The 71,153-nt window shown below is 36.0% G+C and overlaps 8 protein-coding genes across 9 annotated transcripts in view; 3 read left to right on the top strand and 5 right to left on the bottom strand.

Moving 5' to 3' along the window:
• Nucleotides 1-221: 221 nt before the first annotated feature.
• Nucleotides 222-7,490, bottom strand: LOC119993413 (mitochondrial-processing peptidase subunit alpha-like). The gene is made up of 13 exons (XM_038840563.1): nucleotides 7,335-7,490; nucleotides 6,523-6,765; nucleotides 6,140-6,436; nucleotides 5,884-6,051; nucleotides 5,576-5,743; nucleotides 5,400-5,483; nucleotides 4,738-4,804; nucleotides 4,346-4,443; nucleotides 1,867-1,939; nucleotides 1,714-1,784; nucleotides 1,523-1,572; nucleotides 708-820; nucleotides 222-591 (listed from the first exon to the last, which is right to left on the bottom strand). Exons 1-13 carry the CDS (start codon nucleotides 7,371-7,373, stop codon nucleotides 539-541), a joined length of 1,524 nt encoding a protein of 507 aa, XP_038696491.1. The 5' UTR covers nucleotides 7,374-7,490; the 3' UTR covers nucleotides 222-538.
• A 1,924-nt stretch (nucleotides 7,491-9,414) lies between these two features.
• LOC119993863 (glutathione hydrolase 3) lies at nucleotides 9,415-12,829 on the bottom strand. Its single transcript, XM_038841158.1, has 7 exons — nucleotides 12,614-12,829; nucleotides 11,732-12,072; nucleotides 10,944-11,462; nucleotides 10,492-10,727; nucleotides 10,129-10,393; nucleotides 9,889-10,026; nucleotides 9,415-9,800 (listed from the first exon to the last, which is right to left on the bottom strand). The coding sequence occupies exons 1-7, from the start codon at nucleotides 12,729-12,731 to the stop codon at nucleotides 9,525-9,527; spliced, it is 1,893 nt and encodes a 630-aa protein (XP_038697086.1). The 5' UTR covers nucleotides 12,732-12,829; the 3' UTR covers nucleotides 9,415-9,524.
• Nucleotides 12,830-14,711: 1,882 nt separating this feature from the next.
• On the bottom strand, nucleotides 14,712-32,441 carry LOC119992644. 2 transcript variants are annotated; one of them, XM_038839443.1, is made up of 23 exons: nucleotides 31,397-32,441; nucleotides 29,054-29,169; nucleotides 28,455-28,663; nucleotides 26,511-26,630; nucleotides 25,852-25,980; nucleotides 25,576-25,701; nucleotides 25,065-25,120; nucleotides 24,895-24,994; nucleotides 24,657-24,774; nucleotides 23,884-24,093; nucleotides 23,107-23,437; nucleotides 22,027-22,120; nucleotides 21,548-21,656; nucleotides 21,047-21,318; nucleotides 20,799-20,926; nucleotides 20,379-20,613; nucleotides 17,019-17,207; nucleotides 16,617-16,906; nucleotides 16,350-16,533; nucleotides 16,012-16,254; nucleotides 15,567-15,652; nucleotides 15,301-15,457; nucleotides 14,712-15,214 (listed from the first exon to the last, which is right to left on the bottom strand). In XM_038839443.1, the coding sequence occupies exons 1-22, from the start codon at nucleotides 32,218-32,220 to the stop codon at nucleotides 15,310-15,312; spliced, it is 4,317 nt and encodes a 1,438-aa protein (XP_038695371.1). In that variant the 5' UTR covers nucleotides 32,221-32,441; the 3' UTR covers nucleotides 14,712-15,214; nucleotides 15,301-15,309. The 2 variants fall into 2 exon arrangements, with proteins under 2 accessions (XP_038695371.1, XP_038695370.1); XM_038839442.1 differs by having other exon boundaries at nucleotides 14,712-15,457; nucleotides 31,397-32,440.
• A 3,717-nt stretch (nucleotides 32,442-36,158) lies between these two features.
• Nucleotides 36,159-39,601, bottom strand: LOC119992645 (inositol oxygenase 2-like). Its single transcript, XM_038839444.1, has 11 exons — nucleotides 39,498-39,601; nucleotides 39,235-39,370; nucleotides 39,006-39,087; nucleotides 38,563-38,767; nucleotides 37,747-37,806; nucleotides 37,583-37,635; nucleotides 37,114-37,236; nucleotides 36,959-37,028; nucleotides 36,780-36,858; nucleotides 36,446-36,527; nucleotides 36,159-36,345 (listed from the first exon to the last, which is right to left on the bottom strand). The coding sequence occupies exons 1-11, from the start codon at nucleotides 39,526-39,528 to the stop codon at nucleotides 36,319-36,321; spliced, it is 948 nt and encodes a 315-aa protein (XP_038695372.1). The 5' UTR covers nucleotides 39,529-39,601; the 3' UTR covers nucleotides 36,159-36,318.
• Nucleotides 39,602-42,267: 2,666 nt separating this feature from the next.
• LOC119992795 lies at nucleotides 42,268-44,197 on the top strand. The gene is made up of 2 exons (XM_038839584.1): nucleotides 42,268-42,348; nucleotides 43,496-44,197. The coding sequence occupies exons 1-2, from the start codon at nucleotides 42,268-42,270 to the stop codon at nucleotides 44,195-44,197; spliced, it is 783 nt and encodes a 260-aa protein (XP_038695512.1).
• A 2,784-nt stretch (nucleotides 44,198-46,981) lies between these two features.
• Nucleotides 46,982-48,571, top strand: LOC119992797 (PKS-NRPS hybrid synthetase CHGG_01239-like). Its single transcript, XM_038839587.1, has one exon. It carries the CDS (start codon nucleotides 46,982-46,984, stop codon nucleotides 48,569-48,571), a length of 1,590 nt encoding a protein of 529 aa, XP_038695515.1.
• A 16,143-nt stretch (nucleotides 48,572-64,714) lies between these two features.
• On the top strand, nucleotides 64,715-66,345 carry LOC119993502 (zinc finger CCCH domain-containing protein 20-like). Its single transcript, XM_038840657.1, has one exon. It carries the CDS (start codon nucleotides 64,767-64,769, stop codon nucleotides 65,925-65,927), a length of 1,161 nt encoding a protein of 386 aa, XP_038696585.1. The 5' UTR covers nucleotides 64,715-64,766; the 3' UTR covers nucleotides 65,928-66,345.
• Nucleotides 66,346-68,964: 2,619 nt separating this feature from the next.
• The window catches only part of LOC119993360 (probable LRR receptor-like serine/threonine-protein kinase At4g29180), a 4,088-nt gene continuing 1,899 nt past the window's right edge, over nucleotides 68,965-71,153 (bottom strand). The window contains exons 6-12 of the mRNA XM_038840474.1: nucleotides 71,047-71,127; nucleotides 70,719-70,864; nucleotides 70,366-70,577; nucleotides 70,105-70,231; nucleotides 69,944-69,997; nucleotides 69,665-69,854; nucleotides 68,965-69,571 (exon numbers count right to left, since the gene is read on the bottom strand). Coding sequence (XP_038696402.1) covers nucleotides 69,127-69,571; nucleotides 69,665-69,854; nucleotides 69,944-69,997; nucleotides 70,105-70,231; nucleotides 70,366-70,577; nucleotides 70,719-70,864; nucleotides 71,047-71,127 — 1,255 coding nt within the window. The 3' untranslated portion in view covers nucleotides 68,965-69,126. The remainder of the gene's footprint in view (nucleotides 69,572-69,664; nucleotides 69,855-69,943; nucleotides 69,998-70,104; nucleotides 70,232-70,365; nucleotides 70,578-70,718; nucleotides 70,865-71,046; nucleotides 71,128-71,153) is intronic.

Raw genomic sequence — 71,153 nt, forward strand, 5'->3', positions numbered from 1 at the left:
CTTGATGAGAAGTTGGCAGGTCTCATAATATCCTGTAAACCTTTCGAGTGACCAACATCAATTGAAAAATCTCATGAGCTACAAAATAATCATCATTAGCAAAATAATCTCATTAGCAATAAGGTCAAAAGACTGATAATGTACCAGCCACTTCAAACTGTTCAATCACAAGCTCCAGATGGATTGATATATATACCACAAAAATCTTTGGGGAAGTAATGTACCAAAGTAAGCTGTTCAATGCTCGGTATTCAGTGAACTAATCTACCACAGAGGCTCATCTATTTTTCATAGTCAAATCATCAGATACACCATGAAACAAGGGAAATCAAAATCAACCAGAACAGCCGCAAGCAATTATGAGGCAATTCAAAAAGATGCTCCTAAGGGACCATCAATTTATTGATAATAATGGAACATCCAAGTCTCTTCTTATTTTCAACTGAAATTGGAATACAAGAGCTTGAAGGTTTGCAGATGCACAACAATTTCAGTAACTTGTCATGCGCATGGCCAATTAGAATCGAAAAAATAGATTTCATTTTGACTTGAACTTGCTGCTTACTGAATCATAGGTTGGAATGTTAATAACTGCAGAACACACAAATAGACAATGAATATCATCAGATAAAGGCCAATTCTTTATAGTTAAAACACGATATACCATCAATAACAAAGGAATATTCTTAAGAAGCCAAGAGAAATACCATCTCCATAAGATGCCATAGTGAGAGGGGAGGAGAGTAGCTTTTGGGTTATTGAAGCGATATCCTTCAGTGAAACTGTGTCCACGGCCTTGAGAAAATGTTCAATCGGTTTCCTGAAATAGAAAACATTTGCATAAATAAACACAAAATATACCACCTTACACTGACTACGCAAGTACTAGAACGTTCTGATACAAAGTATAAGTTGCAAATGTCATAACAAAAAAATTTCCTTCCCAGTTCCCACATTAATAAAGAACAAGAAAATCAAGTTTTGAACCCGAATTTTTAAATCTAAATCGGCCAGTTGGAACTGTAAAACCGCAATTAAGGTTAAACCATTTTGGTCCTTCTACACTGCTAGTCTGCGACAACCCGAATGACCCGGCTGGGTTTCAATGAACTGGCCGGGTCTTAGATCTTAGGCAAATCAATTTTTTTCAGTTTTCAATGATTAAAAAAACTTAAAACTTTAAAGTCAAAACCTAAAACTAAAACAATCGGCTCTCTTAGTCTAACTCGCCCCCAAATCCAAATATGGACCAGATTCCATAACATAACTGTCAACGGCTTCAGGAAATCTCACTTTCCATAAACAAAGAAGTAAGAAAAAGGGCAATATTTTAGTGTTTGGTCTCCATATACCCTTTTTATCATGACTAAGAGACTGCCCAACAACGATCAAAAGAAGATACAGAACATGCATGGAGAAAAAAACATATATTTGTCAAGCACTGAGCTAATGGAAATATGGAATCATCATAATCTGCAGCCCTTATGGCACCAGAGAAACAGAGTCATGACTCAGATCATACCTCATGCCATACGTCAAAACCAGCCTACCTATATCTTCTGAAGCAACCATCTGGACAAAAAAAAAAAAAAGTGCCTCGTCTTCAAGCAATTAAGAATTAAGAGAAGACTGAGAAGTAATAGAGAATGGTCATCTTTATGCTTTCAGGTGGATTCACATCAGCAATCGAGAAAGAAAGAAGATGTCACATACTCTGGACTCCAAATTCATTAAAATGGTAGACTTTGTTGACTGTTTGGCACGATCCAGCTCTTGATGGCTAACTGCAGAGAGAAAAGAAAGTTACAGTCCAACAAACTGCATCCGGATAACATAACTACCAGGATAGAAAGAATTGCACAAAACCTTCTCCTGGTGATGCAATGGATATGAGCTCTTGAGCTGCTAAATCAATGGCCTTTGATACGAAATCAGAACCCTGAGTCCAGAAGGGTATATAATTCAACAGGAGCACCATGATGCAAAAATTGCAGGCATAAAAACAACATGCAGAAAACACTGACATTCAAGAACAAGAACATTGGAATTTGGAAGACATATGGACATTAGAGCTCGTATGTCTAAAAGACAAAAATAATTTGCAAACCATCAGAGGCGTAAAAGACTGTGAAACTAAAGCTTTAATAGGCACAAGAATGCTGAGCCAAAGTTTTTCTCTTTCTTTTGGCGAGGGAGGTTGGAGAGGGGCACAGCATTAATACAATTTTGGATGAAATAAAAGCTGCCACTACCCCTTACAGCCCTTGCAGCTTCTTGCACTGCCTCTAGGGAATGCCACTACAGCTGTCATTATTACCCTCTTATGCCTCTCATCTTCTTCTTGGATTATCACAAACACCAAACCATCCATATACGTTTAATCCACAAAATAAGAATGTGCCGCTAAATGACCAGCCACCACAACATAGAAAGACCCCTCCCAAAACCATCAAATCCAACTTTGGAACACCAACACACATTCATCCCATCACTTGCGCCAAACATCAAGCATCGCGAGAGAACTGAATATCTAAGATCGAAATAAATAAAGTTCTAGCAAATTTGTTATTGCAGTGAAAATAACCCTCTTAAGGAAGTTAACACACTAAATTCCAACTCCAAATACAGAAAACACCGGCTTATGAAAAGAAAAGCAAAGATGTTCGAAACATAGAGAGAGAGAGAGAGAAGAAAAGGTGGGCATGCATCCATACTGCCCAACATTGTCGATGCCAAACGAGCAATTAAAGATTTGCCAGTCTGCAATGAAAGCAAGCAGCACAAATGTCCCAAGAATCCTCAATTGGGAAAGGCACAACTGATAGATGCCTCTCCATGACAAAAAGGCCATCCATCCAAGCTAAACAATTTATTTCTCATATTCAATCAAGCAATATAAGACTTTTACAGGTTGAATTCTCCTTTTTTAGCAGTGTCGGATCAATAGAAGTTCCCTTGTTCAGAATTCTAGAAATAACAATTGCATTGCACTGCTTTCATCATGGACTGAGCAAGATTCAGCTTCTCAACATGCTTTCACTTGGAGCAAATTTTTTATGGAAACTTGTTCTTACATAGCCAATTTGCATGCAATCTATCCACAATGGCCTTCTGATTGGATCAAACCATTGATATGTGATGTAGACATCTATCATTGAGGTTTCAAATTCTGTCCATTTAAAAGAAGCATCCATCACCAAGGTCTCTAGAGTTCTTTCCACAAATCACCAGTGGGAATCCCCTTTTCATTGAAACAACATAACTCAAGATTTGGTTGACTTTTAGAAAAATGCGTATCAAGCAATTTATCTAGTTAAAGCAACTGGAGGGAATCCTCAATTATTTAGTTTGGGCTTTCTGTTGAAAAAAGTTTTGCAAAGTGGAGGAGATTAATACGTCTCCTTAAGGCAAAATAAAAGCCTACCTATTTAAAGTCCAGTGATACTTCTTTATTTTACAGACATGCCCAAACTGAACAATGGTTCATTCTTCACCGTCACCTGTAAAATATATTAATGACTACACATCCCATTTATAAACTGAGCCTATAAATAACATGATCTCCAAATAAGAGATCTTACTCGTTTCCAAATTTCAAGTGAAAAATATAACTTCAGCTATCTAAATTTTCTATATTCAACAATGTTTCTCTTTTTCTTTTTTTACGAAAATTATGAAATACCATTTTAATACTATACATAATGAATGAAAGACCTAGCTGAAGGATAGGTACTTATGGTAGAATGGGCGGAAGCATTCATTCACAGATAAGCATGCCAAAACTTTTTTTTCCAATGCTCAAAATATAATAAAAATGCAGTCTTTGCAATAAGCTAGGATCTAACAAATTGGGTTGTAGCTTGGGCTTGAGGGGGTGAACCATGGTAATCATATTACCAAGAATTCCAAATTTTCAAGGTTAAAGAACTTCCTAAATTTCTATCTTCAAAAATAAAGGTGATAAAAACTGGCACATTGTGGAATTCTTGCATGATTATGAGGAAAAGGGATAGTTATTATATTCACATCAGCTCTAGAAAATTTCCTTCAGTGTTCAAGGTATCCTATGGTTCTGCATAATAGGACACAACATTTCTACTTCTCAGAATCCATTTCCAACGCCCCCCACCCCACCAAGTGCTGAATGGATTACACTTTCTGCTTAGACATCAACAAACTTAAGATGATAGCATAGAACAGACATATAGAAAAAGAAATTGACGAGAAGTTGTCACAAACCCCATTTTTCAGGCTACTTTTGCAGTTTAATATCATAAATATCATCTTCTTTCAACAGGCACAGATTGTATAAGGAGATAACTGAACTTTCTCATTGGTGACTTACAGTGGTAGCTTGGATACCGAATATGCCCGAATGATTGTAGATGTTACTGAATGCTGAAAAGGACTCAACCTGAGGAAACTTATTCAAGACATTTTGATCTGCAGATCATATCAGGACAAAACCAAGTTGAAGAATGAGAGGTGATTATATCAATGGAAAAAACTTGCCTTTTCCGCATTGTAAAAGCAAATCAAAAAGTCAAAAGACAAAAAGTGTAGCTAACAGAAAATAGGGAATCACATAGAAACATACAAACAAGTAGCTACATCAAATGGCAGGCAGCATAACGGTATTTCCTAAGCACATAAAAACATTTGTGCACCATTCACATTTTCTAACATTACTCATAAATCATAATCAATCCAAGATGGAGTATACTAAGAGGAACTTACATAGCCTTGAGTACATCCCTTTTCCAGGGCCACCAGTGGAGAATGATCCACCACCTCCCATTAGCATCTGCATTATACATTTATAATCACATTCATTATAGCCTTTTAAGGTGAAATCCAATAAAAAATGACAAAAGGAAAATATTTCAGGTTTAGATATCCCAAACTGACAGGTGAACATATGGTCCAGTGATACTAGAGTTGCAATGATGGAACCTAGAGGTCATAGGTTCAATTCCTGAAAATAGCCTCTTCATATATTATGTGGGGGTAAGGTGTAAGTACATCTTGCCTATCTCCAACGCCGCCCACTGTAGGAGCCTTACGTACGGGAGTTGTTTACTTTTTAGATATCCCAAATATTAAATACTTTTCTGTTATCTTATTTCAGTCTATATGCATATAAGTTTTATAGTTTTTAAACTATTTAATATGTAGGACATGATTGAGCTTATCAATCAACAAAAAACAAACAACTATTGATCATATTAATAAAAGAAATTATTTTAATTTGAAACAGAATATTAGTATAAAATGTCATTGAAATAATATAGTACAAATAGAAGGAAACAGCAAAGTAACAAACCCACACAACAGTGTCATTCTAGATAGACCAACAAAGAGTCATTCAGGACTTGATATGGAAGTTCAAAAATCAAAACCTGAAGCACAGACAGAGTCATAGCATCCTTCTCCCCATGCCAACCACCAGGCAATTCAAATGCAAGAGTGAAATGTGTTTTTCCCTGCAAGGCAATATGACAGTTAAAACTTAAAAGTTCTGGATGGATGATAAGAAAGATAAGGTCTTCGGTCTTCCAAATTCTTATGACAATACCCCTGCGTCAGCTTGACAACGATAATCGCCTCCAACATACACAGACTTCGGCTCTTCAGGACGAGTTATACTTGGTAGGTAAGACAAAAGCGGTTCAGCAACTGATAACAGTTTCTCATGTTCAACACCCGAAGCAGCAAGAACCATCCGAGAAGCAGTATAATTTTCCTAAAATTCTCATATCATACCACAGTCTATGAGATAGGGAAAGATTGGCACAAATCGGTAAAAACCAAAAAAAGGCAAAATGATGAGATAAGAACATGAAATAGCTACCAAACTTTTAAATGAAATTTTATCAGACTCACAGCAACAAATTTCTCCAAAATATTACTATTCAATCTGTTTATTGCGGATTCTGGGGCTAAAAGAGGATTTGCCAATGCGCCACAATACCCAGCAGAGTGAATTGCCTCCAAAAGCAGGCCAGGTGGATTGTTGGAAGCTTCGCTGATTTCATTTTTCATCTTTTGAAGCTGCACAAATAGAGTGTCATTTTTGTGTAAGCAAAGTTCTATTGCAGAAGAAAATCAGCAGATGCATGGCAAAATCATGGAAAGATACCTGTTCATTGACCTCCCAATCCAAGAAAGCAGGGTTTATGACAGAGTCAACTAGCATCTCTACCATTTCAGGTACGTAAGTCTTCAGAGCATTATAGGTATATCCCATCTGCTCCCTTGATGCTGAGGCTGATACGTGTCCACCAATTGCCTCTACTTCCCGCACAACACGGAGGTGGCTTCGATTTATTGTGCTATTGAAGGCCATGCGCTCCAGGAGATGTGTAGCCCCAAAAATGTCTGGTGATTCATAGATTGAACCACAGTCGACATATAACCCAATTGATGCTATGGGATTCTGATTGGCAACACAATCCAACAGTAACTTCTCAATAATTTAAAAAGTTTAATCCTCCCATGATTCCATAAACAATACACACGTACCACAGACATTTCTGAGGCAATTTTGACACCATTTGGAAGAGTCGTGACTTTGGTTGTGCTTGGTTCCACATAATCAGGCAACACAGAAGGATGGTCAACACCTGCAAGAGGGAAATTTAGAGGCGGCGAGGACTTGGACTGCTCCCCAATCAGCCCGCTAAAGAAACCACCAAAAGAGGATGACTTTGGGGCAATGACGCTTGAACTTGCAAATCTTGCAGGTGCTCTGTTCCATGTGCGACCCTAAACCAGTTTGATTTCAGAAATATTGTATTTCCATATATACCAAAATTCCAGATACATTTATTACAAAAGCAAAACTCAACTAACACAAAATGTGAAGTTAACATCGTGAAGACACCTCGTATAAGCAGTTAAGCACTACTGCTACCTCCTTCCAAATGTTATCCATTTTCAAATTCATTCACTATCCAGTTGTACGGAAACAAGTGAACACTTGAAATCCATATTTCTCGTTTCTAGCAAGACGCAAACAAATATAATTAACTCAATCAGTTCCATTAATTCTTCTATTACGACCATTCAAGTGCATCACTATCTTTGCGATTCCATCACAATTATCATAAAATTTTCTCATATATTGCTGGCAACAAACCAAACCCAAGTATATCGAATCAACACATTTTTTCTGCAACAGAACTATGATCAGATCCGACCACTAATAGAAGGCGTTACCAAGGATTTAACAGACAAAATAACTTCTATTCAAACAAGTATTTATGATACTTGGCAACGAGATCCAATGAGTAGGGGAGGAAGTTAAGATCACCAGAGACAGAGACGATACTAACCTTGAGAGCCCGAAGGCGAGAAGCAGAGGTTCTGTACATGGTGGCCGATGGATGGACGCTCACGGTCTCGAGCTTTCTTTGAATCTTTTTAGTGGTGGTTGGGTGGGAGATTCGCTGAAGAGTGAAGAGAATTACTCTTACTCCGTTAATTAACGGTGTATTGGATTGGTGTTTTCGGGACTTTGATTGGTGTTCTAATTTGGAAAAAGCGTGGCTGTAATAAGCCAGTAATTACATCACCAAATTCCTCCAAATAAATTTTTTTTTTAATTTTGATATTCCCAAAATACCCCTAATAATGACAAAAGGCCATGTGACAGAATAAGTGCCAGCGAAGACGATATGGGTAACATACCGAAGGGTACACTTCGGTTCTTAACCAAAGTATACACCTTTGTATAGACAGCCTAAAGATCATACCTCAGTGAACAGACCGAAGACCACACTTCGATAACCGTACTGCAGAAGCGTGTACGTACGAAGTTCAGCTCATGAAGAATCTCCTAAGATTCCAATTCTAGACAGAGTCCTACTCCCCTTTGAAGGAGGGTACAGAGGTAATTTATCCTCCCCAAAAGCCCTCCAACAAAACCAATGAGAGAGAGAGTCTGACTTTTACTACAACTCAAACACTTCAAACTCATATAAAAGGGGAACCTCTGCCCTCAGGTAAGCCATCTAACTCCTGCACTCCTGCACTCTAAAATACTTACTGAGCAAGAGGCAACGCTCGAAGCAACGAGTCATCCTCCCAAGTTTAGTACTGTACTGACTTGAGCGTCGGGGGACCAAGCGTCGGAGAGGTCCCCCGAGTACACCCTCGGGGCCCTACAGAAGCTTACGTTCGCTTTTTGTGCAGGAAGGAAGGAAGAGACCACGTACCGAAGAAGGAGAGATCAGTTATTCCTGCTCAGTCTGACTTGGTTGATCCTTCTAATAGGGTAGACCTGTTTCAGACATCATCAAATTTTATTTTGTGTTACTAAGATTTAGAGATTACGATTTAGTGTTTAGGGATTACGATTTAATTTTTCGGTTTAAGAATTTGAGATTTAGAGTTTAGTGTTTAGAATTTAGAGTTTAAAATAATTTCAATTTAGTCAAAGCCAAACTGAACAATTACGGTTCGATTCGATTTTGTCAACAAATTCGGTTTGGTGAGGATCTAAATGTGGATTCAATATGTGTTAAAACATATTTAATGCGAGAGCAAAATTTTGAAAAACCCTTCCGTCTCCCAATTTTTTATCTTTATTTTAAATTTCATCCAACATGCATGCTAATGTTTAAATAACCTCTACATTTGTGTTCATAATCAATCAACATCCCCAGTGGCCGATCTAGGAAATAAATTAAGGATGGGTTTGGTTAGTAAATATAGTTAGGAATTTATAAGAGGGAAGGCACCCTTAAAATTTTTGTTAGGGCTATTTACTTAAAAGTGTCCTGGAGTCAGCAAATGTAGAGGAACTCTTTTCTCATATGGGGATATTGTCTTCCCAATAATAGCTCTGACGATAACCGCGAGAATGATGGGCACTCTTCTAATGAGAACTATATAATTTATTTTTATTTCATATTCTTTCTTACACATTTTAATATAAAAAGACATAAACTAAACAAATCATTATTTAAAAATGAAATTCAAAAAAAATTTAAAAATCAACGACACAAAAATTCCATCAGTAATTGTTTTCAAAAATATTAATTTAAGAAAATTAAATTTAAAAAATTCAAAACAATATTAGCAAAGAAATTTAACAACATTTTCGTATCAATATTTTTTAAAAATTATTAAATACAAGTATATTAAAAAACCAATTTAAAATATTAGCGAGGGAATTTCAATATAATTCCGTCGCTAAACTAGAACTATAATTTTATAATTAAAAAATAAATAATTGACAATAACTAATTAGAGATAGAATTTTCGTTGCTAGCTTCGTGGCAAATTAACAACAAAAAATTCCATTGCTAATTTGAAATTTTTTAATTTTTTGATTTGTTGTTTGCGACGTAAACTCCGTCACATTATTTATTACTGATGAATAAGAATAGTGAAGATACAAAATTATTACAGAGACATGAAGGCTTAATTTAGGTCTGCAGTATTTACAAGATTTTAGTTCATTGAATAACCTTGTATATCGAACTTCTTATCTGAACCTAGGATGTTACTACTCCAAGATATCAAAGGCCTGCTGGCCTCCCATCCTTTCTCGGGTCACAAACTGCAGTAAGAGTTCCATGGAATACTGAGGCGTTATTGAACTCCTTCCCAATTTTTCTTCCTACCATAACCGGCTTTTGAAGGCTCTGAACAACAAACTGGACGATGGCTCCCCCCGCTCTGGCCTCGAGTTCATGACCCCTTGATTTCAAAAACTGTTTTTCTTCACCCGCAAGTTCAATGCGTTCACCATCGATACAAGTCCAGTTTTCGTACAAAACCACATTTGGTATTAGCTGCATAGAGTTGGAACACTATGTCAGCTTACAGTACATATAATTCAAGATGACACAAAGATGTTATGTGTAAAAAGATGTAAGGAACCTTGTGGTAAACCCTAGGGTTCTTTACTGCTGCTAATGATTCCATCCCCAAGATAAAATGGTTGATGAAGACTTGAAGCACTGCTGGAATTATGTAGATTCCACCGCTACCGCCAATAACTCCTGCCAGTTGATTATCCTGCCAACGTCGCAGACTGTTGAGTCCCGAGCAATGCATCTCTAGAATTGCAACACTATAAAAACAACCAGGGCAGGGAAGGAACTAGGATATTATTTATACCTTGGTAATAATGAGAGGGCACATGGAAGATAAAGGTCTCTTGTTGGGTTCAATAAAATTTGTTGGAGACGGAGGAAGCATGTCCGGGGACAACTCAGAGGGTGCTGAGAAGTCACCCATCTCATTGTTGAGGATAATACCAGTAGAACGAGAGAGCACCCCGGCACCAAAAGGATAATTTACAGTAGTCGTCATTGATACAGAGTTTCGATCTGCATCAACAATGCAGAAATGACTGGTTCCATGGTCTCTAAGCTGACTCCACCTGCAAGTTTAGAAGTGAAACTTTAAGAACCATGACCTCCGAGAATGATATCAGCATAAAAACGATAAGAAGGTGACAATCTCGTAGTAGTTAAATACCTGTTCATGTAGTATTCAGGAGGAAAAGTAGTGTTGTCTAATATCTTCTGCTGAATTTGCTTGGCGTATTGCGGGGAAAGCATTTCAGACATGATATTCGTTATGTTAACAAAATTAGGGTCTCCCAAGTTCATTCTAATAGCAAACATGTGTTTCAGTGCTTCAATTAGGCGATGTAGACCAATATTCCCTTTGGCAGCATCAGCTTTTCCATAGCTCTTCAAGATGTTCAATACCTGCTTTACATCAACAGCGGCTGAATGCACGCTACATTCTCAAATCTCACGTTTACATCATGAAGAAATTTGTACAGTCCAAAATCATCTTGTTGATCAAAAGAGTCAAAATCGAGAAAACTGAAATGTATACTACAAAATCAATAGTAGACTCTATTGCATAACCATACGATTTAAAAGGAAGAGTAAAGGGAGAGTAGGAAAGATATCACCCACCATTGAGAGCCCAACTGTTCCACTTGATGGTGGTGGCATTCCGTATATGGTATAACCCATCACATTCACGGCCAATGCATCCATCACATCCACCTTATAATTCCTTAAATCTTCCATTGTCAGTATTCCACCGGCTTCTTTCACATCCTTAATCAACTTCTCACCAATAGCTCCATTATAAAAAGCTTGTGGTCCTTGTTCTGCAATTGCCTCTAAGGTTTGGGCCAGCTCTACATTGTAGCATATATCACCTGCTTTTAGCAACTTCCCTTCTGGTGCATAAACTTCCCGCAACCCTGGGTCATTGAAGATTGTTTTTGCGCATTTTGCAATGTTTAATCCAAGATAAGGAGCCACCACAAAACCATATTTAGAAAGTTCGATTGCAGGTTGGAATAAAGTACTCCAAGCCAAACGCCCATGCTGCAACCAAGCTTCATGAAGACCAGCTATCTCGCCAGGAACTCCCATTGACCTTGCACCATGATACTTTTCTGAAAGATCGTTTGCATACATATTCTGCTTTTAATGGATCAAAATATTACCATCAAAAGGATGAACAAAATTGGATCAAGTGCTTCATTAAGGTTGATCTAATCTAAAATCACCATAGTACTAATGGGTCCAGCATAAGAAATCTCATATGTACCTCTGCAAACTAGGTTGAGCAATCGCTTTGCTTGATCTTCACTAGGTATTGTAAAGTGAGATTTCTTATAAGCAAGAACCATTGAACTATGGCTCCAACCAGATCATTTTGATTTTGGCTCGAAGGAAGAAGTTCAAACCTTTGAAGCTGCCAATGGAGCTGTTTCCCTCATGTCAAAAGCTTGAGTTTTTGAAGTTGATGAAGACCGGACAATCATGAAAGCTCCACCTCCTATCCCGCTTGCCATTGCATTAACAACACCCTCGCACAATGAAGTTGCCACTGCAGCATCAACAGCATGCCCTCCCTGCCTAAGCATCGATGCTCCAATTTTAGAACATCGGCCATCATCAGCAGCGACAACACCCTGATCTGACTCAACAACGTCAGGATCATCGACTTCAATAGTTCCATCATTGTCCTCATTTCCTCCTCTCAGCACCCAAAAATTCGGATCACCTCTGAATATAAGGGCTACAACTAAAAGGCAAGCACTACAATACTCAGCATTATATTGCATAGGGTACCCAATTTCCCATCCATGGGAATTGTGAGACAACAAAATAAATCAAAATGAAACGACTACTTATAGACTGAGATGACCAGATTTTGTTGCATAACTCTGCTAATTATGATTCTTTAACCTCTGGAATTACTTTTATGAGTATTTTGATCAGCAAGAAAACTCAAATTATGTTCCAAAATTGCTAGAGGCTGGATGAAACTGAAATTTTAGATATTTATTGAACTTAACAAAATTTGATGTATATTGAGAATTATGAATCTCACTAGATAAAGCTGCAATCTTGGTCCATGGAAAAAAAAAAAAAAAAAAAACACTTATTTTTCCCAATCGATTCCAGAAACCCAGTTCAAAGAATAAACTTATGAATTTCTTTCAAGCCCTATTGGATTAAAGAACACGCGAAAGTTGCAGTTTCAGTTTCAGATAAAGATATTAGATACAAAAAAAATGGAGTCAGAGATTAAAGCAGTATGACAGAAGAGAAGAAGCACTGACTTGTGATTGAGATTATAAAAAAAGCAAAAAGGGACCAACACAGAGCTCCTCTCCGATTCTTCTTCTTCTTGGAATTGGCTCCCACACTTTGGTGACTACCCAGAAGAGGAGCTTCCATGGTGTGCCTGTCCCTGTGCTGTGCAGCCCCACCCAAAGCTCCTTTGACTCTCGATACCTCCGACTCAGAGGTAAATCGTAGGATTAGTTAGGTGGTTGTGTCCAATTGCGTGTACGTATCTTATATATATATATATATATATATATTTGTATACCCATCAATATCATGAGGAATCTGGCCAGTATGTGGGATCTGAATGGGCAACTGGAATCTCTGGTTGACATGTATAGACAAACAAATATCTGATGATGCAGAATTATCAAGGGCTATTTTCGGAAATTGGGATAGGCCGCCATTTCTAAAAAAATTAGCAGTCCGTATTTTTCTAAAACTGTGTTTTTTTTAATAAATAAATAAATAAATGTTTGATCTTGATATTATTCTTCATGCTTTTGTTCTACTCCGATCAAATTTCAAATATGCGAAAACTACTTTATCTTCTCTCCCTCTTACTCGTTCTAATATTATTCGTTGTGAGTGGGAGAATTGCTATCTAATATATTTGAATGGACAGAAGAATTGTGAGATTAACTTCAGCACTGGCAAAAACCTGTGATTCGAATCAGACATGTACAAATAAGAGATGTCGTTTATAGGCTATCTCTTTCCATTTTTATATATGGAAAGTTTAAAAATCATCATATAAGAATCTAGAAATTGAAAAATGGAAATAGAAAAAATAAATAAATAAAGAGGAGGTTTGTGATGATTTTCAAATCTTTTATACTAGGTAATCTAGTATCCTTATCCCTGAAAAATAATTAATTCGGTCGTTGTGGTCGGACTCTACTATGGATTTCTGACCACATTTTCCATAGGACCCTCTCATCTCTTCCTTCTTCGAGCTCGGGTTATAGACAGAAGAATTAAGAGCCCTACATATAAGTTCCTAAATGACTAAATACATCAAAAGGTCATAAAATGTGTCCATGACTCGTCTTGCCCTAAAGTGAAAGTATATTTTATATATATCTTGATTAATGTGATACATTAAGCTAAGTAATACATTAATATTTATGATACATGAATTTTGTTAATAAATTTAGTTTTTTATTTATTTACGATACATGTATGAAAATTATTTATAAACAAATAAAACTCACTAATTTTATATTCATCTTGATTAATGTGATACATTAACCTTAGTGACACATAATCTTCATGATACATAAATTTGTTTCATATTTATGATAAATATATGAAGAATAATTCTCCTATGTGAACCAAAAGTGTGAACCAACTTTGTGAACTTCAAATCTAATGGTTGTAATAATACAAAACAAAAGTGGGGACCATAAATTTTCTGTGGGACCCATCACATTTATGGTTGAATATATAAGAATTTGACATAAAATTTTGTCAATGAATTTGACTTTATATTTATATTTATAGTACATGAATATATAAGAATTAAATATTAAAAAAAAAATCAAATGATACGTATCAAATATTTAGAGAGTTTTCATGCTTATGTGGCCTTATAAAAAATTCACATTACACTCTCTCAGTTTTAAGCTTCCAAGATACGTAAGTGATGATCGATTTCAATATAGAATTAGTGCAACTTTTGTCAGCCTTCCCGCTTTGACACGATAACTCACCAAAAATGGGAAAAAAAAGTTTCATTAAAAATCTCAAAAAATACTTGGAAAGTTGTAATAATGAGTTTTCTTTTTTTGCTTTTCTTGTTTTTCTATATTTGTTTCTTTCTAATCAGAACATAACATGTTATAAAAAGGATTGATAAAGACCAATTAGAAGTGATTCAATTGACTGGATTAAGTATATGTATCCAAAATTCAATCCCTACCGCAAACATATTTCTCTACGATATTAAGAAGCTAATAAGGCGGTCCAAACACCGAACCAATTTTTTATTTTATTTTATTTTTGGAAACTTTGGAGAACTGAAAAACAAGAATGATATTATTCAAAGTGGTGCAACCAGCTTTTCTATTTTATACAACAGCAGAGAGCATATTTCAAAATTAGCAACCACAAACCTCCTATTTAGCCATTCAGGCGAGTTCTCTGGACAAGGTGTCAAAGTCCACCTTTCCCTCCTGACTGGTTTTCTTCTTAATCAGTGCATCCAGACAAAGCACATACAAATCCTTAGAAGAGAAATATCGTTTCAAATACAAATTCAGCATCTACGACACAATCATAAACAAAATTAATTTACAGGCTCACCATTTGTGACAGAAAATATATGCAATCTCTCATCCTAAAGGTAATTAAATAGTGAACCAAAGGATGATCGAAGACAACAACAATCTTTCTTTTTCGCAACTCGATGACGATAGATATTATCATGTACAAAACAAAAATACTATTTTTGGCTTGAGAAGTCGACCGGCCTACACCAGAATGCATGCAGGATTATTTGGCAATGATATGACTAGGATGAGTACATGTTCCACCAAATTGCAGTAAAAGTTGCAGGAGAAGCCAACCCAACTCAACCCAACTAGCTTTCCCCACTGTACAACATTAACCTATCTCAGAACATCCGAAAGGACTGAAGAAAGTCTATGGAATAGAAGTGTGTATCTTGAGCTGCACTTACGGAATGTTTTCACGACTGCCAAAAAACATCCGGGTCATTGCTATACAAGGAGCGATCTTGAATTTCTTGGTTAGCTACATGGAAATCTACAAGTCGTGCTTGAATAATTTTACACAATATTAATCCTGAAGGAAGCATCCACCATTCACTTTCATCCCTGCAAAACCAATGACAACAGAAACACATTCAACATAATTTGAAAATGTGATGATAATAACCACAAAGCTTCTACTTGCCTCACATGGCAGGTACAACAGATTACTTACATGCTAAAATTCCAGGACTGAAAGTTCAAGTGTTGTTTACTTGAGTGGATCTTATACTGGATGAAACCGCACACAAAGGCAATTATCTGTGTCAAAAAAAAGATCAACGTAGATTACAATACATCTACATCACAGTGAAGACTACTGAAAAGTAAAAATAAATGGGAGCTCAGAGCCTCTAAGTTATCAAATACTAAAAAAAAAATTTCCATTTTGCAGGTAAGTAGTCAACCTCACTGGTTCATCCACAACTTGTCTCACCAAAAAAAAAAACTATTGTTACATATCATGTCACTGATATCATTTCATAATTGAAATTATAAGTACTTCCGATGCATATAATTTTTGCAGCTAAATGCAAAAGAATTTTACTCTGTAAATAACTTAAACTATTAGTAGGAAGTAATGCACAAAATAATGTAGATCAAGAAATGCACCAACTTACCACATTAATTAATGACGTAATATTCCATAGAGCATATAATCGTGCAACTCCTGCTGACCTCTTAGGTCCTTGAGTAAATAAAGCACTGATTCCAGCAGGGAATGGAAACAACAGACCAAGAGGAAGGATAAACAAGACCAACAAGAAGTCCAGCAAAGAAATAGAATACATCTGTAACAAAGTTAACATGACTAAGCTAATATCTCCCAGAAGTATAATAGAAATGAGCAAACCAACAAGGTCCTGCAATTATAGAGAGAAAAAAGATTCAGAGAAGTGCAACCAAATAATCAAAAAGCGAAGCGTCAATATGAGCATCCTACAAGCATTCCAAATACCTGATGACCAACCGGTTTGGCATTGTATAATATAAAAGAAAAAGGATAACTTATAGCCCTCTTTGTCTTGAGAGTTCGCAAACTCTTCGAATGCAAAATCCCTCCACAAATCCTTTTACATGTCATTAGATGTTCACAAACTCGAGAGTAATTCGGCCAATCCCCCCTGTAAGCCTTAAGCACACTGCAAATCACAACAGAAGAAATTGAGCCAAGATAGATAGTTAGATACTACTGGCACTAAAACAGTGACAATCAGTATGTTACCGTGATCCACACTCAGAAAGAACAGGTTCATCTTGTCCTTCCACTGCTTGTAGAGAACTCTGATTTTCAATTGCACAGACCACAAGCCCAAATTGACAATATCCAGAAGATGTAGGCTGAAACCAAGCAAGCTCAACATGAACTCCATATGTACCTAATGTAGGGTTTGCATGTGTTTCAAGCCAGCTGATAACGTGACCAAACGTAATTTTCAAGCGTCCAAGACGAACTAATCGCAGTTGTGCATTTAGACCAGCTACCAGTCGATACCATGTTGTCGGTGGGACAGACTGGAACATAGCAGTAAAGAAAAAAATCAGTAAAAACAGACCACAGCATGAAAAGAAGCTATATAGGTTCAAGAATTTGCATCAAGAACAAGCTAAAATACAAATATCAAACCTGACTCATGAGACTTGTAAGAATATTATCACTATGCAGAGAAAATGGAGCCATGTAACTTCCATTTCCTCCGAAGACTATAGACAACGGAAGTCTGTGACAAAGTGGAGGAGGAAGATCCGATCTCTTTTCATCTCCACCAAGAAAGAAGTCCACGTATGCAAGCATCAGATCAGAAGTTGCAGCCACCTGCACGATAACAAAGCTAACTGTTGATACATCAAATCAAAACAAGGAATAGTATCCTGCAGCGCAAATAAGGATATTAATAAAAGAAAATTGGCACCAATCAAAAGGAAATTGTGGCTGGCTTGTGATCTAATTGATAGCTGTATGATAATCTTCCTATTAATGGAAAGTATACCAACACAAGCGAGATTGATATTGAACTCACCCAGATGGAAGATACGCTTTAAACTAGAGTCAATTAACCATTTCTTTCAATTTGATTCACAAGTAATGCCACAAACATACGAACATCCAAAATCCTCAGTCAAGCTGTATTCAATGAGTTTTCCTTTCAAAACGATTAATACTATGGTCATCCGAGTAATATAGCCAACAATACTAATGAGCACTGATGTAGATATGATTGAAGAGTTTGCTTTACAGTGTATGGAGGCCTTTGATCGTCAACGTGGGAGGAAGCTTTGTGGCTAAGAAACAACATACGGACGTGCAGGCTTTAATTATTTAACTATTAGTTTTACTTAGTTTTGTTTCCTTTTTTTTAATTAAGTGTCTATGGGCAGATATGTCTTTAAGTATTTTCTTTTAGGGTTCCTACGTGACCTATTTATTTGGCTTGTTTTTGAGTTGAACATTATAATTGAGTTTATGATATAACTACGGCCGCCTACGCGTGAGCTGATTTACCTATAGTTCTTGCTTGTGCTGAAGCGAGGATTATAGAAGAGTGTGTTCTTGCTGGTGTGTTTGATTTTCTGCGTCTTATAATCTCGCGCTGCATCAGTTGGTATCGGAGCTTTGCACGTTCCTAGTCATGCCGCCAAGGAGAAAAGTTGCCGCAAATCAAGCAACTTTGGAGAAGGTGTATGCAAGGGATGATGCATATTTAGTTCATCAATTCGAACAGTTGGAAGGTCGATTTATGAGAAAGTTGGAGTTATTTGTACAACGATTAGAGGCCGCGTTGCATCTACACCAACAAACTCATCACCGAATTTGCAGAAGGCAGACGAGGCAGCATCTGACGAAGTCTTCGCTAACCCTTTTTGGGGATGATGGTACAAGAGAAAGGAAACAAATCAAAAATCCTGATCCAAGACGGTGGGATATAGGATTACCAGTCTGACAATTATTTGGAGATCAAGGAAGGATTGGATGCACCATCAACGCCAATCTTTAATGAAGAGGAACAAGAAGTGATAGGTTTATCCAAGCCATTTTTGGAGTTCGCGGATGAACAAGGTGAGCCAATTTTTGATGTTTATCCAGATGAATCAGATTTTTTGGTACATGAAGATATTAAAGAAGAATTAATGGAGGATAAATTGGACATCATTCAAGTACTAAATCCCGATAATCTTTTGGTGCCTGTTGAATTCATTGATTTTGTTATTCCAGAAATACTTGGAAAACCACATGGAGAGAACTTTTTGTTGATGTTGTTTCCAAACTTATTCAAGAGTTCAAAGTGGTTGCGTATATTGGGTACAAGGATGGTGATCAAGAAATCAGACGGTTTTCTATTACAAGTCTTCAAAACTCGAGGTCGAGTTTTCTCCAACAAAGGGAGAATGATGAAGATGGAAATATTTCTGATAAATATTTTATTTTGGTATTTTAGGAAATCAATTGTTTGTAAATCAATTAGTATTATTTTCTAGGAGTCTAGTATCTTTTTAAGTATTTGTTTCCTATTAGAAGTGTCTAGGGTTTCGTTTAGTTTACTATTTAAGGTTGTAACCCTCATTGAGTAATTTTAGTTTTGAGAGTTTTTGATTGAATAAAATTAAGAGACGACTAATCTTTTCCAATTCTTTGGTATTCGTTAGAATAAACAAAGTTTTGAAGCCTTAAATCTGGCATTCGTGTGTCGAATCAACAGATTTAAGTAGACTTGTTCCTGGTATTCGTGTGTCGAATCAACAGGTCCAAGTACGTGTTCCTTCCACCACGCTGCGCTGCATCAAGCACCCTCATTTTGATTCAAAATTTACAGACTACACATTATGTCATCAACTTCAATCTGAAGGAAACAAGAGGCCAGGATTAGATCTTCCCGATCATTATTCTTATGTGTGCATTTCCATCACCAACATGCAACACTTTCATATAAGCATAGCGCACATGTAAAATGAACAATTTCCTACGGGCCCAAGTTCCAACAGATCTCAATTATCTAATTTATTGGGTGAATCAACACAATCAGTTCTATGACCTTTTCAAAAAAAAAAAAAAATTTCCTCTTGATGGAAAAAATATAACTTCTTGCTAACTGCCCTATGAACAGTCGATGTTGTCATGTGAAGCTGGGAATTTGCTAGAAACAAAATTCTTTGATATGGATTTTCCAGGAAAAAAAATTGGACTGCAAACAGGCCACGATGTCCAAGCTTTGTCATCATATCCAAAGCTGCACAATAAAGATTCTCCCTGTTTATCCTATAGCGGGATTTTGGGAGGACCCCACAATAAATTGGGGAATTCAACTATAGAAGTATAGAACAGTGTTCGTGAATTCTTTCAAGTTTCAATGTATTAGGCAAAATAGCACAAGAAGAAAAGACAAAGGCCATTATCTGCAACTTATCTAGAAAATTTGCCTTATAGAAGTCAAGCATGGGAAGAAAGCGTTGAAAAAGAGACTTTTTTAGTTTTGTGACTTCTGCCAATGAATCAAGAATGCCTTCAAAACATTTGCATATCACAAGGAAGATATTATCATGACAAACACCCCAATAAAGTTTTATCATCATCCACAACCTAACTGGTCAAAAGAAAATTCATATTGATAAAAGGAATTTAAAATATCTAAAGATATTATAATGAGATAAATTGGAACAAGATAGACCTATCACTAAGGTGTATTAATGGGGAATATTTGTTAGGTTAAGTGGAGTCTTTTTTGTAATTTTAGTGGCCCTTGGGGAGTTTAAGTAGCAGTAAATCGTGAGAAGGGGATTTTTGGGTAAGTAAACTTTGGAGGTCTTGGCTCCTTCAAAGCCATTGGGAGGCCATTGGTTCCTCGAAAACCAGATTATCCTTGTCTTGTTCAATCTTCTATAATGTCAGTTCTATTCCATATACATCTCTCTCTATGTCATACCTGTGGTGTTGGTATTTGGACGTGTTCTCATCAGAACATAATAGACTCGCCAAGGGAAAAAGATGTACCTTAAGTCCTTCATAAAGAGCACGTGACCGACAAGAACGCAAACAGGAGTGATCATATTCAGATCGAACATATTCCCGAAGTTGTTGTAACTTCTTTTTCCTACGTTGTTGCATCCAGGACCATGCAAGTGGATATGCAATAATAGAAAGAATGCTGTATACTGATCCTTCCCACCATTGATAGGCAGCCAAGCCATTCATCTCATCCACAAATCTATTGAATGCATCTTCATATCTGCCAAGTAAATGAAGTTCAAAAACGAGGATGTGTATAAAAAAACGAAAAATAGTATGCTCCATAGGTTCCCGTACACCCAACAATACAAATTTCTACTTTAGACGTAATCTCAAACTCAAATAAGGGACAAAAACCACCAAAACATTATGGACCATGGACCAGATTAGAGAAAGAGTGCTCACACAATTCCCGTCACTTGTTCAGGAGGAGAATGAGGTAGATGCCAAGGTTCACTAAAAGTGTTTGGGCCCATGAAATACATCCTGTGCACATGACCTTGGGATTCCTCAGTTCTATTTGTTTCCATTACCTGAGAGAGAACAAAGGCATAATCCTGAGAATAATATGGGGATAATATATAGGTCTTCATAATTTTGCTATGTTTTTATGCAAAAGTATGAATACTGCATGGAAGTAATTGGAAACTGACCTCATTCAGTGACTCCAGAAAAGGGAAGGAGTGATCTATACGAGAGCTACGTTGAGGAGGCTGAAGAGCTGGTAATTCATCCCCACCAACATACTTCATTCGTGCAGCACTAAGAGCCAGAGATAAGAGGATGAGGAGACCTAAAAGAATAAGACTAAACAACCATGGTCCGCCAAATGTGTATACCAACTCTTCAAGAGCAGTATAACAATGTGGCATGTGATATCTGTCAGACATGCACTTGTATGGACAAGGACTCTCAGTGACACCTCCTGTTAAAAATTGAAGAGTGGAATCACCCAAATAATATGAAGAATCTCGAAATCATAAATCTTAGCACAGATGAGGAATAGCAATAATAACCATTGACAACAATTATCCGTAGCGAAAGGCAAATCCAAACTTACAGAAACTTAATGTTTTCAAGAAAGCAATAAATAGATAATAATTACATGCGACAAATAAATTGCATATGGCAGCAACAAAAACTTCTGGGAATACCTCGAATAGAAACGTATATGGCACGATGTGGAAGTTCATTAGATGAGCATTGACGACAAAGAGCTTTGTCAGACCCACTGGCATTCTTAAAAGTCCCAACCGGGCATTCCTGTATTATAATTTTCCCATATGGAAAACATAAGCATGTCAAGTGTTGAAGCTCATTAAAAGAATCATCAACTGATCCATTTCTTCCAAAAGAAACATAGATAAAACAATTTGATCTCTATGATATCAAGCACCATCTTTATAAGTTTTCAAATTTAACAATTGATTTATGTAAGAAATATGTTCCCTTGCCAAAAGAGATTTTTTTCAATAAAGCATTTTGCCATAGGAAGCTTTGAATCCTCTAAAGCTTTCAAGCGAAGTCAAGCATATTAATTATGCTTATTTTAACGTAACATGCTTATAAAATTCACAAAGAAATATTCATGCCCATTAAGGAGTCCCCAAGAATAACAAGAATACAATACTACCTCACAAAGTATACTGTAGAGCCCTTTGGGGCAGGGCTTTCCTGTAACACTCCCATCTTCACCAGCATGACCCTGGCCCTTACTAAATCCTCCCCTGCCATTAGGAAACAAAAGTTTCAAAATACATATTGTTAAATTTGGCTTACAGTGTCCCATACACTCTCTCAAAAAGGACCTATTAGAGGGGAGAGGGTACCAGATATATGCACATACAATTCACCTAAACTAGTCGATATGAGACATTTATCTCAAAACACTCCACCTCACTTGTGAGCTGGACAATCCAAAGGCCCAACAAGTGTAACAAACGAGTAAACCATGACCCAAGAAACGGATGGAGGTAAGGCGGTCCAAGAACACATCGCTAGGGGACATGCACTACTACCATGTTAAATTTGGCTCCTAGTGGCTCATACACTCTCAAAAAGGATCTTTTAGAGAGAGGAGATGGAACCACATATATCCATATATACTTCACCCAAACTAGACGATGTGGGACATTTATCTCTTAACACATATGATTATACAACGAGTTCATCAGTAACATTCTAGTGTTCGTAAAGATGGCAAAAATTGAAAAAGAAACACAAACACAATGCCTAAGGCGTGAATACATTAACAGGAAAAACCATGAAGGACTTGGTGTTTTCATCCATGATAACACTTCACCAAATTGTGCAAATAGGATCTTGGTGTCAATGTTGCGATAATTTTTTGAGTTAATTATACATTTATACTTGATTTTCATTCTATTTCTCAAGTTTTATTTCTTCACTTTCATTTCAAGGTAGCAGATTTTTGAGACATCCATTTGGGCATCCTGTTCGGGGAAGTGCATCCCAGTTCGGAGGATGAGGGGGGTAGAACATTCCTCTTAACAATGGTTTGACCCTAAATATATGGGATTAAAGATTGGATGATTGAACATACGAAGATCAGTGGCATCTATATGTAAAAGACTGTACATACAACTTAAAATATGACAATACTGAAATAAAAAATATATATAATTGATAGCATTTGATAGAATAACCAAATGAGATATCGAAAGTAAATCAGTCAATGCTTGTTTATACATACCTGGCTAGAATGCTCCCCTTCACACTCGCTATGGGTAGATACTCATCCCCTGTCGGTATATCTGCCCAATGAAAATGAATCCTTCCGCCCCCTCCACCACCACTACCACTAGGATTGCCATGTCCTCCAGCACATGTGATAGTAGAATGAACACCAAGCTCCAATGTATGAACAAACAAAAGAACGGTTCCACCAGAACCACCCCCAGGACCTGAATTTGGCACAACGCTGCCATCTTGCTTTCTGACATCTTCTCCAAAGCTTTCTCCATCTGCTCTAAGTGAACCGTAAATAGACAAACTCGACAGTGAATGCTCCAATGAACCCATCACTGTTCAATAAGAAAAACCAAGCCTAAGTGACCAACATTTACCAATAGGCATTTTTTACTATGAGCCAAGAAACTACTGACACAGCACTAGGGACTTCCAGAAGGAAAAGACAAGCATAACACTTACTTCTGAAGAGAATGTGCATACTAATAATGATAAAAGGAGTTCACAATGCAAATAAATGAAGAGGAAATATTAAAGGCCAACAAAAGTAAGAAAATATGGACAAGTCCCACAACAAGCCGCTTAATAATAGGTGCCTAAGGTGGCACTATGGAAAAGTTACAAATGATGAGCAATAAAACATATTCGCATACCCTTTAAAATTTGAAAAACCCAGGAGGCAAAGATGTACCTCGTGTTCAGTAGTAGCAAGCCTATAAACTTCATAAAAACCGGGAAAAAAACATATATATATAGTATCTCATTACATCCAAGAAGTTACCTATTATACCACCACCTGCAGTGGCACTAGCTACGCTATCATTTCCACTACCACTACCAAGTTCACAAGGCAATTCAGCATGGCCATAAACAGTGCCACCATCAATAAAGCTGCCGTTGTAATATGCATCCCCACCTTTGCCACCATGTCCACCACCACCACTGAGACCATTGTTTAAAACTTTGCCTCTACCTATCCCTCCAGTGCAGCCTGCAACAAGTTCAGACCGACATACCATAAAATAATTAAATCCTTACAAGCATGACAATTACGATTAGACAAAGTTCTAGTGCCGGAAATTCTCGAGCGAAGAACAAAAAAAATAGACGAAAAAAACTTTCTGTTCAATTTACACCCTTAAAAAAGGAAGCAAAAAAAGTCATGATTGCATTTGATACTCTATTGCTGCCTCATGAGCTCGCCGAAAACAGGTAACTGACAATGTACATCAAGAACCCAATCCTAAACCAACCCCCTTCATGCAAATCTCTAAAAAGATGTTGACCTTGCATGTGGACATAAAACAGAAAGCAGATAGGGAAATCCAGAAACTAGAACAAGAACCACTGTTTGCTGAAAGGAATGGTCTCAAAAATGAATCTTGGAACATCAGAGGAAGATCTTAGTTCATGTTAACCACCACATACTGATAAAAACTTACAGGCACAGGAGCAGACAACAAATGCATTTAATTCGCTTGTGTATTATGACTACCTCCATTTAAAAAAAATCGTTAACCACCAAAATTGTATAATACAAGCAAAGTGCAGTACCTAGTCCAGAAGCACTGATCAGACCAGAAGAGTGAACAGCTACAGTTCTAACCCAGTGAAAATGAACAACAGATCCCATTATGATTCCCTCAACAATCACATCTTCAACTCGACATATCTGAAGCAGCATGGAAAACCATATATAAGAAACCTAATGGAAAAGGTCATCATAGCATGGCAAACCATGCACCCATCTGACCAAGAGAAGAACTAAGTGCTCAATCTCAAAATGGAAGACCTGAAGCGTGAAGGACAATGAAGAGTTCACATTACAATCTTCAGGTGGATGAAGCAATTCCATCGGACACTCTTGAAAGTCACAGTACAGCCGTGGAGTCCTATCATTTCTTCAAAAAATGAATACACAACCATATACAGCGACAAAATGATCCAATTTTCAAAACTTACATATTATTATAACTGCCCTTGTCCAAGGGACCTTGCAAAACTGATCCACGTCCAACCTAACATACACAAAGGAAATTAACTGCATTCAGTAAAAAGGTAAACAACTCCCGTGCACAAGGCTCCCACAATGGGCGGGGTCGGGGACAGAGACAGGCAAGATGTAAGCAGACCTTACCCCCACATAATATGTGGAGAGGCTGTTTCCAAGAATTGAACCTGCAACTCTACCATTAGATACATCCAAACATATCTACTGATCAGATTTTTAAACAAAAAGCTTAAGTTACTCAAAAAGAGTAAATCACATGCATGTATTCTGTTAAAACAAATAAATCAACAAAAGAGTGAAGTGTATTATACCCTAACTCAGTCCATTATCAAACTCCTTATGATGTACATAGTGTTATGGGTAGCATCATCTAGTTTAAGCTAACCAGAGAAAGAACAAAAAACTGTTAACTACCAAATACGAAATGTACATTCAGAAGCACAAGAGTTGTCATTGGCTTACGTTGACACTGAAAAACAATGATAGAACCAAGCGTTGTGCTTCAATAATATTTCCTGGTCCAGACAAATTCAGAAATCCTTGCCCGTGAACTCCCAGATTAGCACTAGAATGTATCACTGACGATTCCTAACAACAAAATACGGTAGTATCATCCAACACTGAAGTGTTGTACTAGGACGTATCACTGAAATAGAGGAACATCATCCAAAAACCCGTGACCAAAATCTAGATTTTGATGTTAACAAGGAACTGTCAAAGTGTGTAACACACTAATACCTTGAGTACTAATAAATTACTGGCATCAAGCACGGACGTTGCCACAATTGAATCGCCATCACCATCTATAAGCATTTTTGAATTCCACATCAAGTGCATTTTGACCGTCATGCGAAGAGCTCCATATATCTAATTTATTCAAGCGTGACAATGAGAAATTTTGTCATTATAAAAATTAACAGCAAATAAATGATAATCTTGTATGCATCATTACATAAGGCAACAGAAAAATATACAAAGTCATAGAATACTCCAGTCCATAATGTGTCAAGAAGGTCAAACCATTCATGAGGGTAAATTCTGCAATACCTACACAGTTTGCATAAGCATCACTATAACAGACACCGCATATAACATAAAGAGTATAAAAGCCAACAGAATCTTGTATGTAGTTCAAACTATATGACCCAAATTAGTATTAAACCTCTAAATGGAAAAATGATCAAGATTCCTCAAAATAGGCTTTCAAAAACACCCTTAAGCCCAAAAAGAGACAGTATTATCAAGACATAACTAGTCAAAAAGCTAATCCCCTCATAAAATGAAATTGAGCAAAAGACACATTGTGCCAAACTGCCAATTTATCAGAAAAGAACCTTTTACCATAAAGCATTCCAACAAAACCGAGATTCTGAAATGAAAAATAGTTAGCCGCTTGCCTTGACAACTGAGTCACTCATTAGAAGCTCTTCCGCCATTAACTCAAACTCCGAGGAAGCATAATGTGCAAGCCCAAAGCTCAGCACAGCACCGCAGGATAGACGGATCTGTCCCTGAACCTAGATAATGTGAATGAACAATCGAACATTCAATATTTATGAATGAGCAATCAACGAAAAGGGGAGGGCATGGTTAATCTCATAGAATAGAGATGTAGGACATTTGTTATGCTAGAAAGGAATTGAAAAGAAGTCAGGTCGCTAAAATTATTTAACAGAATAACAAGAGCATCACACAAAATGCAGTTTTAATCACACAGGAATAAGTCCACCATGGTGGGAAATTTGACCAACACGGAACACTACTGCGGGGAAATCAAACATCGATAGCAATTAAAAAACAATATATTAGCCGTATTGGTAAATTATGCACCTAGAGCATATTAATATCACAGAAATTTAGGCTTAAAAAAAAGAAAGGTCAAGAAAGCAAGTGAAAATTAATTGTTAATATTAATTACTTTGTCATTGAGCCCTAACTTATTGGGTTGAGACATTTCACATCAGTTATACATATTCTAACACTATCTCTCACGTGTGGGTTGGACAATCCGACGGCCCAACACGTACACAAAAAATGAGGCCCAACACTAGAGCTACCCTCACACAAGGCCCACACTTGGGGCAACAACAAACACACGCAAAAGCCCACACATGGGGCAACGATAAATTGGGGTTTAAATTGCGGAAATTAAGGTTTGAACCCAAGACCTCCCGTTCCCATGCCATGTCAAGATCAATTACTTTTTCATTCAACATTTCAACCCAATAAGTTAACTTCTTGGTTGGGACATTTCACATCATTTATACATATTCTAACATTAATAAAAGTAACACAATGAAGAGGGAGGACACAAATTGGGAACTGTCTCGAAACAAAGAGTCAAAATACGACATTAGCCCAACTACTAGAAGCTACCTCCCATAAGGGTGTCCCATGACATTTCAGGGGGTCGCTACTCTAAACATACCCAACCACTTTTCTAATAAGATTTCTACATGAACTACCTTGCTATGAGCACTTTGCAATCAGGGAACCTTTTGTAACTCCTCCACCAACTCAAAGGTCATCTAAATTTCTCTACTGTGCACAAGGCTCCAACATGGAAGCGGGATTGGGGAAGGGCAAGATGTATGATGTATGCAGCCTTACTTCTGCATGTTGGAGATGTCAAAGTACACAGTTGTTTAAATAGTACAAAATGAAGATCTCTTCTAAGCTTGCATATGGACACCTGTGGGCCGCACTACCTTTGTGCCACCTAAACTAATCAATCAGACCAGTGATAAAAAAGTAGAAATATCCTATGTAGTTTTAACATCCAACTCCAGAAACCAACTCAATTTCATCCTCTGACGCTCCAAATTGTTCAGAGAATTAACCAACAAGCAATCATCTTCATTTTCTTAAAAATATTTACCTGTATTTGGTCCCCCACAAAAAATAGACAAGAACGCAAGTAGCGTATAAAGTCTGGAAGCCAGATTCTATCAAAGAGTGGAACAAGTTGCTCAGATGCACTTAATTGAGACACTTGATGACATGGCATGAGATGATAATGTTGGATAAGCAAACTGAAAAATGACTCTCACTTATCAAAGGGAAGTCATTTTCAACCCAAAAAGAGGGATATATTCCATTTAGCAGGCGGACATTTTCTTCACCAAAAGACTTGCTGGCCCCGAACAGTGGAAATATGAAAAATATTCTCCAAACTACTTCTCAGTAAAACAAAAGATGCCTGGCATTGATCTACAATGATTCCTAAATCGATGCATGAATATCTAAAATTCTAAGTATCTCATCACATAAAAGCAAAAACCCAATGACTATAAACTCGAATATACTGAAGCATTGACACAAGTACTTGATTCTTCAATTACCTGAACGCGACTCCAAAACAAAGGAACACAGGCTTTAGCGTGATCTTGAATGCGAACATTTGTCCAAAGTGGCTGCTTAGGAAAATCTAACAATAGTGTATCAGTATTTGTAGACAAGTTATGATTGCTCACAATAAGAATCCGAGGCACAGCATCATAATATGTCCCAGCAGCCCCTGAGTTTTCAGCACAGCCAAAACTCCTTCCCCCTGCAGAAAATCTGATCAATATAACATGTGGTCACCAAGATAACATCATAACATATGGGAATATGCAATCACGCAGAAAACATGAAGGTGAACAAATTAATATAACATAAATTGCTCACCATTTTCAAACGTGCTTTCTAGATTGTTACTTAGATTTTTTTCTTGTCGTTGTTCACAAATTGGTCAGTCGTTGTGGAAAACAATTCATTGGGGAATACACCAAAATCTTTTTATCCGTGCATAATGCAAATGTTTGTAGGGAGGAGGGAGGAAGACAGAAAGTGTGTGTGTATGTGAGAGGGAGAGGACGGGAGTATCTCATAGCCTGAACAACTCATGAGAAGAAACTTATTTAAAAGGCAAATATACTATTCTAACTCTCAGTCATACCATGAATAAAGAATATTGTGTCATCGTGCCTGCTAAAAACATTAACAGAAATTCTTCCACCACCTCCTCCAGCAAATCCATCACCTCCAGAGGCACTTATCCTGCCACTTCCAGTCCTGCTCCTCACAAAAGAATCTTCTCAGTAAAAAAAAATGTGAAGCCAGTCGAGATATAAATACAAACACAAAGGGCATTCTTGACTATAAATAAAAGAATGAAATTCAGTAAGGTGAACTATTTGATGCAGAAATGAGAAATTGTTTTTTTTTTTAAAAGTTCAATTAGGTGTTATTTTTGGTCCATTAATTCCTGATTTGAGTGTTCTTCTAGTGTTCAGCCTGTATGTGTCACCGTTACTTGATTATATTAAGTCGGAAAGTCTTTACTAATTAGTTTCCCACTATTAGGAAGTACCTGTCAAAGTTGAACTATTAAAACCAGGAGTTCTAAGTCACATTCTAGTTATGAATCCCAACTCTGCACATAACAACCCACACACTCTTCACATACTATCAATGTTTTGAGAGGAATAATTGAGCTTGGTTAACTAGAAGCATATTATCCATGTTTAAGAACTGAGTGTTTGGTTTAACGAGAGGCATGTAAGCACAGGTATTCTCCTTCCCCTCTCCTCCAATCTTGCTTACTTACAAAGTGTAGTGTTTCTGTTCACAGCTTCAAACTGCCCTGTTATCTACTTCTCATGCTTTATTTTAACTTTCAAACTTTCTGCTACTATTACTCCCTCATAACACTCTTCACAACAAATTTTAAGCTTCAACCCTGCTTAACTGCTAGCTTTTCTTTTCGTCTTTTTTTTTTGAAAAAAAAAATTAGCATCCCCACTCCAAAATAAATTCTCTTATCTAAAAGAATGAAACCTAAAATCCCTAATTTCTCAAACCTAGATGACCAAAAGCGCCTGCAGGATACATTTGATGACATTCAAAGGTATCCTGCATCAGCATTCAAATAACATAAGAAGCATACATCACTTGAAGGATGCACAGGACAACTAAGTACTATTTCATTTTTTAAAACCTGTCAACTTACATTCAAAACAAACTCAATAACAATAAAATCACGTTTAACCACTATTAAGTATGAATTAAGACTTAATTCAGCAAATATTTCTGTCCAAGAGAGACAATAGAACAAAAACCAGAGTTACAAACCCACCTCACCCAATCCTTAAAGTCAAGATTTTTAACTAGCAGGATTTATTTTCAACGAATAAGAGAATTGTATCAAAAATTGTTGAAAAGGAGCTCCAATCAAGAAGCAACAGCACACATACTAACATATTCCAACAAAAATGTTCAATTTCGTATCTCCATTTACCATTAGTGGAATCTATAATAAACTATCAAAGCATCTAATAGTAAATTAAAAGTTTTCAAAATTCATGAAAGAACAACTCATATTTTAGGCTCAAAATCATCAGCTTGATGTGCCACAAGCCAAAAACCCAATTACTTCATTACCTCATCAACAATTGTCTTAATTTTTTGCAATAATATCAAAACTTAAACACCTCTTAATAACCTTCTTCTCGTTTCAAAGTATATTCACAGTTCTTAGTTGCCATATACTCTGGCTGATTATGGAAAGATATTCTTACAGCTAGCAACAGTCATGATGAATACATCGAAGTGCAGGAAATTAATGTAAATTCCAACAAAAAGGAGCTTGATATAGCATCTGCCAGCTCAAGAACAGCCTTCATATTCTATTTGGTTCTCCATTATTCCTTTCAGAATAACTCAGCTCCAAGTAAGGCGAAAAAAACCAGCATGAATTTTGCATAATCCCTTTCCCCACACAACCACGATCTGCATGTCCATTGTCTCATTTCATAGCTTGTTATCTCCTAATGACACACTTAAATTTTCAGGAGTTTTCTTTCACAAATCATAGAAACACAAACTGCACACAGAGGATTCTTATGTTTATAACTTTATAGTCCACATGCTAAAGAAAATCTGGAGTATTTGGGGAAAAACAGAATGAAAAAAATTATTCATTAAACCCTTAGAAATTATATTAATAACGATTTGCTTTGACAACCCGATAAGGCAATCAAACACATAAGGAAACGTCCATTATTTCCCCTTTACTTACGACATATGCCCCCAACACCTCATTATGGTAATCCAACTAGGAGGATTGAGAATGTGTGCATTAAGTAGTATTTCTCCGTCATGGTTATTCAAAACATACAAATCAAACATGTAACCAACAGACCATGGAAACAGTGTCAATTTCAATCCTAAAAATAATGATTGCATAAGAGACATAATTAAATCAATCTAGTAACTTCAATTTATGAGTCATAGCACTTACATTCTCTGTGCCTTGATAAAGATGCTTCCGCCAGATCCACCTCCACCCTTTGTACCACCATCACCGCCATCTGCAAGAAGACTCCCACCAACCTCTACTGTGCTGTTCACCTCCACCCTTATCATCCCACCTCCTTCTCCACCATAATTCTCTTCTTTGTTAGTTGTCCCTCCCTTACTCCCATAACTGGACGGCTCAGCTAAGGATGACCATGAATAAGCATCCCCACCCCATACATCATCGGGTAGCTTCTTATTATCGGTCACACAACTCGCCCCTCTCCCACCATGACCCCCACCGGAGCCCTGATCCCCAGTGGGACTCCCACTGGTCTGAGCTGGAGGTGCACCCGCCAACGCAGTCGTGTTGATCATCGACCCCTCAATCAAACTAACATTCCAAGCTCTCACATAAACCGAGCCCGCAATAATAAAAGCATTTCGACCTAATCTGAATTCGCTACTCATATTGAAAGCTATTGAACAACCTGTTACAGGGCAGCTTAAATTAACACCCTGTAGTATGTGCAGACTACCTTTACCTTCAATATACACGTCCTCTTCAAAACTCAAGGAGGAACTGAGCTCGCATATGGAGTCAAGAGAGCCAACGCCATAGAGATCTCCTTCGCACGATAGCGACGGAGGTTGAGGCGGCAGAGCAGGCGGCGGCGGTGACGGAGGCGAGTAATCACCGTGAAACGTAAATTCATCATACCCGATGATCGAGAATTCATCATCATCGCATAAAGAAGGTATTGCGCGGAAGAGCACGAAAACACCAAAAACGGCTATAAGATTGAAACAAAGGTGAGCAGAGGCCATTGGAGGAGGAGATTCATCACACTGACAAAGCCACCTTCCAAGGCTTCAATTGGGAATATTGGATAGAGAAGAGGGCTACGTGGATTGACGGTTTCGATGCGTTGAATTGGGGACTACTGAATGAGAGAGTTTGGATTGCAGTGTGTGTGAATAAGCTTTCGTGAGAGACAGCGTAAGGAAGAAAGTGACAATTTTGGTAGGTAAAGAGGTGTCGGGAGTGCGGAGAACGAGCAGGGGCAGGCAACAGACGGCTCGATAGGTGTCGCGTGTGCGTGTTCTTGTGCGGGCCGAGTGTAAAACATTATGGGCTTGTTTGACAATGGGCTATGACACTACCGGCCTGTCGAGAATAGACATGCTTGATGGTCCGGCCCAATTTTCTAATGTTAATTGCTGGCCTGCTGATGGCCATTTGTGTTTTTTTTATACAGGAGAAGGAAATGAGGAAAGCTCGAACTCGATACCTTTATAAGATATCACACACATGAGTGTCATTTGTTAATGGCCACTCGTTGAATGGGATTTATCAGCATTCATTAATTTTCATTTTCATGTGTTTGACTTGGCGTAATTCACAAGTTGCCGCGTGGGTCCAAGTTGACACTATATTATGAATATCTATAAAATGGGTAACAAATGATAACTCACATTTTATACATTATCATAACTAACTTCGATCTCTACTAAAACTCAAAAGTCAAAACTTTTTGAATTCATATTGTTTGACTCTAAAGAGATTCACCACTACGCTATCACCCAAGTGGTTTAACAAATGTGATGACTACATAATGTCTTCTTTTAATCGGTTTGAAATTGAAGGGAAATACATGATAGTATAATGAATTGATGAATAAAAAACAATAAGCTTATTTATTATTCATCGAATCATCGTTAGTAATACCATAGTTCATGGTTTACAAAAATGTGTAGTAAGTAAGCTCAGGAGTCCATTGATAAGACAAAACGTTCAATTGTTGGGCTTGGTTAGAGTACGTTTTGGGCTTTTGGAGTGTTGTACGTGTACCCTTGTTCCCTAACTTCTGCCAGGCCCAAATAAACTAAAGACTAACTCCATATAGCAAGCTATGTTACTATTTGTACTAAAAGTGACCTCCAGTCGCCTGATGACAAGTGACAGCATGGGAGTCCACCAATGGCCATTCTTAATCAATCACCAAAAGACAAGTGGAGAAGTAAGGAGATTTTATAGCTAACGGTTTGTTCATTTTGCAGGAAGTTTGATTTTATTTGAGCTGAAATTCAGGGATTTGTTGCTGGAAATTAGGGTTGTCAAAAGAAAGCATGTCTAAAATGGCTAAAATTCAGGGATTTCATGTTATAGTCGTTTCTCCTGTTGTTTAGTGGTTTGTTAATAAGTGAGAAATTTTAGTTGGATAAGCTCAACAGAGTTCAAGAAAATAAAGAGTTTGCAACCTACACATTCCTAATTTGTCTCAAACACATCTCCAACAATTGCATGATAACCAGAGACTAGAACTAATTTCATCATACACTTTTAAGACCAAGCCACCTTCCCATGTCCAATTCACCAGAAGAAATAAAGAATGCCAATTCTCAGCCTCTTTCTCTTATTAGATATCATGAGGCCTACATTCCAGAAGAGTGGAACGAGCTACGTGTGTTTTAGTGTTCAAGCAACCTCCAAGAAGCGAGAACTACACCTGGGACTTCCATCATGATTCCCACCACTTGAAGATGTTGCGGTTAGAAAGAGATTTGACCTACCAATTCAAGCAGCAAGCAAGCAAAAAAATTTTCATGATCTACCACGACAGAACATGTCAAGATCATGCCAAGGAAACAGGAAAGGATGACCACCATGAAGCCAATAACAAGAAGAAGGAGCCAGATCCACAAGCACCCTGCGTAAAACACAGGTTCCACGTCTACAAACTTTACTGCTTTCTGAGCATGACTCCGATCAATTGTCTTTAGCCCATTTATATACTTTTCAAGCCTCTGTAACTGTAACCTCCGCAACTATTATGTTAATTTAGCTTGTACGTAAAGCACGCTCTCCATACATTCCAGGATGTATTCCCAATGAAAGTCCAATGCATTCCAGCGATGTGTTATTTTCATTTTATTCAATAGAAATACTCTAATTCTATTGTTTGTCCTTTATATCCTCTTTTAAGTCCTTTTCAGGAAAGCAACTCTCGAAGCAGTTTTGTGTTCTCAAACCACGCACAACTTATTTGGTGAAAAGTCAGATTGATGCGCAAATTCCCATATCAAACACATCAACAAGTCCTGGAATGCTCGCAACACATATCATCACACCCTATGATCACAAACTCCTGCTCTCGCGAGCTAGAAACGAGGCATCTCCTATCCATTGTAGAAGAGAGCCAACGGTTACAAAATCTAAAAACCTGTCTCCTTAGTGATTATATTGATTTCATATTATTAATGTATCTTATTTTAATTTTGTACTAGAATTCTAGAATAAAATTAGTTTCTTATATTAATTTAAATACATTTTTTAAGTAAAAAACATGGATGTTCACAGTGTTGAGTTTTGATCAAAAACAAAAGGTGTAAAAGACGAAGAAAGCATGGCAGGTGTGCATCCGTCTGGACGAACGGGGAACATGAACAAGAACAGCGGGCAAGACTAGAGTGTATCTGTCTGGACAGCTCGAGGAATCGTCTGGACAGTTGATTGGTTGAAGCAGTTTTGGACAAGTTTTTTGCTTACAAAAGAGTCTCGATGGTGATGAAACTCGTTTTTCAAGTTCGTCTCTAGTTACGAACATGATTGATATCATATTTGTAATTGGAAATATCTTGGGGAGGGACTCTTAGGTAGAATTAAACTAGGTGATTTTGTACTACTATAAATCCTAGTGGTTTATTAGTGCTTTTGGTAGAGAGAAATCAAAGGGATGTATGCGTGAGCTTTGAGAGAGAGCAAAGGGGGATAACTATATGGTAACTCTGTTGGATTTTGCTTGGGTTTCTTAATAAGAGAAAATTGAGTGTGTGTGGTTGTAAAAATTTTCTACATATTGAATTTTCTCTTGGTTGTCTTTTGACAACACCCATGATTTTTTTCTCCGATTTTAGAGTTTCCGTGTATATTATTGTGTTGAGATTTTTACATTTTTCTATTTCAATTTTCTCTATTGTCGTGTGATATTTCTATCAAAGATGATCGTAAGTATAATTTCCCAACACACAGGGTGAATCTAACTTAATTCTAAATAACTCTCAAAACTGTCTTTGTTAAAACTCTCTCTCAAATTTCTCACAACTTTTCAAAATCCATCTTTCATGGCAAGGGGAGGAGGATGGCGATGAGCCTCGTGCCTTTTCCTCCTCCTCCCAAGGCATAGATATGTCCTTCCCTTGTATAAATATGCTATTTTATTTCTGTCTTTGTGCTGAATAAGGAATATGCAGGGTTTCTTCATCACATCGTGTCCCATTGAAATGAAATCTGGATCTTCTCATCCATCTGATGTGGATTCTTCACAATATCGATTCTTTTGGTCTGTTCCAGTGACACATACTTGGTTCACAGTGATAGGTTTCCTAGATTTGGTGGAGATAAGTCTTTCTTAATGAAATGGAAGCTAAGAATCTTGCTCCAGTCCATATGTGTTGTTGTTTTTTTCCTATTTTTCATTTAGTTCGGTGTTTGTTCTTCGATTTTGCAATTCCTCTACGTGGTTTGTAAATTTTGAGGTCCACGACGTTAGGTGTAACGTTTGCTTTTTGTGGAATGAAATGATAGGATTTGAATCCTTTGACAAAAATCCAACTTAATTATAGCAATTCTCAATCAACAACCACGGACAAATTTATTTATTAAATAAATTCTTTTCTGACTTTTGGATAAATACGAAGTTTTTTCCCCAAAAAATGTTGAACATTAATTGCTCTAAACATCCATCATCTTCAGAAACAACAACTAAACTAGGAATTGATAATTAATTATGCCAATACTCAAAATCACATATCCACTAAAGACAATTTTATTTCCTCATAACCCCCTCCTAATCATACACTCAATTATCACATTAATTCCCAATCCAATAATGTTGTCGCAATTAAACCTCCCTCCTCAATGTTTCACCATTTGAGCTTTGTTGGAAAATACTGCAAAACCAGAAATTCACAAATTAATACATATAAAAAAAAAGGGCTAAAATACTAAATTCAATCAGTCAAAAAAATAACATGTAAAATGGTCACTTACTTTGTTGATGAGGGACATATAGTAAGGTTTCACTTCTTCAACATCAATAAGAACTTTGCTCTTGCTGTAAAGGTCATATTTGCTGCACATCATAATCCACAACATTGTGTTTAATTAACCAAGCACTAATATTCAGCAATTACACATCGAATTGGCATAACCCAACCGAGTGAGATATAAGTAATATTCTAACACTTTTTTTTGGTAAGTAAGCATAACGTCCGTGTTCTTGAGCGGACGATATCGTTGATGTGTTTGGGCTTGAATTTCTAACAATTATGGCACTATTAGCAGGAAAACAAAAAGAGAGAAAGAGTTTGAGGAGCTTAGTTACTTGAAAATATGTAGCCACTTGAGATTCTCCTCATCCTCCTTATTCATTAGATGTTTGTATGCTCCTGCTGTGTGCAATGCTGCAAAGTAAACCAACCAAAACATGAACATCCATATTTTCTGCATATCGATCGATAGAAACATCGATCGTTGGAAGAAAGTTCCGCGGATAATACTTACGATAGAAGGAGTGAAATCGGATGATGAACAATGCAGCTGGTGGTAAGGTTGTTCCATTTTCTTTGGTCACCTACAATGATTTGAAAACACCTATTCATATTTGATATGTTCCAATGGAATATGTAAAGAGATATAAGAGTTGTTATAGTTTATACCAAGTACATGTAATCGTCATGGCCCCAAGAAATCATCACATTTTCCAATCCACACCCTTCTTTGTAAATACCATTCTTGGTGTTGTAAGCAGGATTGTTGTGATCTGGGTTTCCTTTGAAATACTGCAAAACACACCCCCAAAAGAAAAGTAATCTCATTTTAGAAATATTTTTTTGGTAACCGAAAACGACCTGGCCCAGCAATCTTCGAAACGCTGAGTGGGCTTGAATTCGGGCAGCTATGGTAACAATTAAGACTGGACCGAAACTCATGTGCGTAAGTCTCATACCATTGGGAAAATATAGAGGGTTTCGAACACCGAACGCGTGCATATACGAAATACTTAACAACAAGATAACCAACTGAACCATCGCTCCGTGGTTGTTTACAAATATATATGATGTTTACAAATATATATGAGTGTAGTGTGTGTGTAAACAGAGTAATTGAATTGTATAGGATAAACACCTTGTGGTGAATGATTGATTCATCAAAAGCACATCCAAGAGGGAATGTGTCCCCTGCATTGTTAAAATGACCATTAATTGGCAATTTTATAAGAAAATTAAAGGAAAAAAATAATCAAATACCTATAATTAATTTATACTTAATTAAATAATGAGAATACTCACCTACAACGGCCCATTGAGGAAGCCCACCGAATTGAGGGAGGAGAAGAACTTTTCCTAGATCTGAAACGCATGCATCATTATCAACAATGTTGACTTTACTAGTGAAAACAATTAACATTATAAAATTATCAAGACAAGAAAGGTACATATCCTAATTGCACAAAAGACTCAACATATATTTATATATATATATATATATATATATATATAGAAATTCTCACATAAGACTCTAATAATATAAGGATGTAAAATAATTATCTATGTTTATACCATTGATTTGAAACATGTGAAACCCAAAACAGGGGACCCCACTTGTCATCTCATTCATCCACACCATTAAAAAGTCACCCTTATTTTACACCATTACATTAGACCCTTATGTGAGAAATCATATATATATATATATATATATTCTCCTTGAAATCCTAAAATAAAGTCCTAAAATGAGCTTTTAGGGGTCAAAATATTTTTTAAAAATTTTAGAAAAAATATATTTGTATTTTAATCAGTCTTACGAACCCAATGATATTTCTTTTTCAAAACACAAATCAAATTCAACGTGAAAAGTGTATGTTAATTCTGGATCGTTAGATATAAAATAAATGACAACTCATACCCTTTTCAGGTTACATTTGATTTTTGTTTTGAACAATAAAATATATTGCTGGGTTCATAAAACCGATCAAAATACAATATATTTTTCAAAAATTTTTAAAAAAATATATTTTGAACCCTAAAAGTGAATCCTAAAGATTAGTACCCTACTTTAAGAACACACACATATAAGTGGGTAAGGAATAATAGAAGGGTATATACCATGAATAAGAGCAGTCAAGTGAAGCCAGTCTTGGTCAGGATAATCCTTTCTTATTGCCTCTGCTGACTGTAACAAGTGCTGGATTTGAGGCTCATCCAAGTCAGGATCACTCTCATCAACAACTTCATTCAACAATTCACAACATTCCCAAATACTCATTTCTGCTCTATCAAATTTCGAATACTCTTCTCTCATCCTCTTCACCTGGAAACAAACGTACATATATTTAAATATTATTACTTCAATTTTCCATTCCAAATTTGGAAATTAAATTCCTTTTTTCTTTTCATTTTCTATTTATTTTTTCTAGAATAAATAAATAAATTTTCAAGTGATTTGTATTTTCCGTATTTTCTAAAATAGTAACAAAATGTGTTTCTTAATTATTTTATAAATAGAAAACACATGAAAAAAATAAATACCAAATGGACTATGTACTCACGAAATCATATGTTTGGTTAATGTGCTGCAATCTGTAGAATTCCTCAACTGTCTCTTTCCTCTCACTTTCTGCTTCATAGTCCCTATATTACACAACACAAATTCTATATCATATGTTATGGCATCCCCGACGGGTGATTTAATCTCAGCCCTTGGTGAGATTCAACGGCTGAGAAAGAAATGCGTAATACATATATAATATATTCAAGAAAAGATAAAGGGATTGAGACCTGAATGACTGGCCAAAAGAATTGATTTCTGGGGCATCAAACCCAGTGTTTGTGACAGATTTCTGCACCTTAAATCCTGCATCCAAGACCAACTCTCTGGGCTCCTCCTGCACTTTCTGCTCCATAATTTGCAAATCTGGTGAAGAAAAATATAAAAACACATAATGTCAGACACATAAAGCTACAGACCCTAATTTCTCAACAATCCAAAAAAAATAAATGTATATCAAATTGAAAGAAAGAAAAAAAAAGAAAGAAAGTACCAAGATCAGGCTTTTCAATGATGATTGTCATTGTTTTTTTCCAAGGAAAAAAAAAAGAAGCAGAAGGAATATTGATGAAAGAAACGTATATAGAGCGGTGAGAGATCTTTGGCTGAGGAAGCCTATTTATAGTTAAATCCAAAAAGTCCTTCCTTGATATTTGGAAGGATTGAAGCCCTCAACTGAAAATTTAACTATCAACATTTCTTGACTAGAAAAAAATATATATCAAAAAAAAACATGAAATAGTCTAAATATATCCTGATAAAATCTACTAAAATCACTACACATTCACCGACTGTAAATCTAAATTCAAGTAATATCAACACTGAAACCACCTATCGATAAGAACCACGAGTAATTCAGATGATATTCATGTGTGTAGTAATATTTCATAGAGATCTCGAGTTTGAAACTACCTCTCAATTTTATCTTAATTTACTAAAATTGCTAAAACCAAACCTTCCGGTTCAAATAAGGTAAAGTTTTCCTTTTTTTCCCCCTATACTTTCCCATATATCCAAATTTAGAGAAAAATAGGGTACAAATAGTCATCCACTGTACATTTTTTTTATAGTAAATTGAAATTGTAGGAGATGTAATTTAAGAAAGTAGTGCCATATAATCCGGTGATTAGTCATATAATCCCAAGATCATAGTAACTTCCATGGATATTCCTTATTTATGTTTTCTCATAAGGACACAAGTTTGTTGAAATTGTCTTACTGTGCATGCAAGAAAAACATGATGAAAAGCAGGAGTCAGCGTTGCGTGGATACACGTAATAGCATATATGTATATATGTATATATATCAGCGGTGGTCCAACCGGACCAAGCCACTGACAAGTGACAAGGCATCTACTCATTACCGAGAAAGTAGGTATTGTTTTTCCCATTGTCGTGTTTGGTGCAATCGACGGCTGAGCTGTGACAACGGGGATCATGGAAAAATCTCAACCGTTGAGATGGGAGTGGGAAAAGACGGTGGCTGTGCTGCCACGTCATCAAATTGACAAATGAACCATCTTTTGGTTTAATTAATTGGGTCTCCCAGTACTTAATTGCCAGTTGCCAGTGTGAGAGAGTGCCATTGAGATATTTATATTATAGTAATAAATATATCACTAATCACAGCCTGCAACTTAATAAATATTAAATTCCTTTCCAAAAAAACTTAATAAATATTAAATTAATATTGATGTCGCTCAAAACTAGCTCTAGTTCCGAGGAGGTCACAAGAGTTAAGATCGAATGTAGGATAATCCTGTACTAACCGAATGTTGGCCTGCACAGGGAGCTCGCAAAGCTATGGGGGCCTCGAGTGTATGCTCCGAGGACCTCTCCGACACTCAAATAAGTATATAGTCAAAAAGGAGAGTGCTTGGAGGATTTTCTCTCAAATTGCTATTAAGTGTTCATGAATGCTATGGTTGGAATTTGCTTACGAGTGGTGGAGGGTTACTTTTTATAAAAGCTTGGAGGTATTGGTTATGGGAGATTGTGAATCTTTCCACATTAATGGGTGAGAATGTGGGTTTGTGGATCCAGTATATAAGCTCCTTGTAATTGATCTCTTCATGAACCGTTGGTCAAGGAGCGTGCTCTTCATACTGAGCATGCCTGCTCGGTAGGGGTACCAAGGGTGGCTCCCCGATCATGCCGAGGAGCTCTTATACTTTTGCTGTGTATATTCACTTGATGGTCTTCTTCACATCATGTTTTGAGACACGTGTCAACTTCTCAATGGAGTTATTTTGGTAATTATCAAATATAATATTTCTATTAAATTCCACTTGTGTGTATTTTAAAAATTCACCCACCTTTGGCTTGTCACAATAAATATGATAGGCAACCACTTTTGTTGTCACAGATCACAATGGACCATAGGTGAGAGAGATTTTTAAGAAAATAATTGCAGGTAGGGCAATCAATATGTATTAGTACAAGAAAATATCCATTTACTCCAACTATAACACATAATGAGATGAAATAGTGCTTATCAAAAAGACAAAAGTAGATGAGATAGTACCTAAAATCGTACTGTACCCCCTTTTTCCTTGCATTTTCCTCTCTTTTCTTTTTTGATATGTACGATATGTTTTTGCGTCTGATTAGTAACATATATTTGATGCTGTGAGTATCTGAAATTTAGAGTTGGCTAACAAATAGAGAATTTGAAAACTCACACAAATTGATAACGGGGCTTGATTATTTTATACTTTGAGATTTTTTTGACGGCTCCGTCAACTCTTAAAATTTTTGACATAGAGATAACCGATAGAAAAAATGATTTCAACCTTTGCCGGGTTGAAGGTGCATGCCCTATCGACAAATCATGAGCTCGCTAATGCATTAGAGAGTAAATATACTTTACTTTTATATATATATGAAAGATGGTGAGAAGAAGGGGATATTGTTGAAAAAGTGGCCTGAGAATTAATGATGTGGAGTACCCAAATTCAATTTGGCTTTCAAATTTGTGAGAACTAGTACGAAATGGGTTTTGCATTGCTCTTATATTTTTAATGTTTGTGCTATAGCCTATAGAGTATAGGCTATAAGGATAGGAGAGGTGCCTTTTAAGTAATGCCCTAAAATATTTGGTAATGAATAAATCACTTATCGAATTTTGGAAACAAAAAAGAAAATGTGAAACAAATAAAAAAAAACGTTTTCTTTTTGCTCATAAAGAAATGGGTCCCACCTGTTTGTGGCATGTCTTATTGGTTGGACGCCTTCAAAGGTGACGTGTCAGACTAGCTGGACGATATGGACGCGAGAGCAAAGATTTTTCCTTTTCCCCCTGGCAGGAGTAGGTGGAGTGTCTGGTTGGAAATGATTTTGGGGGAGGTAATTGCTAATACACATGAGGGTTTGCTAAATACACACAAACATGTATTTCTGTGTACGATATGAATTGACAACTGAGTTTACATATGTGTGTGTATGATATGAATTGACTACTGAGTTTGAACAAAGAGAGAGGGGGTGGGGAGCTTTGCATTAGAAAACTAAACGATAATATAGAGAGAGATAGAGAGAGGTTTAGATGTTGAAATCCCCAATAATGGCAAGGGGTAGTCAGGCCGGGTGAGAGGGGCTGCTGTAAATAAAATTACAGCAACTCCCGTTGTAGAAATTTTGAGCATTTATATTATTTTTAAAAATAATAGAAAAATTATATGTGTGTAGTATTTTGTTTAACGAATCCAACGATATATTTTTTGTTTGAAACAAAAATCAAATTCAACATGAAAAAGACATAGAAAGTATTAAGTTTATATCCAACGGTTCATAATTGTTATGTCTTTTTTATATTCAATTTGATTTTTGTTTCGGACAAAAGATATATCGTTGGATTCGTATAAACGATGAAAATACAAATATAATTTTTTTTTGAAATTTTAAAAACATTTACTCAAGACTAATGAAATTACAGCATGAGTTGCCGTAGAAAACTACAGCAGCCGCCTCTCACCCAGTCGGGCCTGGCTTGGCTTTAGAGATCTTTTGAATTTTTTTTGTACGACAACAAACAATAACTTTTTTTATTTTTTGACGTGAATCATGAAATTAATATAGCACACTAGATAGCCAACTTCTATTTATTTATTCTAAGCAAAATATAATTAAGTCTCCATTGTTCAACAGTTATTGATTCTCAAGCACCGCCTTGTTCGGTAGGACGGACAAAGTGCTCAATCCCTAGCTTGCTTGGTTTAAAGGATTTAAGAAAAAAAATATTTTGTTAGTCGTTGATTAACTACACTCAACCGACCTCCAGATTCAATTTTTATTCTTGCGGATATGGACCATTTGGAAGAAATGAGAGTTTGCGCTGAAGATCTACGATTGTCAAGTAGTAGTTCTAGTGATAAGATAAATATAGATACTGAAGACATTTCTTATTTGAACATCTATGGAAATAATATGTCTTCCATTTTGAACATCTTTAGCAAACCTACTTAAATTTATAATATTTATAAATTATTTTCAGGTGTTCGATTCACGTCAATCATTGATTGATTGGGTTCAAGAAATAGGGCGTAATTTGGAATTCATCATTGTTACAAGAAACTCATTGAACTCATCATTATTGTTGCAATGCACGTATAGAATGAAGAAAACCTCAATGAAGGCAATAGACACGAAAAAGCTTGATTGTCCTTTCAGACTTAAAGGGTTGAAACTACATGGAGCTCATGATTGGATGGTAAGAGTGCTATGTGAAATGCACAACCATGCCACTGCATCATATATGGAGGGGCATCCATACACCGATCGCCTTTCTGACTTTGAATTTGAGATAATGGTAGATATGTCTAGCAATCGTGTCAAGCCACGAGACATCTTGGTATCGTTGAAGAAACGAGATGCGAACAATGCGCCCACTATTAAAACAATATACAATACACGGCAAAAGTTTCGAACTTCTGACAAAGCCGGTAAATCTCACATTCAGTCTCTAATGTCATTCCTACACAAGCATAGGTACATATTATATTATCGAACCGATGATATAACCAACGAGCTCCACGATTTATTCTTTGCTCATCCAGGCTCGTTAGAACTACTAATTGCATTCTCCCATGTTTTATTAATGGACGCAACATTCAAGACGAACAGGTTCAGGATGCCTCTTCTTGAGATTGTTGGGGTGACTCCAACAAATATGACATATTGCATTTATAATTTTTAAATTTTTAAATTTTTAAAAATTCTTTTTTATGCACCAAAATGGTACACTGATTAGATTCCCATGCCTCCCTCTCAATAAATTGACTATTTTTCGAGTCAATGCATTTTATTTGTTATTATAGTATTAATTCCGTATAATTCATTAAGAAATGAAGCACAACAAATTGAAAAAAAAAAAAAGGCTCAAGGAAAAATACAAAATGTGGAATATTTTGAAGTGGATTTAGTAAGGATGGGGGGCTGGAATTGCTTTACTGAAATTGTGTGGAATTAATTAAATATCAGTCATTAGATGAAATTGATGGCTGAGATTTAATATCATTAAATAAATCTCTTAAACTGGGCTAGGGTTCTCTCTTACTTCATCCCTCCCAAAATTAGTTCTCCACCAGCAAAGTGACACAACCGGCGACCACGGCCACTCTCACCAGAGACGACTGTCACTCTCACCGGCGATGACAACCATTAGAGTGCCATTGATTTTGTTCTGAAGTTCTGTCCAGTTGTATTAGATCTCCTTTTGTTCGATGAAGGGTTTGTTTGTGAATCATATCTGGGCAGCTAGACTTTGCGTGCTTTACCGCGACAAGTACTTTAACTTCTTTACCAGATTACCTTTTGTGGGAATCGAATCGGATGACGGCGGTAGCTCTAGCCTCTAGGCAATATGGAGCCAGATTCCTTCCCTTTTATTCTAATTCAATTAGTAACAGTGGTAGCTCTAGGCAATATTAATGGACATTATCCCACAATATTATACTTGGTAGTTCTCTCTCTCACTAGGTTCTTTGTGTTTCTCTTTCCGGGGACCATTGTTCACGGATTTGAAGTTTTTATTAAATTGACTTCACTAACTGACATGAGTTGGCATCTCCTACTACCATTAGATGACATGAGCGGATGAGATATAAAACATTTCATTTAATTTCAGAAAAACCAATTCCAACCCCCCTATCCCGATTTAGTAAAAAAAAAATGTCTCTTGCTCTTATCATGTTGTGAAGTATCATAAGATGATAAGACACCATGCGCGTGACATGAGCATCCCGAGAATCGATACAAGAAAAATTAAAAAAATTTAAAAAAAAAGATTCAAATCAATGAATTGTGAAGCAATGAGTGAGTACACATGTCATTGCTAAGTAATCAATACAGTGAGGTCAAATCATGTGTGTATTTAATAAAAAATAATGTGTATTTAGTGAGGTCAAATCATGTGTCATGTCAAATCATGTGTGTACAAATGGTACATCACCATTTAAGTTAGTGTGATATCTCAGTGAAAAGTAGACAAGTGTTTAGGGTTAGTTTGCCACATAGACTTGGAGTGATAGATTGAGAAATATTAACTTAGAATGTTTTAGCTGTAGCTATGGCTAGAGAGAGAATGAGAGAGTAAGGATGAGTAGGTAGCTACTCCACAAGTAGGAAAACTCAAAAAAAGCGGATCAAAGTCCAATCAAATGGGTCTTACTCTATCGCGTTGCATTGAGAGTGAAATGAGCCCCCTGTAACTTCATTTTCAAACTCATTGCAGTTAAAAAGCTATTGAGTAAAAGTAAAATAATAACGTCGAATAAAAATAATTTATTTTGATTGTATTAATTATTGTTGATGAATAAAAATAATTTATTTCATATATATACGTTATTACAACAATAAATGAATAAATATTAAATTATTATTTATAATAGTTGTTAATTTACTTTAATATTTATTCAAAATGGATAATTAATTCATTATAATAATTACTAATTTATTATAGTAATTATTAATTTATAATTGTTATTAATTTAATTTAATAGTATGTTTTGTAGTTTATTAACAATTTAATTTATTTCATATAAGTAAAGTTCGTGGGTCCCACGATTTTAAAATAAATGATTAAAAAAATTGACTAAAACATATGGGACCCATGCCTAAGAGAATAAAAATTTAAAAAGCTACCCTCTTATGATGTCTTTTCATTTGGGCTGTAAAAAGTAAAAAGAGGGGGTCTTAATAGCAGGACCCCTACTTTAAACCCTCTATCTTATACCCTTTTTGTCATGTCATGCTAACATATATATATATATAACTTTTCAATTATATCTATTTATCAATTGTATATGAGTATCCATTGTATATTCTCTGTCTGTACATGTGTACACATATATGTCTGCATGTACACGCCAACACAGAATATATTCTCTATCATGGTTAAAATCTTTGTTTAACAAAGCCAATGCAAGCAATACGTAAGAAATCTATAAATTGAGAAGAGTTCGCAGAGTATTTTAAGAAGCTGCAAGAGATAGCAGTAGTGTGTGAGAGAAAAACGAGAGAGAGCCTCAAAGTAGTCTGTCTTTGAGATAAAAAGAGAGTGAACCTATTGTGGATATGGATGACTTGAGTGATATTTTCGACTACCACTTGTCATGTTGTTCAAGTGAACATGTAAACACATATACTGATGTAAATTATATTGTTGTTTTTTTGCAAATACTCAGTGGAAATTATATTGTTCGTAGGGTGATTTTATCTCAGTCGAAATAAAGCAAGAAGACGAACATGCGGCCGAGATGGTCGATAATATCAAAGTTAACGATAGATGTGAATTTGAAACTGATATGGTATAATGTTTTAATCAATCAAAATATGAGCTCTTTTGTTATGTTGAATGAATATTCATAAATTTCTAATAAGAACTAATACATTATCAAGTGTTCAAATCACAACAATCGATGATCGAGTGGGTTCAACAAACCGGACACAAATTGGGATATATCATGATCCTAGATTATATATGGAGGGACATCCATACCCCGGTCGGCTTTCTGAATCCGAAATTCAAATTATGGTTGACATGTCTGCACAAAATGCCAAGTCACGGGACATACTGGCGGAGTTGGAAAAGCGAGATCCGAACAATGTGAGCACCATCAGAACCATATATAATGCACGCAAGAAGCACAAGACCTCTGAGAGATCGGGTCAATCACAAATGCAAGTTGTGTTCTCATTCCTCAACGACCAAGAATACTTTTTCGATTATCAAGCAAACCATGCAACCAATGAGCTTGAAGATTTGTTCTTCGCACATCCTGGCTCGCTAGATCAATTGCGTGCATTCCCACACCTATTGTTGATGGATGTGACATATCAGACCAACAGGTATGGGTTGCCTCTCCTTGAAATTGTTGGTGTTACCTCAACTAGTCAGACTTTTTGCATAACGTTCGCATATTTACACTCAGAAAAAGAGCCCAGTTATACTTGGGCTTTGGAATGTTTGCGATCTGCAATGCATGGATGCACTAACCCACGAGTTATCGTTACGGATAGAGAGTTGGGGTTGATGAAAGCCTGTGCTCAGGTATTTCCCGAGGCTTCGAAACTACTTTGTAGATGGCACATCTATCAAAGTATTTTAACCAAATGCAAGCCATCAATGCAAGACAATAGCGTTTGGAATGCATTTTACCGCATGTGGACTACTGCGATCGAGTCTAAAAATGAAAGCGCGTACATGAGTAATATGGCACGCCTTCAAGTAGTCTTACACAAGTTCCCAACAGTGATGAAATATCTGAAAGATGTGTGGCTGACACCATATAAAGAGATGTTTGTATCTGCCTGGACCGACAGATATCCGCATTTCGGGAACCACACAACTAATAGGGTCGAGAGTCAGCATGCTAAGCTGAAAAGATATTTGTGCTCGTCACAGTCAGACTTGGAGAGATCCATGTCGTGGATTCATCAGGTTATCTTTTCTCAGGACATAGTTATTAAAGCTAGCATTGAGAGAAGTCGAACCATCATCCAACACCGATTCAATATGCCGCACCTTCGGGATTTATGTGGTTTTGTTTCAATCGAGGTGTTGAATTTGATGTTGATTGAGTTTGAGCGATCAAAAGATGTTGGACAGATTACTTACAAATGCGGATGTCACCTTCGTAGGAGCTATGGACTACCATGTGCTCACGAACAAGCCATGTACGTGAGCGAAGGTCATACTATACCGCTTGATGCCATTGATAAATTTTGGAGAAAACTTGATCTAATGCAATGTCAGTCGATTGAAGAGGATGACATCGACTGTAACGCTGATGTACAAATGTTCACAGAACATTTCAAGCAGCAGCCAAGACATGTAAAAGTCAGTTGGCTAAGGATATTGAGGGAAATATTCAGATCTTCAACAACTTCTCTTCGTGAACCGACTGTGAAGACCAACACTAGAGGGCGTCTGTCCACAAAGAAAAAGGTAGCCACCAACACTCGTAACAATCCAACAGCATATATCATTGATGGGAGTGATTTTGTTCAGCCTCGGGAGCCTCACAGACACAGTTCCTCATCCGGACGCCCTGAATCGAAGAGTTTTTAGTACGATTTTTTCCAATCTTATGAACCAGAGAGACATAGTTGCTCCTCAATTTACAATACTCAGTCTCTCTCTACATAGGGAAGTTCGATGTTAAGAAAGGAAAACTACATCCTTACATTAGGGACGTACAAGATGTAAAAGCTGATGGAAATTACAGCTTTCGATCGATAGCTGTGTGTCTTGGTCATGAGGAAGATGAATGACTCAATGTTCGGTATAACCTGATGGCAGAGTTGGACACATTTTGGAAACAATATGTTGAAATACTTGACGGTGAAGAGAGGGCATACAGTGTTAAACACTCACTGAACTTTTTTCGAGATGATGTTGCAGCACCATTTGAGCACCGGATGACAATGCCAGACATGGGTATATTGATTGCTTCTGCATACAATGTGATATTGCATGTTCTTCATCATGCAGAGAGTTGGACATATCTACCATTACGTACAGCTCCTCCATCACCCTATCAACGCGTTGTCATCGCTATAGAGCACGTAAATGGTAATCACTACGTCAAAGTTGGTTTGACAAGGAATTATCCAATGCCTCCCATCACATCTGAATGGGTTCACTGTAGGCATACTTGTGCAGCTGCATGGGCGACTCCGTATGCGGAACGATTAGATGCGTACATGCACTCATATGGATTCATCAAATCTTCATCTGAAACTTTTATTCATGTGCTTGAATAAATTATTGTCTATATCTTACAAAATTATGAAATTAATATAAAAAAAATATAATTTCTCTTTTCTTTACACAAAAATTAAAAAGAAAAATAATAATTAAAAAAAACCAAACATATTAATCAAAATCAAAGCATTTAAATTAATAAATGTATATGTATATATCTATATATATATATATGTTTAGTATATGTATGTATATGTATATATCTATATATATATGTACGTAATATATATATATATATGTTTAGTATATGTATATTTATGTATCTATATATATATGTACGTAATATATATATATGTTTAGTATATGTATATGTATATATCTATATATATATACGTAATATATATATATATATATGTGTGTGTGTGATGGGACATGACATATACTCAAAAAAGAAAAAGAAAAAGAGGGGACATGACATGACAGTCTTAGGGAGGGGGTTTATTTATCCAAATCCTTAGTAAAAAGGTATGTCCATTTAGATGCACCATTTCGGGGATTCGGGTATGGCCAGACTCAATGATTGGCCGGATATCAAATTAAGGTAAATTTCATACCAGTATTTTTAAAGAGATTTATGGATATCTAAGTCCAATTAAAAAAAATATGGACACATAAGTAGTTATGAAAATGAAAATTGCATTGCATCACAACCCCTGCACATATATGTCCATCATCCCTTAAAAACCACGGGCTTTATCCCACAATCACAGAACATTCAAGATCGTGAAAAACTTTCTTCATCCACAATCAGTGAACCGTCGCAACCACCAATAACATCTACAAAATTGAAAAGGCATAAACAATCCGACACAGTTGGAAGTGATTTATTTTATTCTCTATAGATCTGTTAAAGCTTAAAATGCTTTAGATTTGTTCTTTATAATCTCCCTTTAAGGTGTAGATGTTGGGTACAAATTTTTTGTTCAGTGATCTCTTGAATTCATATAAGTATTGGATCTAGAATCAATCTACCCAAATCATTCATACCAATTCATGTTATTGTTTGAAACAGTAACATAATATACAATACCCTTGTCATATTTCTTGCTAGAGCAAATGACCTTAAAAAAACACAATGTCAATACATTAATATTATAATATAGATAAATATTAGTCCAATATTCCTTTTTCAAAATAGTAACATGATGTCAATAACATTAACATTAAAAAGCCAATCTGAGACCTTATATAGTGGAATTTGGCAAAAAAGGGTGAGGCTAGGGGCATAGAGACTAGTCTTGATCACTACGTAAATACCATGCCATTAGTCTTACATCATGTAATGCTAATATTTTGATTGTATAATGTTACCAATTTCAAAACATAGAGGGATTAAGAAAAAAAAGTCGAAATATTTAATTGTATAATGTTGTGATTCATAACAATAACATTATAATTGTGTAAATGTTGCGATTCAGAACAATAACATTATAATTGTGACAGTTAAAAGACACTTTTTGGTGCCTTGATGTTGTGGCATAGAAAGATGACCGAGATCTCGCATAGCTCAACTCGTAGATGCTTAGAGCTAATAAGATTACACTCTCAAATTTAAGATATATTAAATCTTAGATTTAAGAAGATGAAGAAGAATAAAACGAAGAAGATCCTATATAGATAATGGTGGAGTTGTGACGGTGATAGACGTGCGACGGTGGTGGTGGTGGAGATAGAGGCGGACAATGGCAGTGATGGAGATGGAGGCATCGCAGATCTACTTATGTTTGAGATCTATGCCTATCGAAGAGGAAGGACAAATATGAGATTAAAAAATTATTAATTTTTTAAAAGAGACACTTATGTGAAAAACAAGGGCAAAAAGGTACTTTTGTCCCCCAACTATGGGGCGAGTTTCATTTTTTGTCCCTAAGTTTTTTTTTTCTCATTTTCGTCCCTTAACTATTGGAAAGTATCATTTTCTTCATTCAAGTGAGATTGTAGTCGGGAAATGCTTGCGTGGCACCTATTGGCACATCGGAGAAATATGATCTGACGAACAATAGGATGCCACGTAGGATTTTTTCATCACCAAATTTATTCGAGGGACAAATGGAGTATTTTCCCTTAGTTGGGGGACGGAAAATGGAGAGAAAAAAAAAGCTAAGGGACGAAAATGAAACTCGGCCAATAGTTGAGGGATGAAAAATATCATTTTATCGAAAAACAAGTACTTATGTGAAAAAAAAGATTTTTAAGTGGATCTATCGTCCAAGATTTGTGGGTATTTATATGACATTTGGTGTGGAGTGAGCCCTACTTGTATGTTTTTAATCAATGGGTATTTTATTGCCACATAGATTGGGGGACTTTTGGGATCACATTTTGGGGCCTCTAGCATTGTCCATTTACAGAAGGACAATGCTAGAGACCCCCAAAAGTCCCCTAAATCTATGTGACTTTAAAATAGTCATTGATTAAAAACACACATGTATGACCCACTTTACATCCAATACTCCACATTAAATGGGGGTCACTTTTTGGGGGTTTCAAGTATTATCCTTTGCAGAATATCTAACCACACCCTAAGTAATCAAAACTCACATATTTATGAAATACACCCAAAGACGAAAAAACATAGTAAATAAGGAACAGTTAGAATGGACGAACATGAAGAAGTAGGCTCTCTTTGCAGTTTGCATTCTATTACGTTGTGACTTTAATGACAAATGACCACTTCTAAAGAAATTAAATACAAAAATGAGCCACAGAAGTGTAGGGATTAATTCTTAATACGCCCTTTAGCTGCTGATTTATTGACCGTAGTTGATAGCAGGGATGCTACCAATCTGAAGAATATTGTGTTCCAAGCTTTGACAGGCTTCAAAGACACTTCCAATGAGGGTGAATGTTTGAACTAATTGTGGTTTGTCTGGAAAGCTACAAGTTCAGACTGCAAAGCCTAACATTGGATTCCATCCAAGATTTTTAAAATAATTACTTAATGGTCTACCAGAACAAGCCAAGGGTTTCTGAAGCATAATGCCATAATGGGTCTAATGCAAACCCACCGTTGGTAATTCTTCCATGTCCTTCCAATTTCTATTTCACGGCCTGCAATGCAAATCATAGCTTTGCTTTGAATTTGTAATATAGATGAACAATACGAGCTCAAATCTAACTACAATAAAAATAAAATTGAAACCTAATTGAGCTCTTATTTGGGGTTGTGTTGATTTGGAGCTCGTATGTCAGGCTGGAGCTCTGATTTGTGGTTGTGTTAAAGGAATCGAATGAATTGAAGGCGAGGATCCATCCAACATAGAGAGATGAACTCAATTGTGTTCACGAACGGAGAGAGTGAAGTGAGAGATCGTCTCTATTACAAGTGAAAGACTTGGTACAAATTTGAAAGACTTCTCTCAATTTTTTTCAGATGCCGTCTCTCCTAATGAGAGAGGCTCCTTATAAAGAAAATAAACCAATAAACAGACACACTATAATAATGCAGCACTCAAAATAATGATTAAATTTTTGAAAGCCACTTTAGAAGAGGCGCATTTCAGATGGGTCGGCATTGCCACTTTTCTAAAAGTAGATTTCAAAATTACAAACTGACAAAAACAAAAATACTTTAATAATTTTGTCTACCGATAAGACATGATGATTGTTTCATGATGTCAATCCCCTATGTGACTATAGAAGTCTTGCATGTAGATATCACCATCCAGAGTCGTAGTAGGATCTTGCGAGTCTTGAAAAACATTTGATGGAGACGCTATTGGAGTAGAATCCTCATTCAAGACTTCTAGTAGGGTTTTGCTTGATGTTTTCTTTAGACGTAGTAGTCAGCAAGTTCTTAAAATAGATCTTTTAGAGATGCCTTTGGAAGTATTTTACATTCTTGAGTTAAGACCTACTTTTCCCTGAACTTGAAGTTGTCCCACTATTTGATTAAAATCCTCCGACTAAACCAATACTTTTTGATTTGTGTGATCCATTTAAGGAAATATACTTCTCTAATGATAAAGTCTCATTTCATGATCCGAGGCACCTGATAAGAGCAAAAAAAAGCTATTATTACCATAAGCTCATCCTAATGGGGATTATCATTTTTTAAAATTTATTTAACTTCTCATTTACCTTTATAGGCATTAGTATAGGAAAAATTCTCCATGATATATATTTGGTTGAATGATGGCATGTATGAAGATTTACACCCCATTATTCAGGTGATATAACCCTTTTGATAATGAGCTTTGAATTTTAAGTCCATTCTTCTTTATTTCTTTCTGTGGGGGAGAATATTATCAACTCTATTTCCTTAAGGATATTTGGTAGTAAATATACTCCCTTTTTCCATAATATGAGGGAAAATCATTTTGAAGCAGCAGATTGACTTCTTGAATTGGTGGTAATTCATGAAGTTCTTTTTCCACCAATGCTAAAAGTCCATACTGAAACTTGGGAAAAAAAGAAAATTTTTCTTTATTATTAGAATCTGGCAGAGCTAAAGAATAAATTTCTAGTTCTATTATTGCATTTTCAACATAGAATGTTGGATTAGACAAATTCCAAGACACTTTTGACACCATTTTTCAAAGTATTTAGAAGGAATTAACCCTATTCTGTGTAATAGGGTTAATTCAAAGCTGACTGTTGACAACTCCATTCTGTGTAAAACTAATCGTCATGATCAGATGAGCAGATGGGAGTCCTTCAACTTCAATAATGGGCCCTCTTTCGGCCCATTAGAAATCCAATCCATGCACTGTGTGCCCCCACAGAACTACAAGTCAATCCAATCCATGAACTGTGTGCCCCCACAGAACTTCAAGTCTCAGCCCATTTTATTTGGTACCAGCCAACATTGACCTGAAGCCAGTCATTTCGATGGATTTCCGGAATTTCTTATTTTATTAATTAGAATGGTTTTTTTATCACACGTTCCTCTCCCATGGATAATGGGTTTCTTGAGATCTATACTAAAATCAAAACGAAAATAACATGTAATCCATCAGTTTGGTAGTCTATGAGAGTCTAACAGGTTTATTCCATTGATTTAATCAATAGAATAGTTTTATTTTCACTCTTTTATCCTATAATTCATTGTCCAAAATTTGTTGTTTTAATATAGATTCTATATTCATTTATTTTTGAAATTCCATTGAAAAAAACAATGGAATTAAGATTTACCCGATAAAACTCATCGATAATGAATCTTGTTAGAAAGAGTTTTATGTACTGATTCTAAATATGTAATTTTTTTAAAAATCTAACATGTATTTTGAGAGTTCAAACGTTTTAAAATTTAGTTTAAAATATTTAGGCTCCCATGGACTATCACTATATGGGCTACCTAGCACTATTGAAATCAAAATACTATACACAAATAAGAAACACAAGGTTAATATAATAAAGAGGTATCTTTACAAGTATTTTACACTTTAACATCCAAGCCACTAATTGAAGTGGTAAGGATAATGTATATCACTCTGATAATTAGGATTCGAATCTCTCTCTCCCATTTCAAAAAAAAAATATTGTACTCTTTTTTGTTTTACGAAATAACTAGTGCAAAAGGTCTTTTGTTGCCTCGAAATTCCGACAATACCCATACTATAAAAAAAACTAAAAAGAAGGTTTGTTAGGATCCACCCATGCGACCACCTCCGGATATTATGTTATGTTAAACAATGTTATGGCATTGAATGTCATTTTATGCTTTGTCTGATTATTGCGTACTCATTTTAGAAGATGTAGCTTTGTGTATAACTGTTATATTATTTTAAATTTATTTTTGAAATTTATAATTTTATGATTTGATTTTACAATTCGATATTATCGGCCTTATTATAAGTATAGTGATAGTTTTTTTTTTTTTTAATTATAGAAGAAAGGGATGGGAAGACTCGAACTCGAAAACTTTATGAGATACCACACACATAAGTGTCATCTGAGCTACTCGTGGTTTTCAGTAATGTGATAGTTGATGCTAGGTCATTTATATGTATTTCCAATCAAATTCATGGTCGCAAAATCTGTTGACAATTAAGAATTAAATTTGGGTTTTGGGTATTATAAGTTTTTAGACCATTAATTAATAAACGCCTTTCCTACTAACTGAGTTGAAAAATTGGGTATCTGTTGCGTCACTTCCCTCTAAAGGTCTCTATGCAATATGAAACCATCGTTGTCCTCCAAGATTTTGGGCTAGTGCCCCCCTATTTAGGGACTATATGTCCCTACACTTCAAGCTAACCTAAAACAACAAATAAATACACATTTGACCTTTCTTTATTATTATTATTATTTTTATTATGAAAGTCTTACTTCATTTTCACCTAAACATGCCACCAGATCCTCCAAATCCCAGTAATGTTGACAGCCCCACTTTGTGAAATGTTGCTTTCGTGATGGTGATTTTTGGATCACACATGTGTTCAAAGTAAATATTTTGGGTTTATATTTAAAAGTCTAGAATTGTAGATATTTTTTTACATTGAATTTAATTTTCTGTTTTATACCCAAAAAAATATAGTGTTTGGATTCGTAAAAACGATGAAAACATAAATATGATTTTTTTAAATTAAAAAAATAAAAAATGATAAAGATTTTAAAAACATCTCAGCAGTGTGTGACACTCATTGATTGAGAGAGATTTTTAATGAAGCCCTTGCCATGATGTCATCACGACCAATGAACTAGTGTAACACACTGTTGAGATACTTTTGAAATGCTAAATGTTGGAATGTGTAGCACTTCTGTTAAAAAATGTTGTTGATGTGGTTTAACTACAACAGCTCCGGATATGGGGTTACACAATTTGTTTAAAATTGTAAAGTCTACAATTTGAATCCAAAAATTTGGGAGATGGGTCACGTCATACCACAATTTTGTTTTCCCATTTTTAAAATTTGTTTGATTTTTTCTTCACCATTAAATGAGAATTGTAAACTCTAGGGACATGGCCGGCCCAAGCCCAAAGCAGCCAAAGCTAGGGCTTTGGGCACCAGTCCGGCCCAAGGGGCACCATATTATATACATATTTTAGTTTACACAGACGACAAAAACATGCAGTTGGTCTGGTGGTTGCATGTTTGTTTCCTCTTCACTCAATCCGAGTTTGAATTTGTCAGGCAACATTGTGCTTATATTTTTTGTTTTTTAGCCTAGCTTAGATGTGAGCTTGTAGATCTTACTCAATAAATAAGTCTAAATAAGTAATCAGTCCAACTCTTAGTACTTGATTCGTTCTCGATTGTTTCGTTTTCCATTCTTGAAAATCGGGGTCGTTACTTGTTTCGTCTTATCGTTTCGTGATCTGTATTCGTTGATTAGCCCAGCTCTTATCTTAAATCAAATAGTTTATTTATTATTTTTATTTTTGTAATCATTGTACCGTTAATTCAACAATACTCTTACATGTTTAAATGGCTTCTAAGCATTGTAATATCTTCTAAACAATGAATAATATATTTTTTTCTTGCTCCTTCTTCAACCTCTCTTCTTCCTCTTGTATCTCTCTGATCTTCTTATTACCCATTCAATTGAGATCTTCATATAATCATCAAATACCAATACTCTTTCCTCTCTATTGACTCTAAATTTCTAGAACTTTATCTCTCTCTCCTTCTCTTGTTTAATGTTCTGTATTTATGTGTTTTTTTTATTAATAAATACAAGATTATCTTTAAAAGCTCAATTTAATTTAATGGAGGTGTTTAATATTTTGTGTTTTGTATTAACAAATATAATAATTATCTTTAAAAATTTTGTGAGAACTGTCTCACTTTTGATGTAAAAATTGTATGATTATCATCTCACTTTGCGAACTATATCATGTCGCTTTAGACACCGATATGATCTTGATCCTGATCCTGTCAAAGAAATTACGGAGCCGAAATCCAAACAGCACCCTTGTTGACCATTGCTACAAAAGCTCCCTCAGCCTTATGTGAAAAGGAAGAAGAAAAAAAAAAAAACCTTACCCAAACATTTTAACTGGTGGAGGTGGCCGCCAGTAAAAACTGCATTAATTTGTTTTTCCATGACTTTTCTCACAAGTTGGGTTATCATGTTCTCTCATGCTTTCTTTCTTTCACTTTCAGTCATTTTAACTTCTGGCGTCAAGTCTGTTTGAATGATAACTTATGACAAAACCTTCCACTCGCAACAAAAAATTCCAAAAATATGATTTGGATTTTACTAAAATCTCAATCAAGGATCATTAAAACAAAACAAAAGCAACAATCAATCAATCAATGGAAACAAAAACGTTTTTGTTTTTTTTTTTTTAATCTATGTGGAGAATTTTTATTGTCGGGAAATATACAATGATTATTGGCTTCAATAAGATAAATAGAAAAACAAAAAATAATAATTATATAATAAAAAAAATCAATATCATTCATCTAAGTATATTTGATTAATTTTGTCTAGAATTTGTTTAAGCTTAATTTTGTCTTACATTTGAGGGTGGTCATATTCTTGTTACAAAGTAGAAATCCAATGGAACTTATGAGGATGTCATGAAATTGATTGCTTCGACCAAGACTTCATTAAGGTAGGTTCTATCGAAATGGTCAAAAGTTAGGCTAAGGGGACTGTGCTACGTAATTTTACAAAATGTAGTACACCCATATTTTTTTCTAGATTCGAGAATTCCGCAATTCCGTTGAAATTTTAGAATTTACGATTTGAATCTAATAATTTGAAAGGTGTGTCATATCACATAACATTTTTGTAATTTCATTTTCAAAACTTGTCCGAATTTTTCTTCCCATTAAATACGAATGGTAGACTTTTACGGAACCACCAATCTATTTTTTTTTTCCTAAGAGTTTGACTGTAATGTTTACTCGCAAATATTATATGACTACGAGATTTACCACATAAATGGGTTTTAATGAAAGTAACAGGGGAAAAGGACTTCCATTAGCAGCCGAGTCATAAGCCATAATTGGTCTTTATGAATGAATCACACTAGGCAGCCTATAAACAATAAATTGCTTTGTTATTAAAGTCACTGCTTTAGCTTAATTAAAAAGTGTCAACAAATTCTTGGTCTTTTCGGTTGGTCAAGGACACATGCACTCTCCTTTGGTCCTTAATTTCAATGTCTAAGACCAAATTAATGTTAGAAATAGCGATCGTGTGAACGGCTCTCAAAGACAAGTGTGTGTATAAAAATATCATATTGAAAATGTAATACTTGGAATCCTAGTTTATAAGCGGGAGTATTGGACTTATCACTTGGGCCCAAGGGCATCCCCGGTTTTGTAAATTTTGCTCCTACAGACATTAATTATAAATACGTGTGTAGAGCACCCTTAACATCCATTATTTTCTAGATAAATTGAGGATAAAACGAGTATCATAAATTGGGGTGTCAAGTATTTTTTTTATAAATTATGTATCCTATATGAAAGCGAAATTTTAAAAAAAAATAAATTATTGACCCAATTGACTGGATTATTATTGTAGTATCCTGTGTTTCATTTCCACGTCTACATAATTTAATAATTTATTGCAGATTATTGCCATCCCAATATGCCATTAAGTCAAGTTCTAGGGTCCAAAAATCCAATCATCACTCGAATTTCAAAAGTGGTCAAATAATTAACACTATTTCTTCTTCTTTTTTTTAAAAAAACCATAATTTTAACTCATTTAGGAGACCCAATAAATATCAATATGTTACTTGTATTTTCAATCCGGAGAAAAAATTATGAGAATTCCAATTTAATAACAATATAAAACAGTACGAGCATTCCTTCGTGACCCGGGGACACTTCCATGCTCAAGTCATAATTTTTTAGAGAAGGAATCAAAGAGTTCAAATAATGAATTTTCAATATGTACCTCGTTCAACTCTAATGCTCCTTTTATAGGTGTTGTGGAGTGCGTTTGTTGGGATTTTCTTATCTCAAATTTTGTTTTATCTTTTCGTTTGAATTTTGAATTGTATATAACAATTCGCCGTCTTCATCTTAATTGGTTTGAATCCTTTTAAATTTGAGTCCCCTAGATTAAGATGAAGGAGTTTCTTGAGGTCTTCCTATTCTCTTGGCACCTGTCGTGCTGATTAAGTATGTGATTTTTATCCATTCACAAATTCCAAAATTTTGTATCTTTTCCACATAGAATTTTGAATTTAGCTTATAAAATACAAAATAATAAAACAAAGATTCTAATTCGTTACCCAAATCCTCTCGTAGGCCGTAGCCGTAACAAACGAAGGGCCTTACAGTAGACAATCTACTGTAGGTTAGGTAGCACAGACACGACACGATGCGGACACTCCAACACGAGAATTTCAAAATTTGCAGGACATGGCAAGGACACACATACATAAATACATATAAGAATATATATATATATATATATATATTACACAAACTTGGTTGAAAAAGTCACTAAACACACAAAGAAAATAGGTCCCTATTAACATAAACGCAACCGAAGTTGATAGCTTCATCTCTGCAAGGGTAGCCGTTTCTCCATGAGCTGCATCTCTACCTTCATGATCTAAACCGAAAGTGCGACCTCCTTTTCATTGTGCGTGTGACAACTGTTGTATCACTTGGACGTCAAGTCAAATTGGTTTCTTAGTCATATGTTCATTTTTGTTAATCATCTATGAGAATGATTATTTTTCTTCCTTCTCCAACCTTCTTCTCCTTCCTCTATTTCACTGCTTCCTCCATCTCTACAATCGTGTATTTTTTTCTTTTTTAACCTAAAAACGTGTTCACAACGTGTCCGAGCCGTGTTCATTTTTAAAAAATAAAATAAGGACAATTTATCCACATGTGTCGTCTAAGCCGTGTTGGAGAAGTGTGGACACATCGTCATTTTAGAAGTGTCTGTGCTTCCTAAACTGCAAGGCCGATCAAATTTTTTTAAAAATTTTATAAAAATGATAAATATAATGTTTATAGTGTTTAGATCATCATTATGTATTTTTTTAAAAAAAAATTTAAATTCGTTGACAAAAGATTGATACAAATATGAAGCATTTTCCACTTATTCTTATTTATTAATGAATTTTTTTCCCCAAAATACACACATGATGCTGGAGTTTTTTTTACCAATATAGCATCCTACACAAAAGTAAATACCTATATAACTCTCCTCTTAAAATTATTACCACAATAGCACTCTACGCCAGTCAAACTGGCGTGATTATTGCTTCTTTTTAACAGTCACCCAGTCCAATTGGCGTGACTGTGTTTTGAGTAGTCTCGCCATCTAGGATGGCATGACTAGTATAAAAATATTAGTCACGCCGTCCCAGACGACGTGAATATTTGAGGGAAATAGTCACACAGTTTTTAATGGCACTTCGAGCAAGAAATTGCCAATAATGAATCAGAGTTGGTAGAAGAAGAACATGAAATAGAGTCTGACGATAGTGATGATGAGGATGATGATAATGTTGGTCTCAATATTGATTCCACTATCGACAATGAAGATCAGTACCTCAATATAGCAGAGTGGGTACCTAAATTTAGCGATGTTAGCCAAGCAGATTATGTTGCATGTAGAGATTGAGATATGCAGGATCAGGATGCATTTGATACGTTGGCAGTAAATGAAGTCTTTAAAAACAAGAAAGACTTTATTCGCGCTGTGAAGATGTGGTATATTAAGAATAACTATCAATACAAGGCACAAGATCATATGATATTTAGTATGTTTTTCGGATGTTGGAATCATAAGGAATTATTTGTATGTTTTTAGTTTTGAATTGTGTCAACGGTTTGGTATGTTTGTTTAAAGAAATTATTTTTGCCGAGTATGTTGTACTACATATTTTTTTGGTTTTGCATTGTTGGGTGATGATTGTTACTGTTGTTTTTTAGGTCGGACATCATTTTTTTTATGATATTTTAATTTTCTTCACATTCACGCTAACTAGATTGGCGTGAATCAATTAATATTTACCTCACTCCATTTAAGTGGGCGTGATTAAACAAAACAACGTCCATGATGGCGTGACTAATATTTTATACTAATCCTGTCATTTGGGATGTCGGGATTGCTTCAAACACAGTCACACCAGTCCAACTAGCGTGACTGTTAAAAAAGCACTAATCACACCGATTTAATTAGCGTAGAGTGCTATTTTGGTAATTATTTTAAGGGGAGAGTTATGGTATTTATTTTTGTATAGGATGTTATATTGGTAAAAAAAAAAACTCCATGACACTGATCCATGCACTAAATATTTGCATTTTTTTTTATAATTTATTAAAATTTAATTAAATCCCAACTGAGCCTATCGCTGATCCTGCAGTAGACCGGCCACCCGAGCTCGTAGCCGTAGGGCAGGTCTGCTGATCGTAATAATGTATAGGTATCTTTGCCTTTGGCTTTAACTCAACCGGCATGTGCAGTCCCATGGAGGAGGAGGAGGATAAGATCAACATTTCTGGACAGATCAATAATTCAAAAACCAAAAATAAAGATATAAAAAGGTCAGTCGAAATTACAAGAATCCCCATGCCTAGTTACACGGAGATCGTGCCACGTATGGCCAAACAAGGCCGCATCAGTCATGTTAAGGGCCTGATCAAAGGAGAAGAGGACAACTGTGCGAGTATAATCCCGAATACGTGTTGGTCCGTACAGTTGTCGCATTCATTGCGAAGAAGATTTTTTTTTTATTTTATTTATTGTCCCTGCTTTTGTCGGTTTGCGAGGGGAACGAGGGATACGAGGACGTGTGTCCCTCTGAATTTGTGTTTGTGGCAGATTCTAAAGGCCTCTACTCCTTTTCTGCCTACACTTCACGTGACTTGCCTTTCATCTCCCCCATTCCAAATATTATTATTATTATTATTATTATCATACGTGGGTACAATTATTTATATATAGATGCCAAATTTCACCTTGGTTGGGATATGACCGGATTTGAATTTAATCAAGTTTAGATATCAGTTATATTTTTAAAATTCGAGTCCAAATATAAAAATGTTTTCAAGTTTAAAATTGAGTTAGAGTCCAAATATAAATATCTTGTCTGATTTAAATCCAGACATAAATTTTAGGCATATAACTGATGTATTTTATCATGATTCTAAACATATAATATTGTGTTATTATTAACTTGTTTTGTATTTGGAGCTACACTATTTGTTTTGTATTTTACTTTATTTTAAGTTGGATTGTTATAATCAAAATTTTATTTTATTTTAAGATACAACAAAATATATGTCGGGTCGTCCAACATTATATCACAAAAAGGTGAATGACATTTGAACAAATTGGAGAAATCGAAACATCCGGATTTGGTCAAGTAACTGTATCCAAAATCCAATCCTGATTAGGGTTCGGAAATATAAATATTTCATAAAATCCTAAGTTGTCCAATCATAAATCAATTCAAAACCAATTTTTTGCCACCCATATATATTACTCATATATTTAATCGAGAATCACATAAGACAATTTTGTCTTTTTGATAGTTGATATAGACCAAAACTATAATTGTCAAGCCTACACTTACATAATGTCCCACCTAACGACATTGTAATTTGATCAAAACTCAATGCGTGTTCACAAGAATATTGTTCTCAGCGAAAATCGAACTCATAACCTTTCTAGTCCATACCATTTGACTCCAAAGAGATTCTAAGGCCTCCTTTCTGCCTACACTTCACGTGACTTGCCTTTCATTTATCCATTCCAAATATTATTATTATTATTATACGTGAATACAATTATTTATATATATGGATGACAAAATTCTGCTTGATTCGAATAACACTGAATTTGTTCAATTCGAATTAAATTAAATTTGAATATCAATTTATGTTTAAAATTTGGGTCAAAACACAAAAATGTTGTCTAGTTTAAAATTGATTCAGGGTCCAAATATAAATATCTTGTTTGATTTAAATTCGGACACAAATTTCGGATATATAACTGATGTCTCTCATCATGATTCAAAACATATAAAGTTTTGTTATTATTAACTTATTTTGTATTTGGAGCTACACTATTTGTTTTGTATTTTACTTTATTTTAAGTAGGATTGTTATAATCAAAATGTAATTTTATTTTAAGAAGAAACAAGATGTATGTCGGATCGTCCAACATTATATCACAAAAGGGGAATGACATTTAAACAAAATAGACAAATCAAAAAATCCGGATTTAGTCAAGTAACTATATCCGAAATCCAATCCGGATTAAGGTTCGAAAATATAAATATTTCATAAACCTTTGATGTTCTCCAATCGAAAATCCATTCAAAACAGATTTTTTGTCATCCCCATATCTACTCATATATTTAATTGAGAATAACATCAGATAATTTTGTCTTTTGGACAGTTGATATAGACATAAACTAGAATCGTTGGGTCTGTACGCACATAATTTCTCGATAATTTTTTATTTATTTGTATTCTTCTAAAAGGTTTTTTTAGTAATTTTTCTAGTTAACTTTTGTAATTATTGTTACAATAACAATACAGGACTGTTTCAACATGGGGGACATTACTATTCCAGGAAGTGTAGTATACGGAGCAGGCGTTATTTCGAAGATAAGACTGAAAAAGGAATAACACGTTTGTGGAACACAGTACTCATGAATCCATCAACTGGGTCCCAATATCAAATGGTATATGTATATGCCCTACTCAAGGGGAAACTGCTGATTTACAATTCCATTGGCACAATTTCAACCATGATAGCAACATTTTGTCCGGTTTTAATGATCGAATTTGTTTGACTTAAATTAAATCAAGTTTAGACATAAATTATATGTTTAGAATCCTGGTCCAAACACATATTTTTTGTCCGGTTTAAAACCAAGTTCAGATCCAAACACATAAATGTTACCCGATTTACTTATCCAAACCCTAACCTAGATTAAGTTATTATTCGATTTACTTGTCTGGATTTAAACCAATTCAGGTTTGAACAATTAAATATGTTCGAAATCTAATCTAAATTAAAATTAAGATAAATAAATATTTCATAAATACGTCCTGTTGTCCGACATGCAACCGACTTTCTTTTCACCTCTAATTTCGACTCCGGAGGGCTTGACATTGTGAATTATAACAGAAATTACAATACTTGGGTTAAAAAGGTTAAAAAAGAATGCATGAATGCTTTTTCGTGCTTTAATATATTTTTCTTTGTCCTTTTAATAATATAATAATTTTGGCCTTATCTTGCGGATCTGACGCTCCACCGCCTTTGGAACGTTTGAGCCGTAGAATTAAAATTCTTAAAAGTAATTACCACATCACAGCCTGTGATTTTACTAATCTGAAAGTCTGAACGGATAGGTCATCAAAATTTGCCACGAAGCAGCATAGCTCAACACGTGGATACTGTACAGCTCACCTTCATAATTCAACGGGTAAACGTCTGACACAAAAAGTAATTCCAAAACATTTTAACCGCAGTGAAAATGTAGCTCAAAGGTTTTTAACCTGACCATGGTTACTGTAACCCAAGTCCGGTTAATTCTGAGTTTATATACAACCCCGCCCATGCCGGTGATTCTGCATACAAGTTACAAATCCAAGTACGCTTACAGAAAATGATGCTCGGTGAACCTCACCGCCCTAATCCAACGGTGCTTGTTCCTCCGTGGTCAGCCTTCGATGATCCTACGGCCGATCTTTACTCTTTCAGTCCGCTAAGCGGGGTCTCCGTCAACTCCAATGGCAATGACACTAACCACTTTCAGCTCCAGGAGGCTCTTACGGCGCTCCAGCGTTACTTGCCGTCTAATGATCCGGATGTCGACTCGGACTCTGAGATTTCGGGTCTGGATGTTGACTCTCCGGTGGACGCTTATTCATGCGATCACTTCCGTATGTTCGAGTTCAAGGTGAGGCGGTGCGCACGTGGCAGGTCACATGACTGGACTGAGTGTCCGTACGCGCATCCGGGAGAGAAGGCACGGAGGAGAGACCCGAGGAAATATCACTATACCGGTACGGCGTGTCCGGAATTTCGGAAGGGAAGTTGCAGGAAGGGTGACGCGTGTGAGTTCGCACACGGAGTATTTGAGTGCTGGCTTCACCCGGCTCGCTATCGTACGCAGCCGTGTAAAGATGGGAGTAACTGCCGGAGACGTGTGTGCTTCTTTGCTCACACACCAGAGCAACTCAGGGTTTTGCCCCAGCAGAGCCCAAAGAGTATTATCACTGCCGACTCGTACGATGGGTCTCCTTTAAGGCAGGCGATGGAAGCCTCTTGTTCAAAAACGCTGCCGTTCACGTCCTCTCCGGTGTTTATTTCACCCCCTTCAACTCCACCAACAGAGTCGCCGCCTTTGTCTCCACTGACCCATTCTCTCAGTTTTTCACCCTGCTCCCACTCGATTAACGAAATGGTGACTTCTCTGAGGAATCTGCAGCTCGCTAAGGTTAAATCGTTACCCTCTTCCTATAACGCAGAGATTGGTGGTGCCGGTTACGGGTCCCCCAGAGGGTCAATCTTCCGACCCGGATTCTATAGCTTGCCCGCGACTCCAACTGGGGCTCCCACCCGGACTGGAATCGGGTACCGTGATTTCTGGGACAAAGCTTGTGAGGAAGAGCCTGCGATGGAGAGGGTTGAGTCAGGGAAAAGCCTGCGAGCGAAGATGTTCGAGAGACTAAGCAAGGAGAACTCTATAGAACGGGTTGACCAGGATTCTTCAAGCGGTGCTCCTGATGTTGGGTGGGTCTCGGAGCTGGTAAATCTAAACTAAGCTGCACAAGCAAGAATATGAAAATCGATTGTTGAAGAGATTCTGATTGAAATTGTTAAGAATCTTATCTTGGATTTCGTTTTTGGTGAGGTACTCTCAGTGTGAATATCTGGAGTAAGAGAGGAGAAGATGGTACTGGTTATCCCGTGGTCTGTATATGGTAATTACTATAATTATGAGTATTGGCAAGTGGTGTTTATGGTTGAAGAGTAATCTTTTTCTTTTCTTTTTTCTCTGGGGAAGAATAGAATCAGATGATCTTCTGATTTGCATTTGAAGCTGATCTTTCTGTAAATTTTCTAAGCTCTGCTACCCTTTTAGGTGCTGACGATGCAAAATTGATGAAAAATACATATTTTGATTATGCTTTCATGTATTCTCTTATTCTCAAACCAGTTTGGACAAGATGTGTACAACATATTTATATGTCATGAATTCTAATTCGGATTTACCTCGGATTGGATTTTGAATAAATTGGATAATAATTTAATTTGGATTAGAGTTTGGTCAAGTAGATCTGTGATTAGATTTTAAGTTGGATAATTTTTTTTTTGTGTGAACTCATATTTATAATTTATGTCTAAGTTGGGTTTAATTCAGATTTGACAAATTCAATTATTCTAATCGATAGAGTGGTCTTTGGGTTGGAAGTGCGTCTGATCATCTTAAAGGTAAGTGTTATGATGGAGATTGACAGAGATGGAGGATAAAAAAGTTATGTATTAGTTCGAGTGCGTTTTGAATATAACTTTGTTGATAAAATTATATTTTTTTTGGCAAAATCAATATTGTTTTTCAACAGTCAAATGCCATTTTCAGTTCACGCCAGAATGATGAATTGGGCGTTGTTTGATGGAACAAAACAATGAGCCAACTTTACTGTCAGCGACTCAATCTGTTGGTCATGCTTCTGTACAGCTAAGGAGATGACATAAATACAATAAATTTATTGTGGTTCACTCACTATAGGCTACGTTTAGAAGAGTTTGGTGACGAATAACGAAGCTAAACACAACTTATGGGCGTTGTTGTTGTCGCCCTCGGACTCAATTTGTCCATGATTAAACTCCACACAACCTATCAGCTTTAAATATCCTGTAGTAGTTGATATCCAAGGTGTGATTTTCTTATCTTGAACAGTAGAAAGTTAATCACGATGGATTTCAACATGGGAGAGATCACCATCTGAATAAGACCTGTTTTGTTATTTTCTTTTTGACAGTTTCCTTGTCTTGCCGATAGAGAGTAAAATTATAGAAATCGCAGTCAAGTTTAGCTGGGTAAAATCGTTATGTACCTAAATTCTCTACATATATTATATATATTGTCACTTTTGGATAAAGTTGTGTGAAAGGGAAGCGGAGCATGCCAATCGAGTACGATATGATATTATTGACGAATGTTTAGATTTTTTTAGTATAGGCTATAATATTGAACCGCGTAGAACTCTCACTCTCATGTTCTTCGTCGTCTTCTCTGTTTTCGATTGCTCTGTGTGTTGTTCTATTATTATCCGTGTTGCCTACAAAGGTTCAATATTCAACACCATATAGATGGCAACATCTGTCTTTCCCATGGCCAGAAAAAAAAGAACTGGGGTCTGCAAATTTTGGTGATTATTTGAAGTGTTAGGATCATTATCAACTCCACCACAATCTTCATCTGGGGCCTACAGCTATTGAATATCAAAGCTTGGAATCAAAAAGAAGGTAATAAAATACTATGAAATGTCAAAGCTTTTGTGAAAGATCAGAGGGAAATGTGTGTTGTGTAGTGCCATTTCCCGGCAAACTGAGCTTATCGTCAAACATGGATGGCTTCTTGTCATCATTATTAGTATATTTATCCTATCAATTGGCTAAGGTTGATAGTTCGGTTTTCCTCTTAATTTATTAGAGACGAAACAGATCGACTGAGTTAGGTAAACAATCTGACTTTGGTTGAGATGATGAAGTTGTTTGTCTCATGACAATACAATACAATACAGGAGGTCACAAGTTCAACTGCGTGTTTAGCAGTTTCGGTGTCAGTTTTTTGCAGGCTTTGTGGAGTTCACTTTCCTTAGTGAGCTTCTGTCCGATCTTACCTGTTGTCTAGTGTAGAGCGGTTTGTTTTAGCGGACCGAGTTTAGAGTTGGTTTAGCTATCCAATACGATCTTACCCAGAGGCGGAGGCACATAGAGGCAAGGGTGGGCACTTGCCCACCCTGGAATTTGAAAAAATATAATATATATATATAATAGTGTGTACACAAATGTCTTGTTGGCCTGGTGGTAACCATGTTTTTTTGTTTGTTATAGCTCTCAAGTCGAATCTCGCAATACACCATCAAGTGTTAAATTATTTTTTTTTAATTTTGTTTGTCTTCATTTATACATCATCCAATAAGAAGTTGACAAATAAGTTCCTTATTCAATATATTCATCTAAAATACTATGAATTTATCTTTTTTATTTTGCTTTTTTATTTTTAAATTTTGTTTGTCTTCATTTATGCATCATCCAATAAAAAGTTGTCAAAGGGGTTCCTTATTCAATATATTCATCTAAAATACTAAGAATTTACATTTTTTATTTTGCTTATCTTCATTGACGGCATCATTTAATAAGAAGCTAATAAAAATTATTATTTATTCAATTTATTCGTCTAAATATTGTAACTACATTCATTTTGAAGTATAAATATTTTTGTTTGTAATTATGGGGTATCTATACATTCATAGTCCATGATATTTTTGTTTTTCACTTTAATTTTTGCTATATAATAAATGAGAAATTAGTTAATTTTTCAGTAAATAATTTTAAAAAAAAAATTCGAGGCCGCTACCCCCGAACCCCTGTCAAATTTTTGTCCCCCCTCACAAAAAATCCTAGCTCCGCCCCTAGTCTTACCTGTCGCCCATCGTAGAGTAGACTGAGTTAGCTGATCGAATTTAGAGTTGGCCCAGCTATCCGATAAACATGTTAGGTTGGAGAATTCTCAGTTACCAAAAAAAGTAAGTAAATAATCTGAGATGAGAGCAGATGAGGCAGGCTAATTGAGTAATAGTAGTAGTTGTCTCTGAACAAGAAATAATAGGAAAAAGAGTTTATTACAAGTAGAAGTTACATAAAATGTTGTAGTTCTATATTGTTTGTCACTCAAGCCACACAAAACAAGAATATTCACACAGACCAACAAGGCTTTCATTGAATTGAAATTACCTAGCCAAAGGACCAGTCATGAGATCATCATCCATGGAATACAATTCAGGTGGATTTTCTGATCTATTAATGTAAATCTCCTCCCTTGATTCTTGAGTACTACTACTTCTTTCCCTAACCCTTTGCAACTCCATTGTTAAACACTGTTTAAGCTCAGCCAAAACACTGCTCATAGCAGCTCTGTAAAATGGGTGACGTTTGATGCAAGAAACTGCTACCTCCAAAGCTTTCCACACCGAATTCACATCGAAATCTCCTCGCAATCTTTGATCAATTAGTCTCTCTATGTTCCCGCTCTCCAGCATCGGTTCGACCCACAGAGTTATGTGGATGTAGTCATCACCTTTGATTACTGCAGGTTGGCCTGTGATCAGTTCTAGCAGAACAATCCCAAAACTATAAACATCACTTTTCTCTGTCAGCTTATGAGTGTTGTAGTATCTGCACAAGTTAGAAACAATAGACAGTATGATTGCCAATGTTCATGAACATATTAATTTGTACGTATCTGTGAATTGTAAAGCTAGAGCATACTCTGGATCAAGGTATCCTGTCGTGCCGATGACTCCGGTTGTGACATGACTCTGGTCATCAGTAGGAAAGGCCTTGGAAAGGCCAAAGTCTGCTAATTTTGCATCCAGGTTTTCACTTAATAAAATGTTGGCTGTCTTCACATCTCTGTGTACTATTGGTGGCTTGCATCCATGATGCAAGTACTCCAGTCCTGAAAACATTTACAAATTCAGCACCTGATTTGTTCCGATCTGAACACAATGTATTGTGACAGTTTAATGAACAAAAAGCTTTACTAACCTTGTGCAGCATCAATTGCAGCGCGGAGTCTCATCTCCCAACTCAAGTTTGTAGCTGCACGAAAAAAAAATCGTTAGACCGGTTAACGATCTAGATTAGTCAATCTTGACTGTAATTCATCGAACAATGCTGTGGAGATGACATGAGGATTGTTAGGATACCAGAGAGATAGTCCTTTAGGTTGCCGTTCGCCATGTACTCATATAGGAGTGCCAAGTTGTTATTGTCATTGCAATATCCAACAAAGGAGGCCAAGTTCCTATGGTGGACTCTCATCAGCAGTTCAGCCTACAAATTAACAATAAGATCACTAGTCTGTTCATTTTCATTCTCATTTAACTATGAAAAGGCTGAAACTGTTTCTGTTTTGGTCACAAGAAAAGAAACTGAAAAGGATAGGAGAGTTTAAGGGAATCGTAAACCTCATTTCGGAACTCTGCAGGTCCCTGAGATGATGATGGAGATAGCATCTTGACTGCAACTTGGGCACCGTCTTTGAGGTAACCAAGGTAGACAGTTCCAAATCCTCCCTTGCCAAGGACAGTCTGGAAGTTATTGGTCATGCTTAAAATTTCAGGATAAGTGAACCTTTGGTTCTTTGACGCTATGGATTGTCCTTCTTGCTTTGATACTTCTGCCATTTTATAACCAGAATCGAACAAAAAGCACGAAAAAAGAAGTTTTAAACTGCTGCAATGAGTAAATTTCATAGATGAAGTTCTGTTCTGGTTGATACATGTATATATAATGGCATTGGAAAGTATGAAGTAAGTACCTTCTCTTCTTTTTCTTCTCATATACCATAAAGCAAGGAAAGCAATCAGGAGGACTGCTGCCACCGAAACTGAAACAGCTATTGGCACAACAATTTTATTCTTCTTCTTGCACGAACTTGAGCCGCAAATATTCTGCTCATCGACACTGGAATAAACAGAAAAAAGAGAAGAAAATAAAGACCAATATACATTTCTGGCATCATCCTTCAGTAGACTGCTTTTAGGCAAGAGTGCAAACTAGAAATTCTTTTTTTTTTTCCTTCACAAGGATTGATTGGTGCTGAAATAGTGTTTTTTTGCTTTTCAATATGTGTAGGGAAGGCAAACCTTAATTTCAGTTGTCCGGTTTCTGATCTTTCTAGGAGTTCTTTTGGCACGAAACCAGACAGCCGGTTGCCTTTCAAATTCCTGCATATCAACAATGCTATTGCTGT

Source organism: Tripterygium wilfordii, chromosome 23 (genome assembly GCF_013401445.1).
Source record: "Tripterygium wilfordii isolate XIE 37 chromosome 23, ASM1340144v1, whole genome shotgun sequence".
NCBI lineage: Eukaryota > Viridiplantae > Streptophyta > Magnoliopsida > Celastrales > Celastraceae > Tripterygium > Tripterygium wilfordii.

Coding starts and splice junctions, on each gene's coding strand:
- LOC119993413 (XM_038840563.1), bottom strand. CDS start 7,373: ATGTACAGAACCTCTGCTTCTCGCCTTCGGGCTCTCAAG. Junction 5,744..5,883: donor TTTTGGAGAAATTTGTTGCT/GTGAGTCTGATA, acceptor TGAGAATTTTAG/GAAAATTATACTGCTTCTCG. Junction 1,573..1,713: donor TAATGAATTTGGAGTCCAGA/GTATGTGACATC, acceptor TTTTTTGTCCAG/ATGGTTGCTTCAGAAGATAT.
- LOC119993863 (XM_038841158.1), bottom strand. CDS start 12,731: ATGGAAGCTCCTCTTCTGGGTAGTCACCAAAGTGTGGGAGCCAATTCC. Junction 11,463..11,731: donor CTCCATTGGCAGCTTCAAAG/GTTTGAACTTCT, acceptor CATTAAAAGCAG/AATATGTATGCAAACGATCT. Junction 10,728..10,943: donor GAACAGTTGGGCTCTCAATG/GTGGGTGATATC, acceptor GATGTAAAGCAG/GTATTGAACATCTTGAAGAG.
- LOC119992644 (XM_038839443.1), bottom strand. CDS start 32,220: ATGGCCTCTGCTCACCTTTGTTTCAATCTTATAGCCGTTTTTGGTGTT. Junction 20,927..21,046: donor TTCTGGAGTCACTGAATGAG/GTCAGTTTCCAA, acceptor GTTCTCTCTCAG/GTAATGGAAACAAATAGAAC. Junction 17,208..20,378: donor CTCTTTATGAAGGACTTAAG/GTACATCTTTTT, acceptor GTTATCGTGCAG/GTGGCTGCAACTTCTGATCT.
- LOC119992645 (XM_038839444.1), bottom strand. CDS start 39,528: ATGACAATCATCATTGAAAAGCCTGATCTTG. Junction 37,636..37,746: donor TCCTCAATGGGCCGTTGTAG/GTGAGTATTCTC, acceptor TTAACAATGCAG/GGGACACATTCCCTCTTGGA. Junction 36,528..36,779: donor AAGTGGCTACATATTTTCAA/GTAACTAAGCTC, acceptor TATGATGTGCAG/CAAATATGACCTTTACAGCA.
- LOC119992795 (XM_038839584.1), top strand. CDS start 42,268: ATGGACGCGAGAGCAAAGATTTTTCCTTTTCCCCCTGGCAGGAGTAGG. Junction 42,349..43,495: donor TGGAAATGATTTTGGGGGAG/GTAATTGCTAAT, acceptor AATTATTTTCAG/GTGTTCGATTCACGTCAATC.
- LOC119992797 (XM_038839587.1), top strand. CDS start 46,982: ATGGAGGGACATCCATACCCCGGTCGGCTTTCTGAATCCGAAATTCAA.
- LOC119993502 (XM_038840657.1), top strand. CDS start 64,767: ATGATGCTCGGTGAACCTCACCGCCCTAATCCAACGGTGCTTGTTCCT.